The sequence below is a fragment of the Bombina bombina genome, chromosome 3, assembly GCF_027579735.1.
Source record: "Bombina bombina isolate aBomBom1 chromosome 3, aBomBom1.pri, whole genome shotgun sequence".
NCBI classification, from domain to species: Eukaryota; Metazoa; Chordata; class Amphibia; order Anura; family Bombinatoridae; genus Bombina; species Bombina bombina.
Window position 1 is genome coordinate 1061933846 of NC_069501.1, and position 72089 is coordinate 1062005934.

General features: G+C 40.0%; 1 protein-coding gene across 2 annotated transcripts; it reads right to left on the reverse strand.

Annotated features, from left to right (window-relative positions):
* Positions 1-2760: 2760 nt before the first annotated feature.
* On the reverse strand, positions 2761-58499 carry ZNF740 (zinc finger protein 740). 2 transcript variants are annotated; one of them, XM_053708320.1, is made up of 7 exons: positions 58429-58499; positions 46070-46182; positions 30049-30231; positions 10828-10911; positions 9289-9412; positions 9089-9207; positions 2761-8795 (listed from the first exon to the last, which is right to left on the reverse strand). In XM_053708320.1, exons 2-7 carry the CDS (start codon positions 46091-46093, stop codon positions 8682-8684), a joined length of 648 nt encoding a protein of 215 aa, XP_053564295.1. In that variant the 5' UTR covers positions 46094-46182; positions 58429-58499; the 3' UTR covers positions 2761-8681. The 2 variants fall into 2 exon arrangements, with proteins under 2 accessions (XP_053564295.1, XP_053564296.1); XM_053708321.1 differs by lacking the exon at positions 10828-10911.
* Between the last annotated feature and the right edge of the window lie 13590 nt (positions 58500-72089).

Genomic DNA, 72089 nt, shown 5'->3' on the forward strand with positions numbered 1-72089 from the left:
AAAGTCTACAGTCTTAATAAGCCCTTGTGAAGCCCTTATTTACTATCTTAATAAACATGGCTTACCGGATCCCATAGGGAAAATGACAGCTTCCAGCATTACATCGTCTTGTTAGAATGTGTCATACCTCAAGCAGTAAGAGACTGCACACTGTTCCCCCAACTGAAGTTAATTGCTCTCAACAGTCCTGTGTGGAACAGCCATGGATTTTAGTTACGGTGCAAAAATCATTTTCCTCATACAAACAGAAATCTTCATCTCTTTTCTGTTTCTGAGTAAATAGTACATACCAGCACTATTTTAAAATAACAAACTCTTGATTGAATAATAAAAACTACAGTTAAACACTAAAAAACTCTAAGCCATCTCCGTGGAGATGTTGCCTGTACAACGGCAAAGAGAATGACTGAGGTAGGCGGAGCCTAGGAGGGATCATGTGACCAGCTTTGCTGGGCTCTTTGCCATTTCCTGTTGGGGAAGAGAATATCCCACAAGTAAGGATGACGCCGTGGACCGGACACACCTATGTTGGAGAAACAGTAGTTTATAATGTGTTTTTTTCCAAATCACAAATCATTCTCATCGTTAATATTTTAGGAGTGGGATGGAACCTCATACTTTTGTGAAAGGTACAAGGGCTTCCATGAATTTTTGTTTTACTGTTTTTTTTTATCAAAACAACCAAATTTTACATACAATAAAATTAATTTAAAAATATCCCACTTAAATAAGAGGTAGTATAAAAAACATTAAACGATTCAGCTATATATTGGGCAGACTATAACTCAGTCAAGTAAAATGCATTACCCATTGAATTATCTAAAGAGATACTTCCTATTAATTTTGTTTTGTTTATAAAGGAGATATCAGCACTATATATCGTAGACACTGGAAGCTTTAGATACTAAAAAACTGCGGTGTCATAATGCTGTCTACCTTTATGTTTTACTGAAAGTAAAATACTTGATTATTACTTGGCTGGTTGGTTCCTGCTCACCATTTTTTTTTTGCCACAGGGGCTTCATAAGTAAGTTTTACACATGAAACGCCTTGAGATTGTAATACAAATGTTTATAAATTATGCTTAGATAAAAAATATAATATACTTAATTTTGCCCAATTCCCCTATAATTTAAACTGCCAATAGTGGTCCCGGTAGCATATACAGGAGCCTCCATTTTTAATATGTACTCACACTCTTCAGAGCTTTAAATCATCTGTATTTGTTGTGCATTGCCTATACATGCTCCAAATAATGTTGTATACTAGCCAGATTGGATGGTACAGCAAACTAATGCTATTGAATAAAATCCACAGCCTTTCTCTTGTAAAGAGGATAAAGTTGGACATTATATATATATATATATATATATATATATATATATATATATATATATATATATATATATATAATTTGCCCTGTTTGACCCAAGTGGCTTACAGGGATATAAAATAGTTTGTTTCGCTGTTGCAGTGGGTTATATTTAAAAGGGACAGTCAACTCCAAAATTGTTATTGCATAAAAAGATTGATAATCCTTTTATTACCCATTCCCTAGTATTGCACAGCCAACATGGTAATTTTAATATACTTTTAACCTCTGTAATTACCTTGTATTTAAGCCTTTTCTGCCAGACCCATGATCACATGGCTATTTATTTATTATCTATTGACTTGCATTTTAGCCAATTAGTGCAGTGTCAGCCACAACTTCTCGGGAGAGAGCACAATGTTATCTATATGGCCCACATATATTAGCAGTCTCTTGTGAAAAGCTAATAAAAAAGCATGTGATAAGAATCTGTCTGTAGTGGCTTAGAAACAGGCAGAAATTTAGAGGTTTAAATGTTATAAAAGTATATTAATATAACAATGTTGGTTTTGCAAAGCTGGGGAATAGTTAATAAAGGCGTTATTGATCTTTTTAAACAATAACAATTTTGGTGTTGACTGTCCCTTTAATATAAATCATTGCAATATATATTATTCATTATTTAAAACTTCATTTGTGCAGTGATACAGCCCTACAAAATCACAGTCCTACAAGGGGGCTTTGGTCTCTACAGGAAGGCATAGCCATCTAACTTGATGACAAAACTTCTAGAGTAACATGAGCTGGTTTACTATATAGTGAATACTAGGGAAACAGGAAGTCTGTTTTGCCCAAGAGGACAGAACACTTAAGTTACCAAAACGTTAGCTCTGTCATCAACCTGCAGGCAGTAGCTACACTTTCTAAGTGCTCGTTACAAATTACATGAAGAGGGTGTAGAATAATAATTAAAGTATATTGTGGAGTTGTTTTACTATGCATAATTAAACATTTTACATTACAATCTCAAGGATTTCCGAAACATTAAAAAGCATGAGAATTATGTAACTAAAAGCTCCCAACAAGCAAAATGTAATAACAGTACCTATTCTTTGATTGGGGGAAGTGGGGGTTCAATTCAGAATTTCCATGCTGTTTTCGGAAAACTGAAATAACTTTGTTACACGGTTACTTTCTTTCATCTATTTAGAGCGCCGACATTGAGACCATTTAGCAACATGGTGGCGGGCAAACGTATTTATATATTTTTAAAATATATTTTTGTAATGTTGCTTTCTATAGTCTGACAAATTCAATTCCTTCAATATTTAAAGGGGTTAAGCTTCACTCAGGTTTCTAATTTAACACAACAGGTATAAACTACCAAAATATTTGGACTAATCAGACCAAATAATGAACATTATTAAAAATGTATCAGAACAATTCAGAAAACTATAAACTTTTTATTTAAAAGCATCTCTGCCACTTATGCAGTACATATGTTTAAGCTTTACAAAGCTGTGTTTTTTATAATAATCAGTTTCTTAAAACCATTTCCAATAAAAAAAAAAAAAAACACATAAATTATGCTTACCAGATAATTTCCTTTCCTACTCTGCATGGAGAGTCCACAGCTGCATTCATTGCTCATGGGAAATACTGAACCTGGCCACCAGGAGGAGGCAAAGACACCCCAGCCAAAGGCTTAAATACCTCCCCTCCCCACTTCCCTCATCCCCCAGTCATTCTGCCGAGGGAACAAAGAAAAGTAGGAGAAATAGGGTAAAAAAAGGTGCCAGAAGAACAAGTTAAAATTTAGGGCCACCTAACGGAGAACCCGGCCGGGAGCTGTGGACTCTCTATGTACAGAAGGAAAGGAAATTATCTGGTAAGCATAATTTATATTTTCCTTCTTAATACAGGGAGAGTCCACAGCTGCATTCATTACTTATGGGAAATTATACCCAAGCTACAGAGGACACCGAATGCTAAATGGAGGGCAAAAAGAAACAGGCGGATCCCATCTTAGGGCACCACAGCCTGCAAAATCAATTCCCCCAAAGGCTGCTTCAAGAGAAGAATAAAAACTCAAGAACATTTCTGGAAAAAGAATGTAAGGAAGACCAAGTAGTCCGCCCAACAAAACTGATCCATAGAGGCCTCATTTAAGAGGCCCCAGAAGGATGTCACTGCTCAAAAAAAACTGAGCAGTAAACCTCTGAGAAGTCTTGCACCCCGCTTACTCATATCCCAAGCAGAAAAAACTCCATCTATATGGAACGATATGGAAGTCTAAGATGTCTTCTGACCCTCACACTTTCCAGACAGTAAACAAACATAGTAAATGGTCTATTCCTATATAGCCTGAAGATAGGACTTAAAAGGTACGTACATATTCCGTAGTAAACTTTTCCTTCACGGTGAAGGAATAGGAAATAAAAAATGGACCATAAATTCTAGACTGAAGATGCGCTGGGACCCAACCTTAGGAGGATCCTAACTAATTTCGTCTACCAAACCTGGTGTTCCCAGGCAAACTCCCATCCAGGTAGTGACCAAGCCTGGCCCTGCTTAACTTTCGAGATCAGACAGGATCGGGAGCAGATAGGGCAGTGTGGCGGTAGACCTCAGAGACTTCTGCACACAGAAGCAAGTCCAAAAATGGACTTCTAAGATAACAACTTAGAGACAACCTCAAGCATAGGTACAAGGTAGCTTGATGCAAAAAAAACATAAAAGCAGGATCCAAAACTCCAAAAGGAGCATCCGAACTACACACCTGCCTGGACGCAGTCAGCGTCCTAACAAACTGTACGCCCAGAAGCTCAACAAGCCTCTGGAGCTGAAAACAGACCGGGTTAAAACTGTCCCAACAGCAACTAGTTAAGAGGCCCTTCTCCAGATCATCCTGGAGGAAGGAAAGAATCCTGACAGGCCTTCAGAGTGCCAGGACGAACCACGCTCTTCACAGCCGAAGGAGACCTCCACGCCTATGATAGATGACGAGGGGCCAGCTTACACGCTTTAAGGAGAGGCCCATAACCTCTCAGAAAAACTGTCGCTTTGGCAAAGACTAAGCAGTCCGCCTCATTGAAGAAAAATTTGAGGAAGCAAAGAGACCTTATTCCAGCAGATCCATGCGACAAGGAAAACTACATGGAGGCGAGACTACTAAATCGGGAACCCCGATCTATGCAGCCTCAACTGAGCAATCGGTAACACTGACGCCTACCCCTGCTAGATTCGAGCCACCACTCAAGGAAGAATGATACGGCAGAAAGGGAAAAACTTGTAATGAACCGCCAAGACACTGCTAATGAATCCATTAGCTCCGCCTGAGGATCCCTGAAACACGACACATAATGGGTAAACAGGAATAGAGATGGGACGTCCTGAAAATCTCATTCGGCGTCCTCTTCCCATTATATTCAGATAAAAGGAATTTCTCTAGACAACATCCGACCCGGATGAACACCCCGGAGAAAAGGTCGCTGACAGCGAGCAGCAGTGGGAATCTGCCCACTACTAAACCCAAACTACTACCCTCAACGCTAGGGAGTCTCTCAATCTCAGGAGATCCAGCCAGCAAAAATAAGACCGACTAGATCCCTACACTGGGACGAACCCAGTAGAGTTAACCTTCAAAGCAGAAAGGATTGAAGATAAAAAAAAAATAAATGGGAGGGAAAACCTCCAGAGTTTCCTAGCCCTATTAGGCACGCCCTCCCAACTTGACGGGCTTGCGACCAAAGTCAAAACCGTCCCGGGAGGTTTAAGAAAGATGTCCCACAGGACAGGGAGATCTGACGAGGACACTGGAGAGCTGTTCCCTCAACCAGTAGTCCAGGAAATCAGAGACGAAAAGAGCTCCACTTCACTGCCTCAGCATACACCGAATTTCGGTTGGAATAAAACCTGGCAAAAAGACTGAAGTCCAATATGGACCCTATTCATCACCCACCAGCTCAGAGCTAGCGATGGGCTGAAGGAGGTCTGGAGGGCACATCCTGAAGAAGCCAACCCTAGAGAAAAAGCTACCTGGCTACGAGGGCTAAATTAGCCACCAGGGATCCAACTTGGCACCGACACCAGAGAAAACTCTGGTCTAGAATAATCTCTGAGGATCAAGGAAAACAGACGGAATACTTAAAAAAAAATCTTCTGTCAGAAGAGACGACGGTAATTAAACCGAACCAGAATCGTCAAGGCAAGGAAAACCACCTATCGATCTGGATTCTGGCTACTGCCAAAATAAAGCCCCAGATCCTAAAAAAAAAAAAAAAAAGTAAAGTACTGGAAGCGCTGGTCCTTAAGAACCGGGAAGTTCCCAAAGAAGGAAAGAAAGGTGTGGTATCCTTATTGGACAGTGATCCTGCATTGCGCCTCCCATATAGAAGGTAGAGAGTACCCTATAGTCTCCCCCTGACCATAGGTCCTAAATAGGACGGGAGTTCCCTCCCTCTATTGGACCACGAAGAACAGTGGTTTGAATAATATCCCAAATTTCACACTGCAATAGGCACCGGGCAATGGCTCCAAAAGAGAACAAAAAACCTGCACCCATCTGAAAAACTTCCCTCTCTCTGTCGGAAAGACAGGATCAAGAGAAAGAAAAACTGCCCTGGCTGTGTTTGAAAACTAGCTCTGACCTAAGATCCAGGAATCCTATATGATCCTGAATCAAACGCCTGAAAAAGGCGAAAGACAGATCCCAATCTGATCCAAGATAGGGTCTGAAACAGAACCCCCCTGTCAACTAAGGTAGATGGGCCTGCTCTGCCTGAACTCATTCCAGGACTGAGTCAGCCCCAAAAACCACCTGGATAGCTTAGGTCATCAAAAACGGTAAAGACCGCAGAATAGTGGAACCAAATTAACTCCTCAAACAGAAGGAAAGAGTAGACGGGAAGTCATATCTGTAAGAGCGACGCAAGGTCTAAAACAGAAAGAACCTGAAGTCCTAACTTAGGGGCTAGAAGTCTGTGAATAATCCAGATAAGGAATTGTAAGCTCCAATTGAGTAAGCCCTTCTCGAAAATATCAAGGGCACTAGAAAAAGTGACAACTTAAGTCTTCAGTACATAAACATCCTGTATGATGAAATATCTTTCTAAAAAGATTTTCCTCAATAACCAAGAGCTCTAAGAATAAACTATCCTTAAACGCAATAGAAAAGGCAATAGGCAAGCGCACAAAAAGTGTTCGCCAAGTAGGAATGTGTCACAACACAACCCCCCTATAGAGCCCGGAACTGGGATTCTAAAAGAAAAAAGAAATAGATGAAAAGGAATAGGATCTCCATCCTTCTCCAACTGTCTTAATCAAGTACGCTGTCTGATTTAGAGATCTGAGATTTGACTGGATCAGTCCTAGGAATCTCTAAAATCAACAAGACTTCTCTCAGAAGGAAGCGCAGGCGTGCCACTCTAAATCTAAAGGTGAAATCCTCCTCTGCCGGAGGAATAGAAGCAGCAGGCTCCGACCCAGGAGGTCCGCAGAACTGCGCAGTAACGTCTGGTGGAAAAAGGCCCCCTTCAGGCGGAGGATTACTGGTATCAGGGGAAGAGGCATGTCTAGTATCAGATGACTCTAAGGGGAACACACCTCACGGGACGAAGAGTCCTCAGAGGCAGAGGGCTCAGGAGGTATCTAACATCTCAACATTGGTTGATGAAAACACCCTGTTGCGGCATACGGAACATAATTGAGAGGGCTGGACTACCTGTGCCTCGTCACAATAAACACAGGTATCGAATTCGGTCGTAGAGGGATCCCCCTCTAAAAAAATCAGAATCCTCCATAACTAGGTAACCCTATTTAAATCAGAGAAATACAACCGGCACCTTATACACCCAATGGCTGGTGCACTCACCACCTTCTATGACCCAGACAGTATAGAGAAAACTCGCTCCTCTCCGTAGTCACTTGGTCAGGAATAAGGAAATGGAAACTGTGACCACTCCCGGTAACACGGTGCGCCATGCAAAGAATGACTGGGGTTATAAGGAAGTGGGGGGGGGGGGGGGTATTTAAGCCTTTGGCTGGGGTGTCTTTGCCTCCTCGTGGTGGCCAGGTTCAGTATTTCCCATAAGTAATGAATTCAGCTGTGGACTCTCCCTGTATTAAGAAGGAAAAACATTGAGACACAAACTGTAGCTTACAGATATTTCTTTGCAACGCTTCTTTGAATCAAAAAGTTTACCTCCACAAACCATGGTTAAATAGGGGTATTAGCTAGTCTCTGTGTTGTGCATTTTATTTTTTAGAGGGCTCAATGATCTATTAACTACTGTACAGAAACATACATTTAGGAACAGATTTAAAAAAAAAACCAAATACATTAAATACTTTTTACTTTAAAGACTTCTTATTAGGTGCCTGGTGATCTTTATTGTGTTACCTCATCAAAATACCATACCGGTCCAATAAAAACCTACCTTAAAACTATCTAGATTCTAGACAGATTATAACTTTGCATGAACTGCTTCTTTAAAGGGACAGTCTACATCTCTGCCATCTTAATGTCTTACCTTAGATTTAGCTGCAAATAGCCTCCTGAACCCCTTTCTATATCATGCAGCAGGAACAGTAAAAAAGTTATTTTAAAATGAATATTGTTCCTGGCCAGTTTGAAATGACTGCCAAGCTCAGCCCACTGATGACATCACGATCTGGGCTGCTTCTAGGCACTCTGCTGAATAGCACTGACAGTCTGATGAATCTAACTAGTGAGCATTTTGTGATTGGAAGCCAAATGCAGCCCAGATCATGATGTCATCAGTGGGCTGAGCTTGGCAACCATTTCAAAGTAGCCAGAAACAACATTCATTTAAAATAAAATAAAAAATACCATTCCTGCTGCATGATATAGAAAAGGTGCAGGAGGCTATTTGCAGCTTAATCTAAGGTAAGACTTTAAGATGACGGAGGTGTAGACTGTCCCTTTAAAGTTCGGGCTGCACAAATCTGACTTTTCTAAAATTAAAAGTTATGCGATATGTACCTCTCACCTCCAAGAGTAAAAAATATACTGAAATGTCAAGGGCTAATATTGGAACAGAATCTGAGTTTACATCACATCAAGTATAATAAAGCTGTTCTACTGAAGAATCCACATTAGTCTGCCCTTGGATCATCCTGTATTGAGCACATATCCTTTCCAGAAAACGACGTCTGTGGGATTATGATTGTTTTTTTTTTTTAAATTGGAGGAGTAAAAGTCCCTTTAAAGGTTCAGGGAAACCACTTGCTGTTCAGAGGTCAGGTGCCTTCGCATATCCTTTTTAGATGCTCTGATGCCCCAGGATCTTCAGGCAGTACATTTGTTCTGGATATGCAGATCACAGGCTGCCCCACACAAATTTACAAGCTATAAAATGTACTCTATTTCAGGGGCCATTTCATCAGTTATTTCAGGACCTTTTGTTAGACAACCTTGGCACATCCTTTTGTGTCTCAAAAGTCTGTCTGTACGTGAGAAGGCCTAGCAGATGAGAAGAGGAATGAATAAAAATCATTTTGTCTTGGTAAAGTTATTACTATGTAAAAATAAAAACAAAATAAAGTCAACTGCCCATTTATGAGAATGACATTATGGAAAAATATGGCTCCTATAAAAAGTTTACTGTAGAAACATTTTAAGGTGATATGTATGCCTAGAAAACGTTAAAATATATAAAGAAATAAAATAAAATTTTAAAAAACATGCAAGTTCAACTAATAAATAAACTGTACTACAATAAGTATAAACAAAACCTAACTGTCAGACATAACTACCTGTTGGCAGCGCTCACACTGGTAAGGCTTTTCTCCACTGTGGACCCGTTTGTGTCTATCCAGATGATACTTCTGAATGAACTTCATTTCACACATATCGCACTCATAAGGTCTCTCCCCTGCAATATAAAGACATACACTGAGCATGTTTAAACCCACTAGCTACAGCTGCTCACCTGGGATGCATTGAGATTACTTACCTGTATGAATGTACTGGTGCCTCTTAAGATGGTAGCTGCTCCTAAAGGCCCCAAAGCAAAGCTCACAAATAAAGTTCTTGGGTATACTGAGTGGGTATGAGCCATTGTCTTCTACTAGGACCATCTGAAACACAAAGAAGACATTACACAGGCAAATACCATAGTCTTTAAATCAAAAGATTTCAACCCTTTTAAAAGTTCTTTAAAAGGGACAGTCTACACCAAAATTGTTATTATTTAAAAAGATCGATAATGCCTTTACTACCCATTCCCCAGCTTTGCACAACCAACATTGTTATAGTAATATACTTTATAACATTTAAACCTCTAAATTTCTGCCTGTTTCTAAGCCACACAATAGCATAATTAGTCCAGCCTCCAATTTGGCAAAAAAGACCTTTATTTGTTACATGGGGTCCAAAGAAACAAAATACAACGTTTCAGGCCTTTGCAAGGCCCTTAGTCATGTATGTTTGATTATACACAGGTTTGTGCCTTGTATAACTTCACCTGTTACCATGGGAGCATTTGTAACACAATAGTGACATCTTGTGGATGTAAAACAACACTATATCCTTTTGTACTTATTTGAATATAAATGGTCCCATGGGCATAATCCATGCATATTTATTAATAATGTTAAAAAACATAAAAACCTATATATACAATTAAAAAAGGAGAACAAAGCACTAACATCAGGGTGTACTCAGGGCAATCATGGAGCAATATTTTTCATGTATATACAAAACACATTTAAATAGAAGTAATTAAAGAAACAGACTCCAATCAAAATCTTTGTTAAGACCTTTAGGAGTAAGGGCTTCTAGTTTATATATCCAGAACATCTCTCTGTCCTTTAATAGAAGTTCCGTATCCCCTCCTCTTCTAGGTTTAACAATCCGCTCTATGATTTGGCTGATGTTATGACCCATTTAGAGGAAGTGAGAAGATACTAGTGCTTTTGTATTATCTTTTCACAACAGGAGACTGCTAGTTCATGTGGGCCATATAGATAACATTGTGTTCAAGCCCGGGAAGTTATTTAAGAGTCAGCACAACACTGCACTAATTGGCTAAAATGCAAGTCAATAGATAATAAGTTTAAAGTCATGTGATCAGGGGGCTGTCAGAAGATGCTTAGATACAAGCTAATCACAGAGGTGAAAATTATTTTAATATAACTTTTTTTATGCAAAATTTGGGAATGGGTAATAAAGGGATTATCTATCTATTAAAACAATAAGAATGCTGGTGTAGACAATCCTTTTAATGCATTATAAAAATTGTAACTGAGGCCCCATGCTGTTTTACACTGTACAATTAAAAGAACAAATAAAGCATGACAAATCCATGGACCACAGTTCTTTAAATGTAAATAACAATAACCCAAATTGAAATCTAACTGTTTTTAGATTTTTTAACAAACTCTCATGTGTTCTCTTTCAACAACTCCAGCCTAATTCTTTATGACATTCCACGGTTGTGACAGTTAATAAAAGTGTTAATCTCAACCAGAGTGTCTGGGCAAACATCTCATACCTTTTTATGGCTTTTATTTGGTTGGGAAATCATAGCATCTTGATTTCTACTAACAATGGATTTTTCAGACTCTTTACGTTGACCCTTAAATAAAAGAACCAGTCATTAAAATATAGTAAATACAAAGTCACCAAAAAGTTGGATGCCAGATTGTGGTTAAAGGGACAGTATACACCAATTTTCATATAACTGCATGTAAAAGACACTACTATAAAGAATAATATGCACAGCTACTGTTCTAAAAATCCAGTGTAAAACCTTTAAAAAAATTACTTAGAAGCTCCCAGTTTAGCACTGTTGATAAGGTTAGGCTGGGACACCCAGTGAAAAGGACTGGGATAGCGGGATAGCATATGAAAAGACAAGTTACACAAACAATAACAGCACAATAACAATAACCTAGGTCTACATTTGGGGCTTGCTCAGGAGTCTGAAAATGAGCACAATGTTATTAAAAAAATAAGCAAATTGTTACAAAAACATACCCAGATGGGCTGTATAAAGGATCATCTACAAAACATTTATGCAAAGAAAACTCTAGTGCACAATGGCCCTTTAAAACATTACTTATTTTCTGATTGTAAAAAAAACCCAATATGAGTACTTGGTAAATAGACAACTTAACCCAGCAGTGTTCTAGTGTTCTAGAGATCCTACGCGTTTTGTGCCTCACTCTGGCACTTCGTCAGGGATAACAATTCAACACAACAGGTGCACATTTATACCGTTTACATTTAACCCTTGTTATGCCATTCTGTGCATGCACTAAGGACTTTTCATATGTATACAACATATTTTTTTTATATATTTTTTTAAATACTTCACAATAGTTTTTATTTAGCCATACAAGTAAATATGTTGTAAAAACATTAAATATATAGCCACGGGTAAACAATGTATCATACTTTGCACTTGTTAAAAACAACTTTCAATATCAACTAGAAATGCAAATGGAAGACATGAAATAAAATAGTTCTATGTAGGGATAAAAGGCACGTATCTACAGGGAATAATGAAACTACAAATAATAATAATGAAAATAAAAAAGATAAATGTTAGAGAGTGAGAAACTCCATTTAAATAGATGAATAATACATATTTCAATGATTTCTATTAAGTATAAGCAACTGCTTAGTGCTTTTTTTTTGTCACGGTTTTCTTATATTGAAAATATATAACAAAACACATATTGTTCACTGTTCTACAGAAGGTATACAACCAACATAGGAGATTAATGACTCATTCTTTATTTCAGAAGCATACATACATAAATCCTGATACTTCCATTTGTAAATGATTGAAGGTTAGTACTCTAAATAACTGGAACCAATAGACAATATAACACATATCCTACAATAGCAGGGTTACTTCCTGTCATCTCAAGCTCTGTCTTAGAAGCAAGAATTTATAGATTGGTAAGAAGGGGGCTAGGGTTGTCTAGAAGAGCATAAAGTTGTCTGATATATATAATCATCTATTTTGTTTCCTTGTAAATATTTGTACTTCTCCAGTACCAATAATTTACCACAACATTGTCTGCCCTATTTGCATGAAATAATAATTTTTTTGTTTTATCTTAATGGAGCTTGTCTGATATTCCTGTTCTAGGTAATTATTTAAGTCGTTGCGCGTAGTCTGTAATTGCGCTATGATATTTTCACTTTGGGGATTCATTTTGTGTTTATATTCTTATTGAGAGAGTCTAAAAAGGTTTGTCTAGCTTTCTTTCGGATTTGTACTTTATTTTTTATGAAGTCTCCACGCATATAACACTTATGGGCTTCCCAGACCACAAAGGGGTTACACTCTGACATGGAATTAAAAATAAAAATTTAATGTAGAGTTTAGTGTAATTCATTTTGCCTAATAATTACAGGTTATTTAATAATGAATCGTCTAGCTTCCATATAAAGGGGTCTATTGGGATGTTAGGCCAATTGAGTTGGATCACTACTGACCAAACAGTGGAAGTAATTTTAGAATTTACAATTTTAGACAGACCCATTTGATTAGTTGAAATATAATCCAATCCTAATATTAATTATGGTAACTAGTCTTCCATACAAGAGTCAGACAATGCCACTGAATCTACCTTCCACGTCTCTCTCTGTGTTAACTGGAAAGTGATATTCTTTTTTATTAATATACCGACTCCACTTTTTTTAGTTATATTGGAGCTGTGGGAATGTTGTGTAGACTCTACCAAAACATGTGGGCTCACTATGGTGCTTAAAATGTGTTTCCTGCAATCAGTATTCTTTCGATCGTTTGCTTGGAGAGTTGAAACCCCTGCATTCTGTGATAAAATTGTATGTTTTTGTTTTATTATCATCATTGGAAGTACTGAAGTATATATATATGAGTCTATCCTGAATTTGTATGCAGTAACACTTAACCAAAACTTGCTCAATTGTAAAGAACTGTTGAAACATAACATGAATACAAAAATAAGAACAGTAACATAAATTAACAGAGCCTGGCTTGCTTAGCCACAAGTGATGTGTTGCTCACCAGAGCCCTAGCACTTGCCACATAATCTGCAGAAATGAAAATAAGGGGTTAGGGCTGTCCCTGTGACTAACAGAAGGATACAACTATGATCCTCTATATAACTGAAATATGGAAAACAATTGAGCCACTATTATTTCATCCAGTCAGAATACCAACTATTGCCTGTTAAATATTAAGATTGGGTTATCTTTTCTATTGAGGTGTTGTATCTCAGTGAGGACACCAGTCCTGAGAGATTTAGTTAGCTATTATTGGTGAATACAAAGCTAAAAAAGGTTAAAAGTGATGGTAAATCCAAGCATATAACAAACGCTAGGATTTACCATCGCTATAAATAAGCATCAGTTACTGTCATTGTCTCCTAAAAAACGGTGTTAAACTCACCCTGTGAGGAAAGTATATCGCTAACTCAGCTCCTCCGGCCGCCCACGGCACAGTGCTCTTCCCCAATGAGGTGAAGTTTCTACCTCTAGACCAATAGCTAGGATGTCAGTTGACACGCACGGCTATTGGTTTAGAGGTGGAAACGTCACCTCATTGAAGAAAGCAATGTGCCGTGGGCAGCCGGAGGCGCTGAGTTAGCGATATACTTTCCTCACAGATAGGGTGAGTTTAACACCGTTTTTAAGGAAACAATGATAGAAAGTAATATTTATTTTTAGTGATGGTAAATCCTAGCGATTGTTATATGCTTGGGTTTACCATCACTTTAATGCATATATCAATCTATGTATACTCAGACAAAACATTTTGCATATAGTGCACATAAAAACATTATTAAGAGACCTATAATTATTTAACCCAAAGCTTAGAAAATAACGTGACCATTGTATATTCCTTTTACAGCATATCCTAAAATATTCAAGGAATTGTCCAGAATGGCAATTTTATACTTTTAAGTCGCTCTCTCTCTGTATCTTCAGAGACTCTAGTATTTAGAAAAAAAAAGGAGGAATAAAAATGTACCAATGCTTACGACACTTCTAAATCCTGTTCTGATGTAGGAGGCTTTAAAGTGTCTTCTTGTGAGGGTAAATTAACAGCACCTGCCTGTACTCTTTTCCCATTCTTTATGGAGGTGACTTTTTGCCATGTTGCTGAACTCCCTGACTTAGCGGGTTTTGAGCTTTCCTATGGAGGTGCCTGTGAACATGTGTTGACTGGCGGGTCTAGGCCCAATGCTTGACAGAAAGATGTGATAGCTGTTACATTCTTGCAAATTAGCCTCTTAGACCAATGTATAATTAATAGTTGGACAGGGAATCCATATCGAGAGACAATTTTTTTTATTTCTTAACAAGCTGGTAAGAGGAGATAATTCCTTTTGTCTTTGCAACGTGCGGGTTGAAAGGTCTGCATAAAATTGTAAGACAGCTCCCCAAATCGTATAGGTTGATTTTTTTCTTTAAAGTCTCATAGTTCTCCTTTTTCCAGGAACCATTTAAACTTTATCATGACGTCCCTAGTCGATGTAGCATCCGGCAGTTGTGGACGTAAGGCCCTATGTGCTCTGTCCCATCTAATTTCAGTATGAGCAGTTTCCTCTCGTGTGAGAATAAAGCGAATAAATAAACTGGAAAGTCTTTTGTCAATAGTGACTCAAGTATGCCACGTGTTTCTCCTTCCCCTATATTCTCAATATTCTTAAATTTATCTTCCAAAGAGTTAATGGTTTCATCTGTTGTTCAATACAGGTTGTTAATTGGTCAAGCTCTTCACGGGTTGCATCCCTATTATCCTCTAAGGCCTCAACCCTGAAACCTAGGGTATTCATTTCTTGTTTGAGATCTGCCAACTCCTTTCTCATACACATTTTAACAATGTCAGCTATATCTTGTTCTGATGGTAAAGAGGATAATAGTGAGTATTTGCATGGTATCTGTAGTTAAAGGGACAGTTCACCCAAAAATGTTGTCCCCTTTAAATTGTTCCCAATGATTCATTTTACCTGCTGGAGTGTTTTAAATTGTTTACAAGTAACTCCTTTAAGCCTATTTTGGCATTTGAAATAGCTGATTTAGCCTGTGGTATCCCAACCTATACTGAAAGTTTCTATACTGGAGTATAGTCTATTGAATAGCCCAAGTAAACACAGCCAGCAGAAGAGATTACACTCTCAGTGGGGGGCATGATAGTTAAGTAATAAAATTATAATTTTCCATTGTTCTCTTTAAGTATTGAGCTTTGGTTTTATAGACAAATATAAGAGAAGGAAGCAAGTCTGTGTACATAAATATGATAACATAATGAGATCTGATATTACCTGAAGCTCAACCCATTGTAATAGGCTGTGGTTTAAAAGCACAAAACCAGCTACTTCATATACACAAATAAACCGAAACTACAATTTCTCATAAATGGTATACTCTGCAGATGGTATAACAAGTCATTAAAAATACATTCATATAAAAACAATTTTACAGTGTACTGTCCCTTTAATGCTCCACTTTGTGCTGAGGTAGAAGTATCTTGTTCAGTCCTTGGCGATGGTTGTAGAGTCTGCGTAGTAGTGTCTTGCTCTTTTGTATTAAAGTAAGAGCCTACTGAATGAGGTTTACTAAGGGCTCCTTTTGTTGATTCATCTTGTCTGAGATTCCTCTAGGTTAGCACAGAAGAGGCAATTTCTATGTATGTAGCAATGTATTATCAAAGTCTGCCTTATCTTAGATGTAAAGGTAGGTGTGCACCAAAAAAACAAATCTTTTATATAAGAAATAAATGAGAAAGTCACGTATGTGCTACAAACATTAAAACCCATTATTAGGTTTATTAAGGGTTTATTAGCAAGTCTCACGCTATATATCAAGGGTATATTAGCAAGTCTCACGCCATATATCCTTTGTAAAGATGAGAATATATGTTTGCTGGTTTTTGTTTCACTACAGTGTTATCCTGTGTAAATCTTGTGGTGAGTTTACACAGGGTGAAGGAATGTAGGAGTATATTTCACTAATTACATTGTCACATATTGCAGCAGTCAAACTTATCTGAGCCGTTTTAAAACTGCTTGATGATGCAGTAATCAGAACTCTGCAACACAAACAGGCACCTCGCTATCAACGGTACCGCTGTATGGATAGAATTGATGTTTATTTACATCTTAAGGGGCATCTCTTTTCAGCCCTTACCGTGCTGGGTTCAGGGAGGATTAGGCCAGTTGATACAAAATGGCGGGTGCGAGTGTCGCAGTGAAAATCCTCGTCTTCTACAGGATTTGATGCCTCTTTCTTAGCTCATCCAGATCCGTGAGTTATCCGGTGTCAGGACGCAGTGTCATTGCTGCTTGCAGTCGGCAATGTGTAGATTGTGGCCGTCATGATGGGACTTTGCAGCTGGAGCTCTAGTTTTACGCAGCCATCTAAGCTGCTGCTGCTGGCTCTGCCCCTTTTTTATTACAACAATGAAACAGTCTAACATTTAACTGCACGTGTGCAAACAGAAATCATGCTATATCTGCATATTTGTTTGAGATTGGCTAGCAAGGGTTCCTTTGTTTTGGGGGACAAGGAAATCAGTGAAAGGAAATAAATTATGCTTACCATATAATGTAATTTCCTTCTGTACAAGGAGAGTCCACGGCATCATTCCTTACTGTTGGGAAATACTGAACCTGGCCATCAAGAGGAGGCAAAGACACCCCAGCCAAAGGCTTAAATACCTCTCCCACTTCCCCTATCCCCCAGTCATTCCGCCAAGGGAATAAGGAACAGTAGGAGAAATATCAGGGTATAAAAGGTGCCAGAAGAAAATTATAATTTAGGGGGCCGCCCATCTGAGAATACGGACAGGGGCCATGGACTCTCCTTGTACAGGAGGAAATTAAATTATCTGGTAAGCACCTGCTCTAGTAGAATGAGCCGTAATTCTCTGAGGAGGTCTATGTCCTGCTGTCTCATAGGCTAAGCGGATACGACTCCTCAACCAAAAAGATAAGGAAGTTGAAGAGACCTTCTGGCCATTACGCTTCCCAGAATATGCCACAAATAAGGAAGAAGCTTGTCTAAAATCCTTAGTAGCTTGAAGATAAAACTTCAAGTTGTGAACCACGTCCAAGTTATGAAGTAAACGTTCCTTCGAAGAGGAAGGATTAGGACACAATGAAGGGACCACAATCTCTTGATTGATTTTGCGGTCTGACACGACTTTAGGGACAAACCCTAACTTAGTACGTAAGACAGCCTTATCCGAATAGAACACCAGATAAGGAGGCTCACATTGCAAGGCGGCAATCTCAGATACTCTGCGCGGCGAAGCAATAGCCAGTAGAAAGAGAACTTCCCAGGACAATAACTTATTATCGATTGCATGCATAAGCTCAAACGTTGCAAAACCTCAAGAACCAGATTCAGACTCCAAGGGGGAGCCGAAGATCTGAACACAGGTCTTATCCTAATCAGAGCCTTAACAAAAAACTGAACATCTGGAAGCTCAGAGCCTCTTGTGCAGTAAAACAGAGAAGGCCGAAATCTGTTCCCTCAGGGAACTGGCCGAAAGACCCTTCTCCAGACCATCCTGGAGAAACATCAGAATCCTGGCAACCTTAACTTTATGCCAAGGAAATCCACGCTCTTCACACGAGAATAAGTAGGTTCTCCACAGCTTAAGATGGATGCGACAAATAACCGGCTTACGAGCTTGTATGAGAGTATCGATAACCGTCTCAGAAAACCCTCTCTTGGCTAGGAATAGGCGTACAATCTCCACGCTGTCAGCCTCAGAGAATCTAGATTTTGGTGAACAAAAGGACCTTGTTCCAGCAGATCCCTGCGACAAGGTAACCTCCATGGAGGAGATGACATCCTCACTAGATCCGCGAACCACGTCCTTCACGGCCACGATGGAGCAATCAGTATCACTGATGCTTGCTCCTGCTTAATGTGGGCCACTACTCGAGGAAGGAGTGGTAAAGGCGGAAAAAGGTAGATTAGATTGAACCTCCAAGTCACCCCTAATGCATCTATTAGCTCCACCTGAGGATCCCTGGACCTCAACCCATATCTGGGTAGTTTGGTATTGAGTCGAGACGCCATGAGGTCTATCTCCAGCGTCCCCCACCTGAAGCATATCTCTGCAAACACTTTGGGATGGAAAGACCATTCCCCCGGATGAAAGGATTGTCTGCTGAGAAAGTTTGCTTCCCAGTTGTCCACACCCGGAATGTGGATTGCTAACAGCGAACAGTTGTGGGCCTCCGCCCACTCCAGAATCCGAGATACCTCCCTCATCGCTAGGGAGCTTCCCGTTCCCCCTTGATGGTTGATATAAGCCACCAAGGTTATATTATCTAGGGATGCACCGAAATTTCGGCCACAGAAAGTTTCGGCCAAAAATGGCATTTTTGGCTATTTCGTTTTTAGGTTTTTTTTCCGGTTATTTTCGGTAAAATTATTGTGCAGCATGTTTCAAATTTGATGCTAGCCTAGAGCTGCTGTTTAAGTTTATTACTTGACACTGTTCTGCATGAGTTTTCTAGGACTATACTTTATTTGGATAATTGGTAAAAACAAACTGTTAAATATGATTCTGTTACATAAAACTAAATGAAGAATAATACAGTATATTGATATTTCTAATTGTTTTAAGTAGGGATGCACCAAAATTTTGGTCGCAGAAACATTTTGGCAGAAAATGACATTTTTTGCCTGTTTTTTTTTTTTTTTTTCTTGGTAAAATTATTGTGTAGCATATAAGATATTTTTGACCAATTTTAGTGTGTTACTTTCAATAAAAGTGTGGGCTTTTTTATTGGCTCTAATTATGCAAAAAAAAAAAAACTAAAAAAATATAATTTGAAAAAATACATTTTCGGTATCAGTTTCGGCCAAGTGCATCCTGGATTTTCGGATTCGGTCCAGAATTTCCATTTCGGTGCATCACTAATATTATCCAATTGGAATCTGATAAACTGGGTTGAACCCAGAAGAGGCCAAGCCTTCAGAGCATTGTAAATGGCTCAAAGTTCCAAAATGTTGATCGGGAGGGAGATTTCCTTCTGCGACCACAGGCCCTGTGCCTTATTGGCACCCCAAACAGCTCCCCATCCTGAGAGGCTTGCGTCCGTAGTCAATATCTCCCAGGTTGGTCTGAGAAAGGCTGTCCCTCGGGACAGATGATCTGGACAGAGCCACCAAGAGAGCGATTCTCTCGACCGGTTGTCCATGGAAATCTGTTGAGAAAGATCCGAATGATCGCCGGTCCACTGCCTCAGCATGCACAGAGTCAGCAGTCTGAGACAGAACCTTGCAAAAGGAATTATGTCCATGCTGGACACCATGAGACCAATTACCTCCATACACTGAGCCACAGATGGCCTTAAGGAGGTCTGGAGGGCAAAACATGTCGAAGCTAGTTTGCATTGTCTCTGGAGGAACCTTGGGTTCTGGCGACGGCGAGGAGAGCTCCCAGAACCTTCGCGAAGATTCTTGGGGCCGTAGCAAGACCAAACAGAAGTGCAATGAACTGGAAGTGCTGATCCAGGAACGCAAACCTTAGGAACCGAAAGTGGTCCCTGTGGATTGGAACGTGAAGGTAGGCATCCGTCAGATCTATATTGGTCATGAACTGTCCTTCCTGAACTAGAGGAAGAATGGACCTTATTGTCACCATCTTGAAAGAGGGGACGTTTAGAAACTTTAGGTCCAGAATTGGGCCACAAACAGGTTGGAGTAGAACCCAAAACATCTTTCTGTGATAGGAACCGAGACAATAAACCCTAGGGAGGCTTCCCTCTTTTCTGGCTTTAAAGACAGGCTTGAGAGGAGAAATCTGCCCTTGGGAGGGTGAGATTTGAAACCCATCTTGTGAAAACAGCGACAGTCTGCCCCCTACGCGATCCAACTTTGGATCGGGGGCCGCCCCTTCATGCCGACTTGTTCTCGGCGGGCTTCTTGTTCTGCTTGGATTTATTCCAGGATTGGGCCGGCTTCCAAAGGCTCTTGGTTTGCTCGGGTTTAGACGAGGAGTGCTGACGTTGGGACTTTTCAGAACGAAAATTAAATCCTTGTCTCTTAGACTTGTTCTTTTTATCCTGCGGTAGGAAGGCACCCTTGCCCCCAGTAACCGTGGAGATAATAGAGTCCAGGCCTGGACCAAATAAAATGTTTCCCTTAAAGGGGAAGGAAAGAAGTATAGACTTAGAAGTTATGTCCACAGACTAGGACTTCAGCCAGAGCGCCCGACGTGTCTGTACTGAGAAACCAGCTATCTTAGCATTCAGGTGAATAATCTGCATGTTTGCATCACATATAAAAGAATTAGCAATTCTCAAAGCCTCAATTCTTTCCTGGATAACGTCGAGGGGACCCCCCGCCTTGATTAATTCCGCTAAGGAGTCGCACCAGTAGGCCGCAGCTCAAGCAACCGAGGCAACAGCCGCTGCCGGTTGAAATATCCTGTATGCTGAAATGATTTCCTGAGTAAAGTTTCCATTTTCGTATCCATCGGATCTCTGAAAGACGAGCTATCCTCAAGAGGGATAGTAGTACGCTTAGCTAACATGGAGATATCACCATCCACCTTAGGAACGGAACCCCACAACTCTAGCTGAGATTCCGGGAACAATTTTTTAAAGGCAGACGAAGGAGAAAAGGAAGATCCAATTCTATCCCATTCGTTCTTAATAATATTCGCCATTTTTACAGCTACAGGAAAAGTTAGAGGTGCTACCCTATACTCGTACACTCTGTCTAATTTAGGGATCAAAGGTTCATCAGGCAACTTGGCCTCTGGAACCTCTAAAGTAGACAGAGCCTTCTTTAGAAGAAAACATAAGTGTTCAATTTTAAATCTAAAGGCTGGCTCCTCCGCAGCCGTAGGCCTAGAGGTAGCAGAATCCGATCCAGAGATTTCACCTTCTGAAGACTCAGAGTGTGACCCATCCTGAGATACCTGAAAAGCAGACAAATCAAGCAAATCACTGGATGTCCCCTGGGCCGTCTTTAACTGCGCGGTAAAGTCTGATGGTAAAAGGCTCCCTCCAGACGGAGGATCAGGCGTGCTAAGGGAAGCTGCATGAGATAATGGAGAGGATTGATGGGTACGCACCTCACGGGACAGCGAGTCGTCAGAGGTGGACGGCTCAGTTGTACTAAAGGGGTTAACCTTCTTAGACAAAATAACCTTTTTTATGCATATGGAACATAGTTGAGTGGGCGGACACACCAAGGCCTCCTCACAATATAGACAGGTATTACTATTAGGAATAGAGGGAGTACCCTCAAGCATATCAGGATACTCCATAGCTTGCGCTAACAACAGTAGGATACAAATAAATGAACTTTTATTTTTCTAAAAAAAAGGCACCTTAATACCGGAAATGACTAGGGTACTCACCACCATCTAGACCCAGGCACCAAGAGAAGACGCGACCTCTCCGAAAGCTAGCTCGGTGAGAAAACGAAAATGTGACCACAACCGGTCACGTGGTGCACAATGCAGGACTGCCCCTGCCATGAGAAAAAGCGCGCCAATGCTATCAAGCTGCGCAGCATTCAAAGTGAAAGTAAAATACCTGTATGTTCCGATAACGCATAAAAACAAACAAACAGTCTATGAGCCCAATAATAAAATCTCACATAAAGCAGCATAAATCAAAGAACACATTTGATTAATCCCCACTGTTCAAAAAAACCTCCCTCAGGAGATACTAACCCATGAGTCTAAAAAGATAAAAGGAGTCACACTGTGACCCTGTCTTCAGCAATTTCACATAAGTAAAAATTGAAACGATCTTACCAGAATCCATGCTATGGAACAGAAACACAGCCTCTCAAGTGTGACAGTCTTGTAGCATCGCTCCTGACATGGACTTGAGTGAGGAAGCAGACAGTGAAACTCGTCAACACTGGTTGCTTAAGGAGCTGTTAGCAGGCAGTCTGGATGGTTTCGCAGAGAGACTCTCCCTGCATCTCCAGACTCTAACTTTCGTCAATGCTCTCACTGAGAGGCTGACAAGATTACTTAAAACTCCAGTTTCATAGCGAAAGGCATATATCCCTCCTGAGGAACAACTCCGAAATCTTCTGACACTTCTCTGCCATCCTCCTGTGACAAAAGGCAAAGAATGACTGGGGTATAGGGGAAGTGGGAGAGATATTTAAGCCTTTGGCTGGGGTGTCTCTACCTCCTCCTGGTGGCCAGGTTCAGTATTTCCCAACAGTAAGGAATGATGCCGTGGACTCTCCTTGTATTAAGAAGGAAAAACATAAAATAATATGCTCATTTGACAAAATAAAGCTGCATTATTCATTGCAAAATTCTTCTCCGATATGAAGGTACATTGTTATGTAGTTTACAATGTGTTTTTAATGTCCCTTTTAGGTATGGTACTATGAAGTAACTATCTTAAACAAAATATCAAACAATACATGAAAAGTGGCTATCAAATACAACCAGGTACATTATCATCTTAACATAAAGCAAAATAAGGCTAACAATACTATGCAATTATTCCAGGATATAGCTATCACATAGCAATAGGCCATAGGCCTCAACGCTCCAGATCAGTAACCCGGTGTAGAACTCAGCACAATCTGGCATTGAAAGACTCAACACAATCCGTTGATTTCAAACACCTTTGTGCAAAGGATAGATGGCAGCAACCAATATTGCTCCCTGAATGGGACGTGTTAAAAGCTCATCTCAGACTTCCATTCAGTGCTTAGTTATTCACATGGATACTGAAGTGCTCCTGCTCCTGGCCTGCTATTCTGAACCAGGCAATGTTTTTGGACTAAGCTACTTGTCTGTTCCCTTTACTACGATTCGCTTTGTAAGGACCAACTTACTGGTTTTGAACTTTGAAACCGCTACTGTCTTATCCCTCCACTTTGACGCTCAATTTCAGATTTCTCCTCTGTTTTTTTTTACTCTTGGTCTGTTCACAGATTATTCTGCAGTCTTACAGACTCTTGCTGCTGCCCACTCTTTGCTTAATTGGCACCTACTTATAAATCAGGTCATTTTTCCATTATACAATGCCACTGTACCAATATTTTAATAATTAATAGTAATTAAAAAATTGGCACAGTGCAATCACAATATTAGAAGTTAATCAAAGTAAGTTCACACTGTACTAAACCAGTTTAGTTCAAATATTGTTTGAAATTGCCATGCTTTTTAACATTAGATTGGGAAAATAACCTCTGGAAAATATATATATATCAGGGATGCGCAATTCCTATCGCCCGACACCTGGGACATGCAGTTTTGTGCGCCGGGCATGTTTTTTTTTTTTTTTTACATTTAGCTCTGCTGTGGGCAAGCCGACCGCAGCATGGCTAAAGTTTTTTTTGTGTCATTTTAATAGCGGCCAGCGGGGGCGTTGCGGTAGTGGGGAGAAGTGAACTGAGTGTCTTGAGGGAGAAGTGAGAGTGGGAGAAGAAGCCCTCATATACAGCAAATGTTTGCAGCCTTTGTGAATTACGTCCAACTCTGACAGTCAGCAGGCAGGGTAAATGTATAATATAGAATGTGCAGGTCCTGCAGGAGCGAGTTTTTTATCTAAAGGAACATGACAATGATTGATCTTATGACAACTTCCAGCAGTGCTGACAATAGCGCTTATGTTTCTACGCTCTTCTGCTCTTTAAAAAAGTTGAGTCGCTCTTTTTACACAAAGCGAGTCGCTCCTAACCAGTAGTAACATCACTAAGGGACATAGAGGTAAATATATTCAGGAACGAGAAAATGTATTTAATCAGACTAAAACACAAGGAAACGAGTTTGTATACAACGATCATAAAAGTGTCTGCTCTCTGGCCCCGGGTAAGAGTAGATTGTAGAAATCAGGGAATTCATTAGCGAGAAGTTGAGGAAAAAACTATGCAGATATTAAACAGAGTGACGTTAAATAAAGGATGTGAAACAATTTACTAGAGCGAGTTGTTCCTATGAAGAAACGCAGGCTTCTGTAGAGAGGGGTGGGCGGTAGTTAGCAATTCTGAGCGGCCACAAGGAGAGACAGGATGAACAACACCGGTTACTATCTGAGACAGAACAAAAAGCAGGCGAAATACCAGTAAAAAGTGATAATGTGATAAACTTAACTGACTACTGTTTGAGTGAGGTAAAATTGAAAGTATTAGGTTATGGTTTAGGATTTGTGCCCACTAACAGATTCAACCTATTTCAAACATTAGTGGACGTCAATAGGTTAATTCGGAACCTTACCCTAAGAAAGCACTTTAGCACCTCCAACCGTACTGATAATGAGGAAGATCGTGACAATATACAGAGGTACATTAATTCAAGTCAAAGTATGATCCAATTGGACTTTTCAGGAGAGAGAGAGAGAAAAAGAGAGAGAGAGAAAAAGAGAGAGAGAAAAAGAGAGAGAGAGAAAAAGAGAGAGAGAGAAAAAGAGAGAGAGAGAGAGAGAGAAAAAGAGAGAGAGAGAAAAAGAGAGAGAGAGAAAAAGAGAGAGAGAGAAAAAGAGAGAGAGAGAGAGAGAGAAAAAGAGAGAGAGAGAAAAAGAGAGAGAGAGAGAGAGAGAGAAAAAGAGAGAGAGAGAAAAAGAGAGAGAGAGAGAGAGAGAAAAAGAGAGAGAGAGAAAAAGAGAGAGAGAGAGAGAGAGAGAGAAAAAGAGAGAGAGAGAAAAAGAGAGAGAGAGAGAGAGAGAGAGAGAGAGAGAGAAAAAGAGAGAGAGAGAGAGAGAGAGAAAAAAAGAGAGAGAGAGAGAGAGAGAGAGAGAGAGAGAGAGAGAGAGAGAGAGAGAGAGAGAGAGAGAGAGAGAGAGAGAGAGAGAAGAGAAAAAAAGAGAGAGAAAAAAAGAGAGAGAAAAGAAGAGAGAGAAAAAAGAGAGAAAGAGAGAGAGAAAAGAGAGAGAGAGAAAGAGAGAGAAAGAGAGAGAGAAAGAGAGAGAGAAAGAGAGAAAGAGAGAAAGAGAAAGAGAGAAAGAGAGAAAGAGAAAGAGAGACTGAAAAACAATGACAAGTTAGTAATCAAAGTGGCGGACAAAGGAGGGAGTGTAGTGGTCTGGAGTAGGGAAGCATACAGCAGTGAAATTCTGAGACAACTAGGTGGCCGTGAAGATTATAGAACCCTTCCAGGACCCTACGTCCATTTTTTTCAAGGGAGGTAAAGTCCATCTTGGATGATGGACTAGAACAGGGACATATAGATTGTGATACTCACGACTACCTTTTTGTCCAAGAACCCATAATTCCAATTTTTCACGTTCTCCCCAAAGTCCATAAATCAATAACTGAAATGAAGGGGCGCCCTATAGTATCAGGGATTGGATCATTATGTGAACCCCTTTCAGAATGGTTAGACAGTATATTACAACCACTCGTATTAAATCTTAGTAGTTATCTAAGAGACACCAAGCATCTATTACAAAACTTGGAAGTATGTATTTGGGAACCACAGTTTAGTTGGCTGACGGTGGATGTGGTGTCTCTGTATTCCTCCATACCCCATGAAATGGGACTAAGAGCAGTTAGATTCTTTCTGGAAAGATACACAACATATACGCCAGCCTTTATCAACTATATACTTAAGGTTATGATTTTTCTCCTTAAACACAATTACTTCAAATTTTATGGCAATTATTACCTACAGTTAAAGGGTACAGCGATGGGGGCAAAATTTGCCCCTTCATTCGTTAACCTCACAATGGGTTGGTGGGAACTAATTCAAATTTATGGTGAAGGCAATACCTTTTCAGGTAAGATCATAACATATCATAGGTTCATAGATGATCTGATTTTTATATGGAAGGGAGAAGAAGGGAAAGCATCAGATTTTGTCAATTCCCTTAATCAGAACATTTGGGGCCTCAAATTTACATTTGAGTACAACAATTCTACAATTTGTTATCTTGATGTGAGACTCTCTTGTAACAAAGTTACTGGAAGAATTGAGACCACTAATTACAGGAAACCAATCTCGGGAAACACACTCTTGCATGGCAAAAGCAATCACCCTGCCAGTGTCCAAAAATCAATTATAAAAGGGCAATTTGTAAGAATGAAAAGAAATTGTTCAAGTGAGAGGGAATATAAGATACACAGTGAGGGTTCTCACTAAGCGACTGTATGAGAGAGGATATAACAAACAGACTGTTAAGAAAATGAAAAAACAGGTGGACACGTTAGACAGGAAAGTATTGCTTAGAGACACTACAAAAGTTGTTCGATCTAGAACCACCAATGATACAGAGAAAGTAACTTTTGTCACTCAATACTCTGATTATCAGGAGATCTGCAAAGTAATTAAAAAACATTTATCTATGATCACTGCAGATGAGGGACTGATAGAGACACTTAGTAAAGGCTGTAGGTTTTCCTATAGAAAAGGGGTCACACTAGGAAACATTTTGTCACCCAGTGACTTACCACAAAAACAGGCAAAAAGTGCCTGGCTTACATCAAAAGGCATGTACAGATGTGGCTATGGCCATTGCATTCCCTGCAGCTTCATGCAAAAAGGAGATCAATTTAAATCTGAGGTGAACAATAAAGAATATCAGATAGAAAGATGCGTTAATTGCAGGACAAAATTTGTCATATATATGGCATGGTGTACATGCACAAAGAAGCAATACGTAGGTTGTACCTCTAGGGAGGCAAAAGAAAGAATACGACGACATCTATCAGACGCCAGGTCAGAATTAGCTAAACATTACTTACATAAACATGAGAGTTCAAATTTGACATTCAGATGGATGGTCATTGAACGATTAAAGAAACCCAAAAGAGGGGGAGACTTGAATAAATAACTACTCAAACGGGAGGCCTTTTGGAGTTTCACCCTGGCCACCAGGGTCCCAAAGGGATATAATTCCATTTATGATGTTATAAATTTTTGGGAGTTAGTAATCTAATCTGGGATTTTCTAAACAAAAATAGTCAGATGTCATGGGCCCATTTCCCTGCAATATTACAAATCCCCAACACACTCTGAATACTTAAGGCTAAGAGAAATCTTACTTCAGGGGTTAAGACACACACAGGGATAGAAACATTATTTTGACTTTTTTTGAATAATATTACAATCATATATACTATTCTGGTACTGAGTAAATAATACCCAATACAGAAGAGGTTCTTAAATTCTAAAAGCACCAAGAAGTTGAAGTGTGCTTTGTCACAAGAGTATATTAAAAAGTACTAGTCAGATGTCAATTCCCCTTACTGACAACATGTACCAAAATATTATAATACAATTATTCAAGTAACATAGGGATTTATCCAAGCCTCCTATACAAATTAATCTTTAAAAAGATTACAGGTTTAAGAGGTAACATAATCTAATAGACATTTAACTTATAGCTTTTCAATATTAAACTTGTCAAATATGACGTGTAGGACATATATCACATCACCAATACTTGGTTTAAATGTATAACACATACCTGTATTTATACATTTTCATATATGTAAACCTTTTGGTCTGTTTTAGCTATTGATGGTATGTGTCACTCATAGTTGTTACAGTACTTGACTAGTACAAAGCTAAGTTACAAAGTATCCTTTATATGTTACTCATACATTTGTTTGTTGTTTGATATCAACTCTTATACGTACAAAAACAAGAAATTGGATATTAAGGGGTTAATTGCATGTATAAATATAGTATTCAGGTTCTTGTCATTGAATTAGTGGTTAACCAATGAAAACATAGCAATAGGTATTTATTTTAACTAACACACATTGTTTTAATTATGTCTATGATTAAGGCTATGGCCGAAACATGCCAGACTTAACGTTGTTGTTGCTATAGTTGTTAAGCTGCTCAGAGAAGTTTTTCCTTTTAAATTGTTGAATAAACTGGACTTTTTAACAGAAGAGTGTGCTGGCTGTTTGCTTCAATACTTATATATATATATTTATTTTATTTTTAATCCACTTAGGTGCATAAAAATAGAAGCAGTACTGTGGTATGCTTTCTTAAAGATTAATATAAACTTTTGGAGTTGTCTCGTGTCAAAGTATCAATGTAAAAACTCATCACTTGGAGTTTCAGAACATTAAAGGAAAGAGACCACTCCCTGTAGAACTCTAGTTTTTGCATTATGTGAGGTAATCAATAATTTGGAGTAGATTTTTAAAAGACCAGTCCCATTGATAGAGAACCTCAAGCTCATGATGAATGAGAAGGATGCATGAGAATGCTGGTAAATGGAACGGCTAGTAGCAAAAGCTTGAAAACCCTCATGTAACAGAGTTGTTTAGATAAACTAAAAGAGCTTGCCAATGAGCAGGAGCAAGAAAGAGTTGAAAGGAGCAAGAAACGGTTTAGGAAGTTGATCATCCACCAACGTAGGACAAGGCCATGATGAGGATATAAACTAGAGACTAAGATCCCAAGTTTTTTTAATCACAAAAGAATTGCGAACAAACTTTTTTTTTTGGTGACAAGTCATCCAAAATTATTTTTTTTGACTGCACATAGAGAAAATACTTTCTAAATGTATGAAGAATATTTTATTACTAAGAGTGTAGTGTGTAAATATTTGTGTTACATTGCAATATAACGTTAGAAGAATATTTGTAAAGAAATAATGAGCAGCACTTGGCCCCCATGCTATCATTTCTATGAGAGGGGACCACAACTTAAAGTGATAGTAAATCCTAGCACTTATGAAACGCTGGGATTTACCAGTGCAACAAATAAAAGGGACTTTCAGTCATGAAACATAAAATACTTCATGCTGAAAGTTTCTTTATTTGTTTGCAGCATTCACCACACTGAGCACCTCAGGCAGCCCACGACAGAACACTAATAGCGTGCTAGCTATCCGGCATAATGCCATCTGGCCTGCATGGCTACTGGCTAAGAGGTGGAAATGTCACCTCACAGCAAAACAGAGTTCTACCGTGGGCTGCCTAAGGAGCTCAGCGCGGCGAACACTTCAGACAAATAAAGAAACTTTCCGTTATGAAGTAAAAAAATACTTCCTGCTGAAAGTCCCCTTTATTTATTCCACTGGTAAATCCTAGCGTTTCATAAACGCTAAGATTTAATATCACTTTAAGTGAAGCTCTGCAGTGGGACACCAAGGTTGTGTCAAGCAGGTGCACGGAAGTCTAGGAATAGAGTGCACTGATGCAAGAGAAACTCATCCAACACAAGTAATGTCCAGCACAATGTGAGACCACAGTGGTGCAAATATGTCTGAGGTTCTACACCAACAACCTCACAGCATACAAATGTGTAAAGTCCAAAAGACAGCAGTACTCACCAATTTGTACAAAAGTTCATATGCTTATTGGAGTCTTTCCATGGTACACAAATTAAGACAATGTTTCGGGCCTGTTGCCCTTAGTCATGTCTAACGACAACAGGCTCGAAACATTGTCTTGATTTGTGTACCATGGGAAGACTCCAATAAACATATGAACTTTGTACAAATTGGCGAGTGCTGCTGTCTTTTGGACTTTTCGCAAGAGAAACTCATCACAGAGTGTTTATATATACACATATATATGGCACATTGGTATGAAACAAATTGTGGCCTGTAACTACCACACAGGGGGAAGGTCCTACGCAGAGGATGAGAAAAAATGATGCCATGTAGAAGTTTAACATTAAACGTATCTAAACAAATACTAATTTTTTCTCAATTATGTTAGTTTTTATAGCTGGGTGAATAAGTATGATTTTTTTTTAGTCACACTTTAGTCATACAATGCATGTTCCAGTAAATCTTATTTCCTAACTGTGGCCCACAGAGTAGAGAATAATCTGCATAGATAGCCCTCATACCTGTGTGGTGCAGTTCTGGTTTTCCATAGGTACTTCAATCACATCGTCGTCGTCATCATCGTCATCTTCTACTTCATTTACCAATGTCCGAGACAAAGTGGCACTCAGCATTTCCAGTTTCTTTACAGCTGCACTCGGCAGTAATCCCAATCCAGGTATCGTTTCACAGCCAAGAATGCGGCACTAAAGAAACAAGCAAAAGGCTATGCTTAAGGGACAGTCTAGTCAAAATTAAACTTTCATGATTCAGATAGGGCATGCAAGTTTAAGCAACTTTCCAATTTACTTTTATCATCACATTTGCTTTGTTCTCTAGGTATTCTTTGTTGAAAGCTAAATTTAGGTAGGTTCATATGCTAATTTCTAAGCCCTTAAAGGTCACCTCTTATCTCACTGCATTTTGACAGTTTTTCACAGCTAGACAGCACAAGTTCATGTGTGCTATATAGATAACATCTATGAGTCAACACTTATTGGCTAAAATACAAGTGTCAAAAAAGCTAAAATAAGGGAGCAGTCTGCAGAGGCTTAAATACAAGATAATCACAGAGGTAAAATGTATATTAATATAACAGCGTTGGTTATGCAAAACTGAGAAATAGGTAATAAAAGGATTATGTATCATTTTAAACAATACAAATGATGGTGTAGACTGTCCCTTTAATCACAGGATCATATAAACCTTATACAATAAAGGAGCATGTTGCTAGCATTGTATACACATTGTGATAAGTCTGGATCAGTATTATAACACTATATAACATTATGATAAACAAGTCTTTGTGGATTAAAACATAATTTATGCTTACCTGATAAATTTATTTCTCTTGTAGTGTATCCAGTCCACGGATCATCCATTACTTATGGAATATATTCTCCTTCCCAACAGGAAGCTGCAAGAGTCCACCCACAGCAAAGCTGCTATATAGCTCCTCCCCTAACTGCCATATTCAGTCATTCGACTGAAAACATGCAGAGAAAGGAAAAACCATAGGGTGCAGTGGTGACTGTAGTTCAAATGAAAAAATTACCTGCCTTAAAGTGACAGGGCGGGCCGTGGACTGGATACACTACAAGAGAAATAAATTTATCAGGTAATCATAAATTATGTTTTCTCTTGTTAAGTGTATCCAGTCCACGGATCATCCATTACTTATGGAATACCAATACCAAAGCTAAAGTACACGGATGATGGGAGGGACAAGGCAGGTACTTAAACGGAAGTTACCACTGCCTGTAAAAAACCCTTTCTCCCAAAAATAGCCTCTGAAGAAGCAAGGTATCAAATTTGTTAAATTTGAAAAGTATGAAGCGCAGACCAAGACTCCGTCTTGTAAATCTGTTCAACAGAAGCCACATTTAAAAAAGGCCCAAGTGAAAACCACAGCTCTAGTAGAATGAGCTGTAATCCCTTCAGGAGGCTGCTGTCCAGCAGTCTCATAAGCTAAATGAATTATGCTTTTTAACCAAAAAGACAGAGAGGCTGCTGAAGTCTTTTGACCTCTCCTCTGTCCAGAATAGACAACAAACAAGGTGAACGTTTGATGAAAACTGTAGTAGCTTGTAAGTAAAACTTTAAAGCACAAACCACGTCCAATATTGTGTAATAGACGTTCCTTCTTTGAGGAAGGATTAGGATACAAGCATGGAACAACTATCTCTTGAGTGATGTACTTGTTAGATACCACCTTAGGAAAAAACCCACGTTGGTACGCAGGACTACCTTATCCGTATGAAGGACCAGATAAGGAGAATCACATTGTAACACAGATAACTTGGAGACTCTACGAGTCGAGGAATTAGCTACCCAAAAGGAACTTTCCAAGATAAAGATTGATATCTATGGAACAAAAAAGGTTCAAACGGAACTTCTTGAAGAACCTTAAGAATCAGGTTTAAGCTCCATGGCGGAGCAACAGTTTTAAACACAGGCTTGGATCTAACCAAAGCCTGACCAAATGCCTGAACGTCTAGAATACCTGCCAGACGCTTGTGCAAAAAAATAGACAGAGTAAAAATCTGTCCCCTTTTAAGGAATTAGCTGACAACCCTTTTCTCAAAAACATCTTGGAGAAAAGATAATATCCTGGGAATCCAGACTTTACTCCATGAGTAACCCTTGGATTCATAACAATCAGATATTTACACCATTATCTATGTTCAATTTTCCTAGAGACAGGCTTTCATGTCTGTATTAAGGTATCAATGACTGACTCGGAGAAGCCATGCTTTGATAACATCAAGCGTTCAGTCTCCAGGCAGTCCATCTCAGATTGATTCTATTTAGATGGTTGAAAGGACCCTGAGGTAGAGGGACCTGTCTCAGAAGCAGAGACCGTGATGGAAAGGATGACATGTCCACCAGATCTGCATACCAGCGCCTGCGTGGCTACGCAGGCGCTGTCAAAAACACCAAAGCCCTCTCCTGCTTGGTCTTGACCTCCGGAGGAAATCCCACTCCCCCGGAAGAAAAGTCTGACGACTTAGAAAATCCACCTCCCAGTTCTCAACACCTGGGATATGGATAGCTGATAGACAAGAGTGAGTCTCTGTCCAGTGAATTATTGTAAGACTTCTAACATCGCTAGGGAACTTCTGTTCCCCCTTGATGGCTGATGTAAGCCACAGTCGTGTATATTGTCCGACTGAGTATGATGTACCTCAGAGTTGCTAACTGAGGCCAAGTCTGAAGAGCATGGAATATCACTCCCAGTTCCAGAATATTTATTAGAAGGAGGGTCTCCTCCTAAGTCCACTATCCCTGAGCCTTCAGGGAGTTCCAGACTGCATCCCAACCTAAAAGGCTGGCATCTATTGTAACAATTGTCCCATCTGACCTGCGGAAGGTCATACCCTTGGACAGATGGACCCGACATAGTCACCAGAGAAGAGAATCTCTGGTCTCTTGGTCCAGGTTTAACAGGGGAACAAATCTGTGTAATCCCCGTTCCTCTGACTGAGCATGCATAGTTGCAGCGGTCTGAAATGTAGACGTGCAAACGGTACTATGTCCCTTGCCGCTACCATTAAGCCGATTTCATTCATGTACTGAGCCACCGAAGGGCGCGGATGGGATGAAAAAACACGGCAGAAATTTAGAAACTTTGACAACCTGGACTCCGTCAGGTAAATTTTCATTTCTACAGAATCTATCAGAGTCCCTAGGAGGGAAACCCTTGAGATTGGGGATAGAGAACTCTTTCCTTGTTCACTTTCCACCCATGTGATCTCAGAAATGCCAGTACTACGTCCGTATGAGACTGGGCAATTTGGAGGTTTGACGCCTGTATCAGGATGTCGTCTAAATAAGGGGCCACTTCAATGCCCCGCGGTCTAAGGACCGCCAAAGCGACCCCAGAACCTCCATAAAGATTCTTGGGGCTGTAGATATCCCAAAGGAAAGAGCTACAAACTGGTAATGCCTGTCTAGAAAGGCAAACCTGAAAAACGATGGTGATCTTTATGCATCACAATGTGAGGATAAGCATCCTTCAAATCCATTGTAGTCCTCTATTGACTCTCCTGGATCATAGTTAAGATGGTACGAATAGTTTCCATCTTAAATGACGGAATTCTGAGGAATTTGTTTAAGATCTTTAGATCCAAAATAGGTCTGAAGGTTCCCTCTCCTTGGGAACCACAAACAGATTTGAGTAAAAACTCTGTCCCTGTTCCTCTCTTGGAACTGGATGGATCTCGTACACAATGTAAGAATGCCTCCTTCTTTATCTGGTTTGCAGATAATTGTGAAAGGCGAAATCTCCCCTTTTTTTGGGGGGGAATCTTTGAAATCCAGAAGATATCTCTGGGATATAAATTCCAATGCCTAGGGATCCTGGGCATCTCTTGCCCACGCCTGGGCGAAGAATGAAAGTCTGCCCCCTATAGGATCCGTTACCGGATAGGGGTCCGTTCCTTCATGCTGCCTTAGAGGCAGCAGCAGGCTCCTTGGCCTGCTTATCTTTGTTCCAGGTCCGATTGTCTCCAGACCGCCTTGGACTGAGCAAAAATTCCCTCTTGTTTTGCCTTAGAGGAAGAGGATGCCACACCTGCCCTGAAGTTTTTAAAAGGCACGAAAATTAGCCCCTTTTTTTTTTTTTTTTGGCCCTTGATTTGGACCTATCCTGAGGAAGGGCATGACCTTTTCCTCCAGTGATATAAGCAATAATCTCCTTCAAACCAGGCCCGAATAGGGTCTGCCCCTTGAAGGGAAGTTAAGTAGCTTATTTATTAAAGTCACGACAGCTGACCATGATATAAGCCATAGCGCTCTGCGCGCCAGTATAGTAAAAAAACAGAATTCTTAGCCGTTAGTCAAGTCAAATGAACAAGGCATCAGAAAACAAAGGAATTGGCTAGCATAAGCTTGTCAAATATATTCATCCAATGGAGTCGCTTAACTGTAAAGCCTCATCAAGAGACTCAACCCAGAACGCCGCAGCAGCAGTGACAGAAGCAATGTATGCAAGGGGCTGCAGGATAAAACCCTGTTGAATAAACATTTTTTATCCATTGGATCTAAAAAGCACAACTGTCCTCGTCAGAGGTAGTGGTACGCTTAGCTAGAGTAGAAACTCTTCTCTCCACCTTAGGAACTGTCTGCCAGAAGTCCCGTGTGGTGGTAACTATTAGAAAACATTCTTCTAAAAAATAGGAGGGGAAGAGAACAGCACACCTGGTCTATCCCATTCATTATTAAAAAAAAATAAAAAAAAATGTAGTAAACCTCTTTAGGTATTGGAAAAACATCAGTACACACCGGCACTGCATATTATTTATCCAGTCTACACAATTTCTCTGGCCCTGCGATTGTACACATTCATTCAGAGCAGCCAAAGCCTCCCTGAGCAACAAGTGGAGGTTCTCAAGCATAAATTTTAAATGTAGAAATATCAGAATCAGGTTAAATCATCTTCCCTGAGTCAAAAAAAAATCACCCACAGACTAAGCATATTGTGAGGTAGTATCATACATGGTTCTTAAAGCGTCTGTATGCTCTGTATCTACCCCCAGAGCTAACTGCTTTCCTTTAATTTCAGGTAGTCTGACTAATACTGCTGCCAGAATATTATTCACCACCTTTGCCATGTCTTGTAAAATAAACGCTATGGGCGCCCTTGATGTACTTGGCGCCATTTGAGCAGGAGTCCCTGAAGCGGGAGTCGAAGGGTCTGACACGTGGGGAGAGTTAGTCGGCATAACTTTCCCCTCGACAGAATCCCCTGGTAAAAGAAACGCTATGGGTGCCCTTGATGTACTTGGTGCCATTTGAGCGTGAGTCCCTAAAGCGGGAGTCAAAAGAGTTAGTCGGCATAACTACCCCCACGACAGAATCCTCTGGTGATAATGTTTTTAAAGACAAAAAATGATCTTTATTGTTTAACATGAAATCAGTACATCTGGTACACATTCTAAGATGGGGTTCCACCATGGCTTTAAAACATAATGAACACAGAGCTTCCTCTATGTTAGACAAGTTAGAACAGACTAATAATGAGACTAATAAGCTTGGAAAAAACTTTAAATCAAGTTAACAAGCAAATATATAAAACGTTACTGTGCCTTTAAGAGAAACAAATTTTGTCAAAATTTGAAAAAAACAGTGAAAAAAAAAGGCAGTAAAACAAACGAAATTTTTACAGTACATGTAATAAGGTAACAGAGCATTGCACCCACTTGCAAATGGATGATTAACCCCTTAATGCAAAAAACAGATAAAAAAAAAAAAAACGACATAGACGTTTTTAAAAACAGACACAACAAACTGCCACAGCCAACAGTGGGAAGCTTCAGGTAACTGTTTCTATGCAAAATTTAAGCCAGCCATGTGGAAAAAACTTAGGCCCCAATAAGTTTTATCACCAAACATATGTTAAAAAACGATTAAACATGCCAGCAAACGTTTTAAAACACATTTTTATAAGAGTATGTATCTCTATTAATAAGCCTGATACCAGTCGCTATCGCTGCATTTAAGGCTTTACTTACATTACTTCGGTATCAGCAGTATTTTCTTAGTCAATTCCATTCCTAGAAAAATATTTTACTGCACATACCTTATCTGCAGGAAAACCTGCACGCCATTCCCCCTCTGAAGTACCTCACTCCTCAGAATGTGTGAGAACAGCAAATGGATCTTAGTTACGTCTGCTAAGATCATAGAAAAACGCAGGCAGATTCTTCTTCCAAATACTGCCTGAGATAAACAGCACACTCCGGTGCCATTTAAAAATAACAAACTTTTGATTGAAGAATAAACTAAGTAGAAAGCACCACAGACTCTCACAACCTCCTATCTATGTTGAGGCTTGCAAGAGAATGAATGAATATGGCAGTTAGGGGAGGAGCTATATAGCAGCTTTGCTGTGGGTGGACTCTTGCAGCTTCCTGTTGGGAAGGAGAATATATTCCATAAGTAATGGATGATCCGTGGGCTGGATACACTTAACAAGAGAAACCATGTTTTATCATTGCTAGAGGAACCAATTTAATAATAAACCTCCCCCTTAAGTTCAGGATGACAGTACATGAAGCTAAAATTCCTTACTATTGAGTAACAATTTCTCTCTTCACTTTGAGAAGTAGAACCTTATTCTCTTTCCACTAAGTCCATTATAGCACTCACCGGCCTTAATCTCCCCCCCCAAAAAAAAGGAACAAGGCAGCCACTACCACACATAAATGATGCTCCGTGTGGGTGTATTTATCTATCAATACATTTAAAAAATGATTGCTTAAAAAAAACTAACAAAAAAACAACAAGCATGATAGCAGATGATACTAGGCCTCTCACTTGCTTCACCCACTCTTTTCACAATACCTAACTAAACCACTGACCTGAGGGTTAGATATTGGTATTAAAAGAACTGAAACAACATTTGTATTATTTCATTCACTTTGGAAGATAAAAACGAATACAATCCTTTGGAAACAATAATCAGATCAGACTGGGTCCTTAAATGATACACAATTGTATGAGGAAAAAAAGGTATCTCATTTCCAAACTTCAAAAACAATTTTGCTGTAGTACCCGATTCTTATTCCAAATCCTTTCTTGTAAAAAAATCAAATCTGGACCCAGAGATAGAACATGGTGAATTCAAAATTCATGACCACCAGAAGTCAATGTAAATAAATCCTTACATAAGCAGCCCCAAGAACACAAATAAAAATATATGATAAACACAGTAGTTAAAGGGACAGTAAACACTAAAACTGTTATTGTTTTAAAAAAAAAAAATTATGCTTAACTGATAAATTTCTTTCTTTCCGGACATGGAGAGTCCACAACGTCATTCCAATTACTAGTGGGATATTCACTCCTGGCCAGCAGGAGGCGGCAAAGAGCACCCCAGCAAAGCTGTTAAGTGTCACTTCCCTTACCCATAACCCCCAGTCATTCAGCCGAAGGGAAATGGAAAAAGAAGATAACACAAAGGTGTAGAGGTGCCTGAGGTTTAGTAAAAAATTACTGTCTAATCTTAAGGGTGGGGTTGTGGACTTTCCATGTCCGGAAAGAAAGAAATTTATCAGGTAAGCATACATTTTATTTTCTTTGCTAAGACATGGAGAGTCCACAACGTCATTCCAATTACTAGTGGAAACCAATACCCAAGCTAGAGGACACGGAATGAACAGGGAGGGAGAACTAGACACTAGACCTAAACGGAAGGCACCACCTCTTGAAGAACCTTTCTCCCAAAAGAGGCCTCAGCATAAATATCAAGTTTGGAAAAAGTATGCAGAGAGGACCAAGCTGCCGCCTTGCAAATCTGTTCCACAGAAGCTTCATTTTTGAAAGCCCAAGAAGAGGAGACAGCTCAACCAGAGGGAAAGAGAAGTAGAAGTGGCCTTCTGACCCATACGCTTACCAGAGAAACAAACAAACAGGGCAGAAGACTTGTAAAAATCCTTAGACTGTAGGTAAAATTTTAGAGCGTGCAAAACATCCAAGTTATGAAACAGACGTTACTTATGAGAAGGAGGATTTTAACAGAGAGAAGGAACCACAATTTCCTGATTAATATTTATATCCGAAACCACCTTAGGGAAAAACCCCAATTTAGTATGAAGGACCGCCTTATCCGCATGAAAAATAAGGTAAGGCAAATCGCACTGCAAAGCCGAGAGTTCGGAAACTCTGAGCAGAAGAATTATCGATAAGAAACAAAACCTTCCAGGATAACAGCTTAATATCTATGAAATACATTGGCTCAAACTAAGCCTGCTGCAAAACTCTCATAACTAGGTTAAGACTCCAAAGAGGAGCAACAGGTTTAAACACAGACACACACAACCCGGGAAGCGCTCAGACACAACAGCGTGTCGAATCCAGTCACGTGACGCTCTTCACGTAGTATACACACCCTCTTGCTCGACGTCCGTGATGACGTATTTGCATTCACTCATCTGCTCCGGTGCAAAGGAAAAAGGAGCGCTCCATCAACGCCCACCAAAGTAACACAGTAGCAACAAAGTCCAGCGCACCCGGCAGCAATGAGACTCGACAGATAAATATGCCTTAAGATATACCTTTTTATTTGTACATGTTGATCACAGGGCTAAAACAAGCCAAATAAGCCGGATGGCCAAATATTCCAACACGCAAGAAAAAAGTAGCATTAGACAGGCAGCAGTAAGGGAAAAGAGAATATGGTCAGATGCGTTTCCTTATGTTGTTACATAGCAATCCTCAGTGACCACTGAGGATTGCTATGTAACAACATAAGGAAACTCGTCTGAGCATATTCTCTTTTCCCTTACTGCTGCCTGTCTAATGCTGCTTTTTTCTTGCGTGTTGGAATATTTGGCCATCCGGCTTATTTGGCTTGTTTTAGCCCTGTGATCAACATGTACAAATAAAAAGGTATATCTTAAGGCATATTTATCTGTCGAGTCTCATTGCTGCCGGGTGCGCTGGACTTTGTTGCTACTAGGTTTAAACACAGGCCTGATTCTGACCAGGGCCTGACAAAAAGATTGAATATCTGGCACATCCGCCAGACGCTTATGTAAAAGAATAGATAATGCAGAAATCTGACCTTTCAGAGAAGTGACTGACAATCCTTTCTCCAGACCATCTTGGAGAATAGACAAAATTCTAGGAATCCTGACCCTACTCCAAGAGTAGCCCTTCGATTCACACCAATAAAAGTATTTATGCCATACCTTATGGTAAATTTTAAGAGTAACAGGCTTGCGAGCCTGAAGCATGGTATCAATGACTGACTCAGAAAACCCACGCTTAGCCAGAACGAAGCGTTCAATCTCAATGCAGTCAGCTTCAGAGGAACAAGATTTGGATGGAGAAAAGGACTCTGAGTTAGAAGGTCCTTCCTCAGAGGTAACCTCCAAGGAGGAAAAGATGACATCTTCACTAGGTCTGCAAACCAGATCCTGCGAGGCCATGCAGGAGCGCAAACGGAGCAAACAGGTATGCTAGACCGAAATCCCAAGGAACCGCCAGACCATCCATCAGAGAGGCCTGAGGATCTATTAACCTTGAACTGTACCTTGGAAGCTTGGCGTTCTGACAAGACGCCATCAGATTCAACTCTGACACCCCCCACTTGAGGGTTTACCGGGAGAACACCTCCCCGGGATGAAAAGTCTGTCTGCTCAGAAAATCCGCCTCCCAGTTGTCCACTCCTGCAATGTGGGTGGCAGATAGAAGACAATAGTGAGCTTCCACCCACTGAATAATCCGAGCCACCTCTTTCATAGATTGAGCCTTTTGGTACCCAAAATTAAAACTAACATCATTGATAAGAGGGTTAGATTTGTGACCACATATAATGAGAAACATAGTGAAATCACAAATATTTTGAACAAACACTCTGATATTTTGAGAGCAGATGATGATCTAGAGGAAACTGTGGGTGAACTTGTGTCAGTGAGTTGGAGAAGGGCACCAACTCTGAGTAACAAATTAGTTAGGAGCCATTTTGTAAAGAAAAAGAGACAACAATTCACTACTGGCACCCACAGCTGTGGTTCATGCACCTTTTGCAAATATATGTTCAATATGAGGGAAATCAGAACATTCCCAGAAGGGATATGTAGTAGTTTCACTTACATGCAGTGGAACTCTGCAGTATGTAATTCAATGACCAGCTGCAGCAGGGGCAGCACCATCACCATGGACCTCAGCAACAACTATAGATTCAGCATGTGTAGACAGAACAACAGGGGATTGTAGGGCTTCCACCACCCCCTGGGCCCCATGATGTCTCCCTGGGCCCCATGATGTCTCCCTGGGCCCCATGATGCACCCCTTTGTGATTGGTTTGACAAACTTGCAGGGGCAGGAATATTAAATGCTTTTAAGAGGTTAACTATTGTGATCAAGCTGCTGATATGTATGTTGTTAAGCATGCACTTGTTAGGCCTTCAGAGAGTTACGTTGGTTTCTAAGTCAGTGCAAGGGTTGCTGCGCCTTCAATTTGTGGCGAGATGAGATTGGAGTAGATTTTCTGAAATCTGCGCGCGTAAGTACTTACGCCGTATATTGGATACCAAACTGCGCGTGTTTTGTATGTCAGATCTATGGCCCAAAAAACTACGGGCGACGCCAGAAATCTACGCGCGTAACTTCTAAGTTACGCCGTATATAGGATACCAAACCAGCGCAAATATTGGCGTTGCCAGCTTTTGCGGGCGACAATTTTTATCGGATCGAGCCCATGAAGAATACGGGCGATTGTGGTCACATGTACCACACAGCCAGTACTTGCCAGATATTCCTGCAGCTCCTTTAATGTTGCTGTAGGCCTCTTGGCAGCCTCCCAGACCAGTTTTCTTCTCGTCTTTTTATCAATTTTGGAGGGACGTTCAGTTCTTGGTAATGTCACTGTTGCACCATATTTTCTTCACTTGATGATGACTGTCTTCACTGTGTTCCATGGTATATCTAATGCCTTGGACCATGGCTTTTGCTGTAGGATGCGACTAACAAAATGTCAGGAAAGACCTACTAGAACAGCTGAACTTTATTTGGGGTTAATCAGAGGCACTTTAAATGATAACTGGTGTGTACTGACTCCTATTTAACATGATTTTTAATGTGATTGCTTAATTCTGAACACAGCTACATCCCCAGTTATAAAAGGGTGTTCACACTTATGCAACCATATTATTTTATTTTTATTTCCCTTTACCTAAAAGATTTTAGTTTGTTTTTCAATTGAGTTGTACAGTTTATAGGTCACATTAAAGGTGGAAAAAGTTCTGAAATGATTTATCTTTGTCTCATTTTTTTACATTACAGAAACCTGACATTTTAACAGGGGTGTGTAGACTTTTTATATCCACTGTATATGGGGTTCTAACAGCAAATGTTGACTCTGTCTTAATCCAGCTAAAATATAAAACCTCCCTTTTCTTTGGCTAACACTGACACTGTATACCTTAAAAAGAGCATCTTAACGTATTCTTGTATACACCAGCTACGTACATTGACTATACATAAAATCATATCCATGTGCAGGATATGTAAATAAATGGCTATAGATGCGATCTTTACTTTGTTGCCAGTGTTACATAATATACACTGCTTTTGTTTATTTGTTATATTCTAGCCAATCACTGTAGGGGGTATATCTATACATAACCAATCCAGTGACTATGCTGACGAAATATCGTCACATTCTTTATCCTGTCCAATTGTGTCTGGCTATATTCTGATATGCTCATGGGTAGGTGTGTACATCACACAGCCTTCTGATTGGTCAATTTAGTATTTTTAAGGATAGGTCCAACGACTACCAGGTTCGCCTTTTGAAAAAGCTGAGGCGAAATGCGCATCACCCTGCCCACCTATTCAGATATACATTGGAGGCAATTTATTTAGGTACATTCGATTTAGGTAACGATATACACTGCCTTCTAATTTATTTTATTTTTCTACTGAAGGGTAACATCTTTTATTTATCTAGTTAATAAAGGTTATATTTTATTTCTTATTTTGTACTGTGTGTCATTGTTTCCTTAAACTCTAGATTAGTAGTTCAAGCGAGTGCTCTTTAAGGTGTATCTTTTCTTTACAATATTTTTTTGAATAAGGACAATTGAGGCCAAGCCATCAGAGCATTGAAGATTGCTCTCAACTCCAAGATGTTTATGGGGAGAGAAGACTCCTCCCGAGTCCATAGGCCCTGAGCCTTTAAAGAGTCCCAGACTGCTCCCCAGTCTAGCAGGCTGACGTCCGTGGTCACAATCACCCAGGAGGGTCTCCGGAAGCATGTGCCCTGAGACAGATGATCCTGAGAAATCCACCACGAGAGAGAGTCTCTTGTCAACTGGTCCAGAGCTATACTCTGAGACAGATCTTAATGGTCTCCGTTTCATTGTCTGAGCATGCATAATTGCAGAGATCTCAAATGGAATCGAGCAAAGGGAATGATGTCAATGGAAGCGACCATCAGACCAATTACCTCCATGCATTGAGCCACTGATGGCCGAACAGTAGACTGTAGAGAAAGGCAAGAAGAGAGAAGATTGGATTTTCTGACCTCCGTCAGAAAAAATCTTCATAGATAGGGAATCTATGATGGTCCCTAAGAAACACATCCTTGTAGCTGGAACAAGGGAACTCTTCTCCAGATTCAGTTTCGACCCGTGGGAACGTAGAAAAGACAGTAAGATCTCTGTATGAGAGTTTGCTTGTTGAAAAGATGGCGCCTGAACCAATATGTCATCCAGGTAAGGTGCCACTGCAATTCCCTGAGACCTGACAACTGCCAAGAGAGCCGCCAGAACCTTTGTGAAACTTCTGGGAGCTGTGGCGAGGCCAAATGGAAGAGCAACAAATTGAATGTGCTTGTCTAGAAAAGCGGATCTCAGGAAAATGAAGATACGCGTCCTTCATGTCGGTCGTCATGACCTGACCCTCTTGGACCAAAGGAAGAATGGAATGAATGGTTTCCATTTTGAAGGACGGTACCCTGAGAAACTTGTTGAGGCACCAAGTCTAAAATGGGTTGAAAAGTTCCTTCTTTTATGGAAACCACAAACAGATTTGAATAGAATCCTAGACCCTGTTCCCTTACTGGAACAATCACTCCCAGGGAGGAAAGGTCCTGAACGCAGCTTAAAGGGACACTGAACCCAAAATTTTTCTTTCATGATTCAGATAGAGCATGACATGTTAAGCAACTTTCTAATTTACTCCTATTATCAAATTTTCTTCATTCTCTTGGTATCTTTATTTGAAATGCAAGAATGTAAGTTTAGATGCCGGCCCATTTTTGGTGAACAAATCTCAGGGAGTAATCAGGGTGTAATCTCTTTTAGCACAGTATGCCTTTCACAGAGGAGAAATATCCGGTAGTACATCAGTCTGATCCTGCCAAATGACCAGCCCCGAAATACCAGGCAAGTCTCCTCCTAACAAGAAAGGCTGCTCCTAGGTGGTAACTTGCCATAGAACAAGCTACTGAGCTGCTGTTCTTTTCTGGTAAAGCGCTTCTCTTTGTGTATGTATTTGCAATATGACCCTGGGGAAGTCTTCCCTATGGGGGAAACCAGATGTGGACTCTTTTGCCAAATGTGGCTGCACCTCACTTATGAGGCCCAAAGCAGGCCGAAACAATCATCTGTGGTTATGCTCCTTGTTCAGAGGAGGATTGCCAGGTATTTTGGGGCTGGACTGACCTTGATAGGTGGGATCAGACAGATATTCTTCAGGAAAATTCCCCTCTGTGAAAAGCACAATTGGGCTAAAAGACGCTGCTCCCAGGTGGTAACTCGCCATAGAACAAGCTACTGAGCTGTTGCTCGATCCTGGTAGGGCTTCTCTGTCTGTATGTATTTACATTATGCTATTAATTTGTGCACTGGATAGCTTACATTTATAAATAGAAAATGTTATAACATCACAAAGAAATAAACTGCCACAACATAATGCCACCCGGCCAGCAAACTTTTCGGTGGAGAAAATTGTATTTCCATAACTGAATGTGAAGCTATTATTATCAATGCCGGTGTATCAGCCAAGTATCAGGTTAAAAGTCTATGTCATCTCCAAACTAAAACCTGTAAAAAAAAAAAAAAAAAAAGTCGCACCAATGCCTAGTTACAGCCCCAGGTAATACAGTTTTTTTCAGTCTACCACAGTTTTATAGCACTTTTCTAGGTTAAGCCGAGGAGCAGCACAAGTCAGGAAAAAAAATATAATATAAAAGATATTAAAGTGAATGTAAATTTTCACTAATGAAAGCCCTGTTTTTTAAAAATACTTACTTCATGAAAGTTTACATGTTTTTTTTTAAAATACTTACCTTTTCTTCCTTGCAACCGTGGAACACCGGAGCAGCGATTCCCCGCCCCAGGTCATCTCTTCTTACTCAGAAATTACGAATCCGGCTTCCTCCAATAACGGCTTCCCCCCCAGAGCAAACATTTCCTGTGGCCACACCGTGATTAGAGGAAGCCGGATTTGTCATTTCTGACAAAGGAAGAGACAACCTGGGAGCGAGGAATCGCTACTCCGGTGTTCCACACTTGCAAGGAAGAAAAGGTAAGTTTTTTTGTTTTTTTTTTTAAACGGCTGCAAAGTAAACTTTCATGAACGAAAGTGTCCCTGTTTTTAACAGTATTTTTTAAAACAGGGATTTCATTAGTGAAAATTTACATTCATTTTAAACATCTAAAAGCAGTTATATAGCTGAAACTAAATTAACAGCAACAAGTATGTATGCTACCCTTTACAAGGTTTTAAATCATTTTATTTTCTGATAGTCCTAGTAACTTAGTAGCGTGGGTGAAAAACAAATTCCTGCTTCACTTGTTTAAACGTACCAATCTAGGTGCCCAAGTATTTCAACTTCAAAATGGGACTGAAACTCACTAACAAGATCAATAATTGCACAAGCAAATCCCTTGTCGCCTATATACATTCTAAGCATTTCCTGAATATGCACTAGACATCTTCTTGGTTAACCTAAACCAGGGCTCAACAAATTTGTTCAAAATCTAGGAGCCAGCCTATAAATATAACAGACAGAAACCTTTGGCCATCCCTATGTGTTACCCACACATTAAAAAAATACACAATAAAAGCTGGATTTGTGCTTCACCCCCAAAAGGCCTAGAAAGGATCCAGCTGCACCAAGCTAAATTATAGGTGTGGTAGTCAGCCAGGGGCAGCACCCATGCCCGTCTTGCTTTCTCTAAACCAGGTCATGAAAGCCTAATTTCAAGGTGCCAGTAGCTTCCTCGTACTTAGGTTTGTCAAGCCCCAAAAACCCATGCAAACAAAAGGATAAAGTCTAGAAATTATTTCCATCAGGAGGAGGACAGAAAAAACATCTGTGGTTGCTCAATTATATTACAATATCATATCATGCAAATTAACATCCCTATAGGACAAATCATGCATGGTGTATGAAAATACACAATAGATTTTAGTTTATTCTCTGTTCCACAGTGAAAAAATTCCGGAAAACTAAAAAACATTTTTTTAATTTTTTAAATATATTTTAGAAGTTCTGGCAACCAGACTATCAGGATCGACTGTTCATGTATGGCTCTTTTTAGAAACACCAAAATCCACTGTTAAATTTACTTTTCAAGCTAAATTAAGCCACATATTTACTTACCAAGCTAAATTAAACCACATATTCCAACACATTTATTTGAATAAACTTTAATGTATATGCCATATAATTTATACGTTACAACTATCAAATTGTTCGATATCGTTAATAGTTTTCCCCCCATTCACAATATAAGGTTCCAACAATTAAATTCTCCATATCATTCTGCTTAGCACACTGTAATAAAGCATCAGCTATTTTGTTCTCAATACACTGTCAAAGTCTAACAATCCAAAATTATTTTTATAACACAAATCTAATAAATGTTAATGCACACAAGTTAAATTGGTTGCAGTTATATCTCCCTCAGAATTAAAATCTTCAGATTAAAGAGAAAATGTGGGCTTGCTTCACCTAAGAGGACAGTAATCAGATAAGGCTAAGCCCTTTTGCAATGACAAGGAAAAATAAATGCAATGGGCACTGACTGTATTGCTGTGTACATGAGCCATCTCTTGTCACTCTCCAATATCCTGTGCAGTGATTGGGGGCTGCGGATTTCTGTCCTGTAGCTTCTCACCACGATCAGCTCATAACAATCCTGAGGCAAAAAGATTGGGGCATTTGTACATGAATTTGACAACAACAAAATAAATTCAAGTGTCAGTGCAGAGATTAAAGAGAAAATACATGCAAAGATGAGACACAGTTTTCAATATAGGTACTAAAAACAAACATTTAAAGGGACAGTCTACTCCAAAAATGTTATTGTTTAAAAAGACAGATAATGCCTTTATAACCCATTCCCCAGTTTTGCATAATCAACATGGTAATATTCATATACGTTTTACCTCTGTGATTACCTTGTATCTAAGTATCTTCTGACAGCCCCCTGATTGCATGACTTTATATTTATTATCTATTGACTAGCATTGTATTTAATTAGTGCAGTGTCTGCCACAACCCACGGGCATTAGCACAATGTTATCTATATGGCTCACATGAACTAGCACTCCCCTGTTGTGAAAAGCAAATAAAAATAAAAAGCATGTGATAAGAGGCTGTCTTTAGTGGCTTAGAAACAGGCAGAAATTTAGAGGGTTAAAGGTTATAAAGTATATTAAAATAACAATGTTGGCTGTACAAAGCTGGGAAATGGGTAGTAAAGCTGTTATCTATCTTTTTAAACAATAACAATTCTGGTGTAGACTGTCCTTTTAAGTAAGAGTAAACTATTGTACGAGTCATAGCAATTTAACTCATCACTGAATAGTACACTCTCTTTAAAAACTTTACTTAGACTTGCAAACAAATATTTTTGAAAAACAGAATTTATGCTTACATGATAAATTTCTCTTTCTCTTGTGATGTATCGAGTCCACGGATTCATCCATACTTGTGGGATATTCTCCTTCCTAACAGGAAGTGGCAAAGAGAGCACGCACAGCAGAGCTGTCTATATAGCTCCTCCCTTAGCTACACCCCCCCAGTCATTCGACCGAAGGCTAGGAAGAAAAAGGAGAAACTATAGGGTGCAGAGGTGACTGAAGTTTTTCAAATAAAAATATACTACCTGTCTTAAACAGACAGAGCGGGCCGTGGACTCAATACATCACAAGAGAAAGAAATTTATCAGGTAAGCATAAATTCTTTTTTCTCTTGTAAGATGTGTCGAGTCCACGGATTCATCCATACTTGTGGGATACCAATACCAAAGCTTTAGGACACAAATGAAGGGAGGGACAAGACAGGTACCTTAAACGGAAGGCACCACTGCTTGTAGAACCTTTCTCCAAAAAATAGCCTCCGAAGAAACAAAAGTATCGAATTTGTAAAATTTGGAAAAAGTATGAAGCGAAGACCAAGTCGCCACCTTACAAATCTGTTCAACAGAAGCCTCATTTTTAAAAGCCCATGTGGAAGCCACTGCTCTAGTAGAATGAGCAGTAATTATTTCAGGAGGCTGCTGGCCAGCAGTCTCATAAGCCAAATGGATGATGCTTTTCAGCCAAAAAAGAAAGAGGTAGCCGTAGCCTTTTGACCTCTCCACTTACCAGAATAGACAACAAACAATGAAGATGTTTGACTGAAATCTTTGGTTGCTTGTAAGTAGAACTTTAAAGCACAAATCAAGATTGTGCAACAGACGTTCCTTCTTTGAAGGAGGATTAGGACACAGCGAAGGAACAACAATTTCCTGATTGATATTCCTATTAGAAACAACCTTAGGAAGGAATCCAGGTTTGGTACGTAAAACCACCTTATCTGCATGGAAAACAAGATAAGGTGAGTCACACTGTAAAGCAGATAACTCAGAAACTCTTCGAGCCGAAGAGATAGCTACTAAAAACAGAACTTTCCAAGATAGAAGCTTAATATCTATGGTATGCATAGGTTCAAACGGAACCCCTTGAAGAACTTTAAGACCTAAGTTTAAGCTCCATGGCGGAGCAACAGGTTTGAATACCGGCTTGATTCTGACTAAAGCCTGACTAAACGCTTGAACGTCTGAGACATCTGCCAGAAGCTTGTGTAAAAGAATAGACAATGCAGAAATCTGTCCTTTTAAAGGAGCTAGCCGATAATCCCTTCTCCAATCCTTTTTGGAGAAAAGACAATATTCTAGGAATCCTAATCTTACTCCATGAGTAACCCTTGGATTCACACCAATAAAAATATTTGCGCCAAATCTTATGATAGATTTTCCTGGTGACAGGCTTTATAGCTTGAATCAGGGTATCAATGACCGACTCAGAGAAACCACGCTTTGATAAAATCAGGCGTTCAATCTCCAAGCAGTCAGACGCAGAGAAATTAGATTTGGATGCTTGAAAGGACCTTGGATTAGAAGGTCCTGACTCATTGGCAGAGTCCACGGTGCAACCGATGACATGTCCACTAGGTCTGCATACCAAGTCCTGCGTTGCCAAGCAGGTGCTATCAGAATCACCGAAGCTCTCTCCTGCTTGATTCTGGCAACCAGACGTGGGAGGAGAGGAAACGGTGGAAATACATAGGCCAGATTGAAGGACCAGGGCACTGCTAGAGCATCTATCAGTAACGCCTGGGGATTCCGGGACCTGGACCCGTAACGAGGAAGTTTGGCGTTCTGCCGGGACGCCATCAGATCCAATTCTGGTGGGCCCCATAGCTGAGTCAGCTGGGCAAATACCTCCGGATGGAGCTCCCACTCCCCCGGATGAAAAGTCTGACAACTTAGGAAATCCGCCTCCCAGTTCTCTACCCCTGGGATATGGATTGCTGAGAGATGGCAAGAGTGATCCTCCGCCCATCGGATTATTTTGGTTACCTCCAACATCGCTAGAGGACTCCTTGTTCCTCCTTGATAATTGATATAAGCTACAGTCGTGATGTTGTCCGACTGAAATCTGATTAATTTGGCCGCAGCTATCTGAGGCCACGCCTGAAGCGCATTGAATATCGCTCTCAGTTCTAGAATGTTTATCGGGAGGAGAGTTTCCTCCCGAGACCATAAGCCCTGTGCTTTCAGGGAGTTCCAGACTGTACCCCAGCCTAGCAGGCTGGCATCTGTCGTTACTATGAGCCACTCTGGCCTGCGGAAACATATTCCCTGAGACAGGTGGTCCTGATACAACCACCAGAGAAGAGAGTCTCTGGTATCCTGGTCCAGATGCAGTTGAGGAGATAAATCTGCATAATCCCCATTCCACTGTTTGAGCATGCATAGTTGCAGTGGTCTGAGGTGTAGGCGGGCAAAATGAACTATGTCCATTGCCGCTACCATGAGTCCGGTTACCTCCATACACTGAGCCACTGATGGCCGAGGAATGGAATGTAGAGCTCGGCAAGTGGTTAAGAGTTTTGATTTTCTGACCTCCGTCAGAAATATTTTCATTTCTACCGAGTCTATCAGAGTCCCTAGAAAGGAAACTCTTGTGAGAGGGAAGAGAGAACTCTTTTTTATGTTCACCTTCCACCCGTGAGATCTCAGAAAAGCCAACACGATGTTCGTGTGAGACTTGACTAGCTGGAAAGTCGACGCCTGAATTAAGATGTCGTCTAGATAAGGCGCCACTGCTATGCCCCGCGGTCTTAGAACCGCCAAAAGGGACCCTAGCACCTTTGTGAAAATTCTGGGAGCCGTGGCCAACCCGAAGGGAAGGGCCACGAACTGGTAATGCCTGTCCAGAAAGGCGAATCTGAGGAATTGATGATGATCTCTGTGAATAGGGATGTGTAGATACGCATCCTTTAAGTCCACGGTAGTCATATATTGACCCTCCTGGATCAACGGTAGAATAGTCCAAATAGTCTCCATCTTGAATGATGGTACTCTGAGGAATTTGTTTAGAATTTTGAGATCCAAGATTGGTCTGAAAGTTCCCTCTTTTTTGGGAACCACAAACAGGTTTGAGTAAAACCCTAGCCCTTGTTCCGCTTTTGGAACTGGGCGGATCACTCCCATGGTATGTAGGTCTTCTACACAGCGTAAGAACGCCTCTCTCTTTGTCTGGTTTGCAGACAATTGAGAAATGTGAAATCTCCCCCTTGGGGGAGAGTCTTTGAAGTCCAGAAGATATCCCTGGGACACAATTTCTAAAGCCCAGGAATCGTGGACATCTCTTGCCCAAGCCTGAGCGAAGAGAGAGAGTCTGCCCCCTACTAGATCCGGTCCCAGATCGGGGGCTACCCCTTCATGCTGTCTTAGAGGCAGCTGCAGGATTCTTGGCCTGTTTACCCTTGTTCCAAGCCTGGTTAGGTCTCCAGACTGACTTGGATTGGGCAAAATTCCCTTCTTGCTTTGCAGCAGGGGAAGCTGAAGCGGGACCACCCTTGAAGTTCCGAAAGGAACAAAAATTATTTTGTTTGGTCCTCATTTTATTTGTTTTATCCTGAGGGAGGGCATGGCCTTTCCCTCCAGTGATGTCTGAAATAATCTCTTTCAGTTCAGGCCCGAATAGGGTCTTTCCTTTGAAAGGGATGTTCAAAAGTTTAGATTTTGATGATACATCAGCAGACCAGGACTTAAGCCATAACGCCCTGCGTGCGAAAATGGCAAAACCTGAATTCTTTGCCGCTAATTTAGCCAGCTGGAAAGCGGCATCTGTAATGAAAGAATTAGCCAACTTAAGGGCTTTAATTCTATCCATAATATCCTCTAATTGAGTCTCCATCTGAAGAGCCTCTTCTAGAGCCTCGAACCATAAAGCAGCTGCAGTAGTTACAGGAACAATGCACGCAATAGGTTGGAGAAGAAAACCTTGATGAACAAAAATTTTCTTCAGGAAACCCTCTAATTTTGTATCCATAGGATCTTTGAAAGCACAACTGTCTTCGATAGGTATAGTTGTACGCTTAGCAAGAGTAGAAATAGCTCCCTCCACCTTAGGAACCGCCTGCCACAAGTCCCGCATGGTGTCAGATATGGGAAACATTTTCTTAAAAACAGGAGGGGGAGCGAACGGAATACCTGGTTTATCCCACTCCTTAGTAACAATATTCACAATCCTCTTAGGGACTGGAAAAACATCAGTGTAAACAGGAACCTCTAAGTATTTGTCCATTTTACACAATTTTTCTGGGACCACTATAGGGTCACAATCATCTAGAGTCGCTAATACCTCCCTGAGCAATAAGCGGAGGTGTTCAAGCTTAAATTTAAAGGCCGTCATATCAGAATCTGTCTGAGGGAGCGTCTTTCCTGAATCAGAAATTTCTCCCTCAGATAACAAATCCCTTACCCCTACTTCAGAACATTGTGAGGGTATATCGGATACGGCTACTAAAGCAAAACAGTGTAAAAAAGCAGTAAACTTTACAAATTTTTTACAGTAGCATCATAAAGCCTTAGTAAGATTGCACAGCTAGACAAATAAACGATTAACCCCTTAATGTAAAAACCGGATTGACAAAACGTCAAAAACCGGTAAAAAATGTTCAGCACCTTGCCACAGCTCTGCTGTGGCGCCTACCTGCCCTTTAGGAAATATTTGTGGGGGAAAAAAATTCTTTTAAGCCCTCAAACACAGCAGGACCCTCTGGAGAAGCAGCTGGATATCTCTGAGTAAAACAAACTGCGCAACTGAGGCGCAAAAATAGGCCCCTCCCACCTCACTCGATTTTATGGGGCCTAAAAGAAACACACCAGAGTGTTTCTAAACTATCCATGTGGGTTAATAACCCTTAAATAAGCCACAATGACCCCTTAAAGTCCCTCAAAAAACGTTATGTTTGCAATAAAAAAAAAAATTGTTTTTTCCTAACAGTGTCACCAGTAACCAATGAGCCCTTTATGCAAGCTGGGATTCCTAAGTGTCTGAATACAGCTTACCCTTCCCTCATGGGGATATTGCCAGCCTTTTCTAGAATTATCACAGTCTGTCTAGAAAAAAATAGACTGAACATACCTCAATGCAGCTGAAGTTTTCCTGTACTCTTCAGCCCTTGTAAGAACAGCAGTGGATCTTAGTTACAAAGTGCTAAGATCATCATCCTCCTTGCAGAAAACTTCATCCCTTTTCTGCCAGAGTAAATAGTACACACCGGTACCATTTAAAATAAACTTTTGCTTGAGAAAATAAAAACTAACATTTTTGTCAACACACTCACTTTACCCTTCCTAGCAGTTAAGCAGGCAAAGAGAATGACTGGGGGGGGGGGGTGAAGCTAAGGAGGAGCTATATAGACAGCTCTGCTGTGGGTGCTCTCTTTGCCACTTCCTGTTAGGAAGGAGAATATCCCACAAGTATGGATGAATCCGTGGACTCGATACATCTTACAAGAGAAATATTAGTTTTATGAAATGAAAAGCACTTAACATCCCATCACTTAAAAGGTTCTAAAACTCTTTCATTATGATAACAGGCAACCGTTTGGTCACATACAGTTCTAATAAACTCCCCCCCTAGGTTCACCAAGGCTATGTTGTCTAACAAAGGGTTTCCCACACAACTACAGTGATGTACTGAAGGAACTCCAGTACTCACTAAAACAGTCCCAAAGGAAACCCTAAAGATACTGTTGAGATGCCTCCTTGAAGTAAAAACTAAATGCATACACCCTATCCAGAACTGCACAGTACCTACACTACACCATAAAACTGCTAAAAAGATAGTACTCCAACACGTATTGCTCCTTGTACACCACTTTACGCCAAAAAGAAACAGCATAGGTCCACACAACAAAGCCGATAAAGTATATTGAAGGAAAATCAAAAAACAGGATATATAGTACTCAAGGAACTGCGGTTCACTGTATTTGCCAAGTAACTACTCACATATTAATTATAAAGTTCAAAAGATAATTTACAATCTAAAGGCCATAGCTGCAGATCCAGTGAGGAAATAGAAATATTGGTTTTAGATGAGGGTGGTGTAAGAAATATAAATAACGTGAGTTTCATGGTGTTCTGAAAACACAGGTTTTGAGAAGGTTTAGGAGGTTTATGCTTGGAGCAAGTCTTAGTATAGAAAACTGTTCTAGGTGAAGGTGCAGCGAAGTTTAGAAATGAGACAATGTGCATCAGCTGTAGAAAAGAAGGCAACGGGCAGCATGAATATAATTCAGAATTTGTATAGAGCAAGCGCCACAATGCAGATCTCTACAGCAGGGGTGGGTAGAATTCTGTAAGGCAAGGGCTACCTCTAATTTTTTTCTAAGTGATGTGGTCACCTAACCTAAAAACAAAACAAAAAAAAAACACCAGTATTGCCACAAATAGGACCTGCTGGCTGAAAATTGTATTTTTGACACAAATAATACAGCTTTACTTACTGCAAGAGCTCTCTCTTTACGTCACGCTGGGACCGTCAAGCAACCTTATCTGTGTACCGTGCCTGCGTATGATATGTAGTCTCACAATCAAGATGGCTCAAGACTCATTCTACAAAATAATTTTATTGGCTGGACGCCGTCAGGTTGATTAGGCAGGTCCTGTAACCAAAGCTGGGTCAGCGAGTTCAGCTACAGCTGCGTCACCATTGCTGAAGTACAGTGCTCATACCTCCGTCACATACATCTATGGTGGCGAGGCTCTTTACTCAGAATCTAGATTCTATCTAGAATTGTAGATTCTGAGTAAAGAGCCTCTCCACTGTAGATGTGTGAGAAATCTTTCTTTTATTATGCAGACTTTTGAAATCTTACAGGCGGTCACCTCAAAATTCACTCGCGGTCCACTGGTAGACCGCAATCTACTTCTTTCCCACCCCTGCTCTACAGAGTGACAGCAGGTAATATATTAAGTGATGTAATACAACAGCCACAAAGTCTGTGCAAAGGACAATGTAAAAAAAAAAAAGAAAGTGAATGTTTCAATAAAAGAACAGTAACGTCCTGTTAGCTTCAAAAAACCCACAGATGTGCACGTCCTGTTAGCTTCAAAAAACCCACAGATGTGCACGTCCTGTTAGCTTCAAAAAACCCACAGATGTGCACGTCCTGTTAGCTTCAAAAAACCCACAGATGTGCACGTCCTGTTAGCTTCAAAAAACCCACAGATGTGCACGTCCTGTTAGCTTCAAAAAACCCACAGATGTGCACGTCCTGTTAGCTTCAAAAAACCCACAGATGTGCACGTCCTGTTAGCTTCAAAAAACCCACAGATGTGCACGTCCTGTTAGCTTCAAAAAACCCACAGATGTGCACGTCCTGTTAGCTTCAAAAACCCACAGATATGCACGTCCTGTTAGCTTCAAAAACCCACAGATATGCACGTCCTGTTAGCTTCAAAAAACCCACAGATGTACACGTCCTGTTAGCTTCAAAAACCCACAGATATGCACGTCCTGTTAGCTTAAAAAAACCCACAGATGTGCACGTCCTGTTAGCTTCAAAAACCCACAGATATGCACGTCCTGTTAAACATCTTAGAAGATCTTTAATTATGTATTCTTCATTTATATTTTGTACCATAATGCTTTTTTTCTTTGTACTGTATTGACATGCTCTGCATGTATAGCATGGATAGAAGCCACAAATCTTTTTTCCTGGTAGATCAGTGTCTACTAGTTTCTTTATTCCATTACTCTTATTTTGTTTTAGGTCACTTGGGGCTATCATTGGTTCAAAAGGTCTTAATTCAGAACTCGATCTATATTTCTTCTTATTTACATAAATCATCTGGGTTAAAAAACAACCTATATATGAATTTTACAATATGGGCATAGACAAAAATAGATATACTTAAATCCCATTTTATTAACGTCTATCGATAACCTCATATGTGTTACTAAAAACTGTATGTTTTTTCTCTTAAACTGTTCTGTCCACAAATTATTTTGTTCTGTTTTAAATGGAATGGTTTTTTAGATAGTGCAAAATTAGCCTCACACCACCTTAAAAAATTGACAATAGAATGAAACTAATACCACCTTAAATAAAAGGACCAATGAAAAAGACCTACAGGTCTATAAAAGATTCAGTTTACCTGCCTAAAACTTATCTTGATAAAGCCCATAACAGGGTGAAATGCGTTGACGTTTAAGGCAGCTATATCTGTGCAGGGTGAGGTATATCCCGCCAAGAGGATTAGCTTAAACCAGCTGATTTATTTATGGACTTTGTTACTATACTTGATAACCCGGGTTATAGTACATCATCAGAATAACCAACAGCGAAATCAAGTCAACTATTCCTTACTTACGTGCTATAAGCACTAAGAGCGAGTACATCGAACTAAGTATCCATTGTGTATCAGTAATTAACTTTTACTGCAACCCTTATTTGAAAAGCAGTTATAATACCTGTGACGTAGCCCAAAATGTCACATGGGAGCAAGCGGACACACTGTGCCATAACGCCGTGAGGAGGGTAAGTGAGCCAGCCTGTGTGTAACAGGAATAGCAGGAGACTGTACGTACCCCTCAAAAGGATTGATTTGGACGAAAGTCACATTGAAGAAAGGTACTCAGCGAAATACATGAACTTGTATACGTACAATAAATGGATAACATCCATATAAGCACTGTTTTACATTAAGACTGCTTTGCATTATCCATGGACAATTTGTGTGTTTATAAACACTTGCTATACACATATACTTACTTAGTTACATAATCAAGGTGGTATTAGCTAATTAGACCAAGTAGGTCCTGAATATTAATTTGCCTATTTTGCACATAATACTGTATGCAGGCTGGTATATACTACCGCTTATATATTAGCAAATTTTACATTTTTTAGGCCACATTCTTAATTTGAATTTATTGGGTTTTAGACCGAAGGGAGACGTCCCAGGTCTTTTATTACTCTGTGGATAACATATATATGTATACATTTTAAAATTACCTCAATAAATCGTCTCTGTACTTTAGACCTATGAGGTTGTAAGTTTAGTTTGTTGTATATTTCAGTATATTAAAAGGGACACTGAACCCAAATTTTTTCTTTTGTGATTCAGATTGAGCATGACATTTTAATCAACTTTCTAATTTACTCCTATTATCAATTTTTCTTCATTCTCTTGGTATCTTTATTTGAAATGCAAGACTAAGTTTAGATGCTGGCCCATTTTTGGTGAACAACCTGGGTTGTTCTTGCTGATTGGTTGATAAATTCATCCTCCAATAAAAATGTGCTGTCCAGAGTTCTGAACCAAAAAAAAAAAAAAAAAATCTTAGATGCCTTCTTTTTCAAATAACGTTAGCAAGAGAACGGAGAAAAATTGATAACAGGAGTAAATTAGAAAGTTGCTTAAAATTGCATGCTCTATCTGAATCATGAAAGAAAAAATTTGGGTTCAGTGTCCCTTTAAGCTTTTCACAGCGCCCTCCTAATACATTCTCTCTTTTCTAGCCACACATTCTTAACACAACCTAGAGGAAGCTGTGTTCATTAGGAGTGGTCTGATACTAACTAAGCCCAGTGCAATTATTAGCAAATTTTTATATTTATAACCAGTGATATTGTTATCAGATGTTTTTCAAGTAACATATGCACATATGCCCGTGAAGGCCCCATGCACCAGCTTTCAAACACCACACTTTCTCAGAGCCAGCAGTGGCTTATATTACACAAATTAAAGTGATGATAAAGTTTATTTAAAGTGGATCCTGACTACTTTATCATAGATGCCCCACTTTATATTACAGATGATAGATTACCATGATTATTCCCCCCTCTGCAAACAAAATTTTTTCTTTGTGGTGTTTTGATCCCTTATCCAATCCGTTGCCATACAGCTCGGGGGGGGGGGGGGGGGACCAGGCATTGCAGAGCTGCTCTTGCTCGTTACCATATGACAATGCAGCGGATTGGATAAGGGATCAAAATGTCACAGAGAGAGAAAAAAAAAGTTTTGCAGAGATAAGACAGAGAGGGGACTTAGGGGTATATTAGAGGTGAATGCCTATATCAGTTACAAGCTCGCTCATTTGATCCTGCAGCCGATATTTATGAAGCAGTTGTTTAAACTGCTACTTCCTAAACCCTCTTCACCAACTTAAAGGGACATTGAACGAAGGCAATATAAAAGATAAATTGTATATATAAAAAAAAAATGCAATATACTTTAATTTTCCTGTTATTCCATTCTGAAATTGTGAGCATTTCAGTCCCTTTTAAAAATGGATGTGCAGAACATTGTTATATATTCCATACAGCCATTGGCTGCACACTCTAGTGACCTATTTCTAACTCTCTCTAATTGGCCACAGCATAAAAAGTAACCTAAGTTACAACATGGTAGCTCCCATTGACACTAACTTTTATTTTGTCAATATTTAAAAAGCTAATGAAATTTAAAAAGAATACATATACATGTTATTCTCAGACTAATCTTTTATTTCAATGCATCCTTCTATCTAGCATTTATTTAATCTTAAAGGGACATGAAACCCAAACATTTTCTTTCATGATTCATTCTCTTGAAGAAACAGCAATGCACATGGGCGAACCAATAACATGAGGCATATATGTGCAGCCACTAATCAGCTGCTCCTGAGCAAGCCTAGGTATGCTTTTCAACAAAGGATACCAAGAAAATAAAAAATTAGTGAACAAAAGTAAAATTGCATGCTCTATCTGAATTATTAAAGAGAAAAAAAGTGTTATTCTGGACTTAAACTGGGGTGATTGATCAATTGATTGTGCAAGAGCAGTTGGGTGGCATTGCTTGAGTGTTCGCTCGTGCAATGCTAAATATGGGGAACAAATGCACCCCAACAAGCACACATAAATCCAGCCCTTAAAATAAACGGTATTACATTTTGTATCAGCAGCAGATCGTTTTATAACCTACAACTGCTCGCAAAAGTTGTATAATGTGTCATTACGTTTTGTTTGTTTGTACAGTTTCTACAGCGCTGGTTCGTTCCTAAGCCTGATACCATCAGACAGGTAAAGTTTGACAGAGAACTGATCTCCAGAGTGGTTTCACCCGTGAGCCTTTTTAGTTTGCGTAAAGCGCGCATCAGCCAGGTATAATGCAGATATACAGTTATATTTATAGGTTACACAATAGATAACCCCGAGTGTAACGCAGCCCCAGCACACATGCACGGCATTAGCTGTATTTACATGGTGCACGAGTGTCTGACTTGCTGGGGGCGGCACCTAGCTGTGCACACACATATAAACAAAGCAGAGGTGTGCACTTGAGACTGCAAATAAGCTGCGGGTTCTAGGGACACTGAGCTGTCTATATAGCTGTGCGACAAAAACAATTGTTTATACACTAATTTCCAGATATTAACCTCTCAGGTACCGGAGACAGATGTAACACATTGCTTAGCAATCCATTACATCCATCTCTACAAGCAGATGTACTAAATAGCGACATTTAGATTTCCACCACAATGACCAAAGGCGTACCACGGACGTCCCGGTTTAATATAACGTGTGTCTTGTCCAAACTGCTAATTTATACCTTAACCAGCCGCTGGTATATTCGATCCCCTTCTCCCGCCGCTCCGGAATCTCTACTACAGCTACTTCCGGTGCTGCAACGCATGCGTACTACGCCCTTACCTATTTTGTCGCCATATTAGTATGGGGTAAAGGAAGTACTACTGCCACTCTCATGCCTGCCTATTTCACGATTTGGAGACAGGCAGCGTTTTCATATAAGGCGCTGAGTTAAAAATGTATTATATGTGCTATTGTTAAATCTGTCTACTCTAGATGGATAAACAAATCCTGTCTCTTGCTTCTCTGTTAGTCCATCACAGGGTTAAAGGGACATGAAACACAAAATATTTCTTTCTTAGGTAGAGAATACAATTTTAAACTACAGTCCAATTTACTTCTATTATTAGCTAATATACTTCATTCCTTAGATATCCTTTTTTTCAAGAAATAGCAATGCAAATGGGTGAGCCAATCACATGAGGCAGCTATATGCAGCCTCCAATCAGCAGCTACTGAGCCTATTTAGATTTTCAACAAAATATATAAAGAGAATGAAGAAAATTAGATAATAGAAGTAAATTGGAAAGTTGTTTAAAATTGCATACTCTTTCTATATCATGAAAGAAAAACAATTGTGTTTCATGTCCCTTTAAGCACGAGAAAAATGTAATTTGGGATCAATGTTTCTTGTTAAACTTTGAAAATAATGATGTACTGAAGGGTTAATTGAACACAGAATAAAGGGTCATGTAAAAGCATTAGGGGACTTAGGTTGGGTACTACCTCCCAACATTTCAAATTTCCAGAGGGACACTTCACCATGTAAACAAACCTCTGCGCATTAAATGACACACACACATATACATACACATATTTACACTCATATACATATACATATATTCACACATGTATACATACACACATACACCATTAGATGTATGGACATAGGAATAATATATTTATTAGAGTGTTCTTGTAAAAAGCAATACTTAGGTGAGACTACACATACACTAAGAGAAAGTGCCAGAGAACATATTAGCTGCATAAAGAATGGCAAATATGACACATTTATAAGCATTTCAGAGAAGTTCATAACAACAACCCAAAAGACTTGAAATTCTGGAGAATTTGTAAGATTAAACCGGATTGGAAAGGGGGAAATTTGGAGGATAAACTCCTCTACAAGGAAGCAGAGCTCATATATCAGATGAAAACCTTACAGCCCTGAGGTTTGAACTCTGAAATTGATGTTAATAGCTTCCAGTGATATAGAAATTGTATTTCCTATACAGTGAATTTGCACTGATGAAAGGAGATAAAAACTCCTCTCTAACTGTGGGACATTAAAAAGACAAAATTTAAGAAAGACCAACCCAAACAAAAAAAAGTAAAAAATGGCTCTCTAAATAAAGAGTTATGTATTAAAATATTCTCCTTTAATTGTAATGGGTAATGAATATATATAAAAAAAAGAATATAGGGATTTGGATACGAACTACTGAAATAACAGATAGAAAATTCTTAGGAGTTTTGATAATCCACTCTTTAATAATTATGTTCTGATTCCCCTGCTGCTACTCTGTTACTTTTAAAAAAAACGGACATAAATTAATCAATTGTTACATTGTTTACTATATGTGTATGACTTATAGTCAAAAAATGTATGAACAACAAGGTATTGATAAATGGATCTACCCCCCCCCCTTGACATACAAGAACTGGAAAACAGAATAAGGTTTTCATTACTACAGAATGGATTATAAAGTTAATTTTTGAAATACCCCCTTAAGAAGCACGGAAATGATCCAATGACCTTAAGGATTCAAATTAAGCTTAACCAATCAAGGCATCTCTTTGGATATAAATAGTGGCACCGGGTTCACGGCTCAGTATCTTGATAAAGCCCAAAGTGTAGGGCGAAACGCGTTGATGAGCTGTGCTGGTGCCTTGTTGTAAATGTATATACAAGTGTATACAAATTGAATGAGAGATCGAATATACTATCCTGGAGCACATAGTGCCTAAACCAATCAAACACCTCGGAAAAGGTCACGTGACCGGAGCCGCAACCAACCACCCAATACGCCAGGCGAGGAACCCGTGTGGAGACGGAGGATTCATCACTTGCCATGAGTAACTTTTGTAATATTATGTTTCATATACCTTTTGTTCCCTTATACAATTGTTACAGGAATTCTGTGTCTTATGTTTTTAACTGGTTCCCAATTCTGTAAAAATGCTCAATATATTCATATTCCTTTTTGCTACCCTTTGTCTCTATAACAAACTACACTATTCAATTACTCCTCCCTCTCCACCTGCACTGTTCATTAGCCCATCTCTCTTAAACTCACCTTACTTTTGTACTCATGAACTTTACCTATTCCTAAACACTCTCTCTCCCCCCTGCAGCTCATCTCAAAAGCAGTCTCACTACTGCAAATCTGTATTTCATCTCATGTCACTCTCCCTCTTGCTTCTACTTACTTCTGGTGAAATCCCCCCTAATCCTGGTCCCCAACCACTGACAAGCCGTGCACATCCACGTGTACCATCCCATAGACTCAGAAAACAAAACTCTGCACACCTTACTCACATTCCTCTTGCATCTAAAGCCACTACCCCTTTCACTTGTGCACTCTGGAACTCTTGCTCTGTTTGCAACAAGCTCACTTCTATACATGACCTCTTCATCGCCCGCTCCCTCAACCTTCTGGCCCTAACAGAAACCTGGCTCTCTCCCCTAGACACAGCATCCACTGCTGCTCTGTCACATGGGGGTCTCCACTTCAGCCACACTCCTAGGTCTGGTAATAGACAAGGAGGTGGTGTAGGTATTTTACTTTCCTCTCGTTGCACCTTTCAACAAATACATACTATCTCTTCCCTCACTTTTCCCTCATTCGAAACCCACATGATTCGCTTATTCTCCCCTCTCTTTGTATGTGTTGCAGTCATATACCGACTCCCTGGCTCCTCAACTCAATTTCTAGATCACTTGGCTGCCTGGCTACCCTATTTCCTTTCCTCAGACACCTCTGCCCTCATTCTTGGCGACTTCAACATCCCCCTTAACAATCCCACTGCCTCATCTGCTAAACAACTTCTGCAACTCACTTCCTCTTTCGGTCTGTCAAAATGGACTGATTCTCCCACTCACAAAGACGGTCACTCTCTTGACCTGATCTTTAGCTATCAATGCACTCTCTCAAACTTCTCAAACTCCCCTTTTCCTCTTTCTGACCACCATCTCCTTACTTGCAACATATCATCCCTTCCTACAACTCTCCCTCCTTCTACTCCTCACACCAAACTTCACAGAAGCATTATGTCTTTAGATCAGCAACAACTTGCTAATTCCCTTAAACCGCTCCTCTCATCCTTCTCCTCCTTTTCCTGCCCTGAACAATCTATCTGCCACTATAATTCCACCCTTATATCCGTCCTTGACAATCTCGCCCCTCTTACCATTGCTCGGAAATCACACACTCATCCCCAGCCCTGGCATACTCCTCTGACACGGTACCTACGCAGATGTTCCCGTACTGCTGAACGGCATTAGAGAAAATCACGGAGTTCAGCTGATTTTCTTCATTACAAATTCATCTTGAACTCCTACTATTCTGCCCTTAATCTCCACAAGCAACACTACTTCTCTACCCTTATCTCTAATCTTTCTTCAAACCCAAAACGTCTGTTCTCCACTTTCAATACTCTCCTCCGCCCTCCCCCACTTCCTAATACAACTTCTCTGTCAGCCCAAGACTTTGCCAGTCACTTCATTAACAAAATTGACTCCATCAGACATGAAATCAGCTCTCAACATAATTCCATTCTCTCCCCCCCTCAAATGCTCTGTCGACCACTCTCTTTTGCTCCAAACCCTCCAATCCTTCGGCATCTGTGACACAGCCCTTTCATGGCTCTCTTCCTACCTATCAAACCGTACCTTCAGTGTAGCCTTCTCTGGGGCCTCCTCTGCCCCATCACCACTTTCTGTCGGAGTACTGCAAGGCTCTGTCCTCGGTCCCCTTCTCTTCTCAATCTATACGTCATCACTAGATTCCCTAATAAAGTCCCACGGTTTCCAATATCATTTGTATGCCGATGACACCCAAATCTACTTCTCTGCACCAGACCTATCTCCTTCCTTGCTAACCCGTGTCACTAACTGTCTTTCTCGCATCTCTTCCTGGATGTCCTCTCACTACCTCAAGCTAAATCTCTCCAAAACTGAGCTCCTCATTTTCCCCCCTTCTTCCAGAATCTCCACCCCCAATATCTCTATAACTGTCAACAACTCCATCATTACCCCTACCCCGCATGCCCGATGTCTCTGGGTCACATTTGACTCTGATCTTTCCTTCACTCCTCACATTCAGTCCTTGGCTAAAGCCTGCCGCTTCCACCTTAAAAACATCTCCAAAATTAGACACTTCCTTACACAAGACACAACTAAGATTTTAATCCACTCTCTCATTCTTTCCTGCCTTGATTACTGCAACTCTGTCCTCTCTGGTCTCCCCACCTGCCGCCTAGCTCCCTTACAATTCATAATGAATGCCTCTGCCAGACTCATCTTCCTTACACGTCGCTCTTCATGTGCTGCTCCTCTCTGCCAATCCCTTCACTGGCTTCCTCTTGCTTCTAGGATCAAACACAAAATTCTCACTCTGACATACAAAGCCCTCAACTGCACTGCTCCCCCCTATATCTCAGACCTTGTTTCCAGATACTCTCCCTCCCGTCCCCTTCGCTCTGCTCATGACCTCCTACTCTCCTCCTCTCTGGTTACCTCATCGCACTCCCATTTACAGGACTTCTCCAGACTGGCTCCCATCTTGTGGAACTCTCTGCCTCGCCCCACAAGACTCTCCCCTAGTTTTAACAGCTTGAAGCGCTCCCTAAAGACTCTACTGTTCAGGGATGCATACAACATACACTAACCTTACTTTATACCAGTTCCACTCTTCCATTGCTATCCCCTGAACCCCCTTAAGTCCAGCTGTTTGTAGATCACCTTCTTAAGAGCTAATTACAACAGTGCAACTCTTGGCAGGGCCCTCTACCCATCTGATCCCTTTAATTGTTTTGTTGTACTACCCTCTGTTTACAGCGCTGCTGAATCTGTTGGCGCTCTATAAATAACCGATAATAATAATAATAAAGTAACGGTCAGAGAGACATCTTCCACTACCAGAGGTCTGAGCAAGGAGGGAGTGGAGTCCGGCTACAGGTACTATATATAGTGCACAGAACCCTGCTTCAAAAACCTACTGAAAATCCATGCAGAATTACGGCTAAATACAACGAAGTATACACTTTATTATATTACTGAAATTTGGGATACAAACACATTTGGGACTTTTCTATCATTACCGTAGTGATCACTTATAAAGAGACTAGTATTGGGGAGACGTCCCCTTATCCAAACAATACAAAATATCTGGTTTATCACAATTTACTTTTTATTTTAAATGTAAAGTATTTTATATTGTGAAACATTATGCCAAATAGTGTGTCATATAATATGTCCAAGTTTTATTTTTTTATTTTATCATTTACATAGCCTCTTTTTGCTGACTGGGGAATTCTTTACTTTAAAAAGTTTTTAAATATTATCTGTTTGTGAATAAATAAAATATATTTCTTAATTGCTAGTTTGAATCTGTTTTCCATATATATATATATATATATATATATATATATATATATATATATATATATATATATATATATATATATATATATATATATATATATATATATTTATATATATATATATATATATATATATATACAGCTATAATTCCAATTGTGGTGTTAGCTAGCGATAGCGCCCTCTAATTTACTTATACCGTACATACACACATATACACACACTGATAAACACATATTAATTTCACACACTTATACATACTCTTACACACACATATATATTTATACACACATACATACACACTCATATACACATATTTACACACACATATACACATATTTACACACATGCACACACTGATAAACACATATTCACACACACACACATACATTATTATTATTATCGGTTATTTGTAGAGCGCCAACAGATTCCGCAGCGCTATATACAAATGCGGAGTACAACAAAACAATTATAGGGATCAAATGGGTAGAGGGCCCTGCCAAGAGTTGCACTGTTGTAGTCAGCTCTTAAGAAGGTGAGCTACAAACAGCTGGATTCTTAAGCTTACGTGCTAAGGGGGTTCAGGGGATAGCAATGGAGGAGTGGAACTGGTATAAAGTAAGGTTAGCGTAGGTTGTATGCATCCCTGAACAGTAGAGTCTTTAGGGAGCGCTTGAAGCTTTCAAAACTAGGGGAGAGTCTTGTGAATCGAGGCAGAGAGTTCCACAAGATTGGAGCCAGTCTGGAGAAGTCCTGTAAACGGGAGTGCGATGAGGTAACCAGAGAGGAGGAGAGTAGGAGGTCATGAGCAGAGCGAAGGGGATGGGAGGGAGAGTATCTGGAGATAAGATCTGAGTTATAGGGGGGAGCAGTGCAGTTGAGGGCTTTGTATGTCAGAGTGAGAATTTGGTGTTTGATCCTAGAGGCAAGAGGTAGCCAGTGAAGGGATTGGCAGAGAGGTGCAGCAGATGAAGAGCGACGTGTAAGGAAGATGAGTCTGGCAGAGGCATTCATTATGGATTGTAAAGGAGCTAGGTGACAGGTGGGGAGACCAGAGAGGACAGAGTTGCAGTAATCAAGGCGGGAAAGAATGAAAGTGGATTAAAATCTTAGTTGTGTCTTGTGAAAGGAAGTGTCTAATTTAGAGATGTTTTTAAGGTGGAAGCGGCAGGCTTTAGCCAAGGACTGAATGTGAGGAGTGAAAGAAAGATCTGAGTCAAATGTAACCCCGAGACATCGGGCATGCGGGGTAGGGGTAATGATGGAGTTGTCGACAGTTATAGAGAGATTGGGAGTGGAGATTTTGGAAGAAGGGGGGAAAATGAGGAGCTCAGTTTTGGAGAGATTTAGCTTGAGGTAGTGAGAGGACATCCAGGAAGAGATGTGAGAAAGACAGTTAGTGACACGGGTTAGCAAGGAAGGAGGTAGGTCTGGTGCAGAGAAGTAGATTTGGGTGTCGTCGGCATACAAATGATATTGAAAACCGTGGGACTTTATTAGGGAACCTAGTGATAACCAGTGTGACCAGTGCATGTTTCAGCGATGAGGGAAATATACTGGTGCTGAGGGAGAGGTTGAAAATGTCTGTTAGTATAGGGGTAAGGGTAGCAGAGAGGGAGGGGAGTAGCTGTGAGGGGATAGGGTCAAGGGGACAGGTAGTGAGGTGAGAGCGCTGTATAAGTGCCGAAACTTCTTCCTCAGTAACAGGGGAGAATGAGCTAAGTTTAAGGTTATGTGGGTTGTGGTTGATTGAGAGAGTTTGGGGGGGGGGGGAGAATGGAATTATGTTGAGAGCTGATTTAATTTATGATGGAGTCAATTTTGTTTTTAAAGTGGCTGGCAAAGTCTTGAGCTGACAGAGAAGTTGTATTAGGAGGTGGGGGAGGGCGGAGGAGAGTATTGAAAGTGGAGAACAGACATTTTGTGTTGATAGAGAGCACTCTCACTTTCAAAATCCTTAGTGCCAGGGTGCCAGCAGGTAAATATACAAGTTGAAGGAAGGCACTCACTGGTCTTTTTATCAAATCTTTATTAAGTGTGACGTTTCGGGGACACACTCCCCTTAGTGTTTTTTAAGGGGGGTTTGGGTTAGAGTAGGGGTATGTGGGTGGTGGGTTGTAATGTTGGGGGGGGGGTATTGTATGTTTTTTTGTACAGGCAAAAGAGCTGATTTCTTTGGGGCATGCCCCGCAAAAAGCCCTTTTAAAAGCTGGTAAGGTAATAGAGCTGTTAACTTTTTATTTTAGAATAGGGTAGGGCATTTTTTTATTATGGGGGGCTTTGTTATTTTTTTAGGGGGCTTAGAGTAGGTGTAATTAGTTTAAAATTCTTGTAATCTTTTTTTTTTTTGGAATTTAGTGGGGGGTTTTTTGGAATTTAGTTTAGTTGATTTAATTGTAGGTAATTGTAGGTAGTTTAGTTAATTAATTTATTGATAGTGTAGTGTTAGGTCTAATTGTAACTTAGGTTAGGATTTATTTAACAGGTAATTTTGTAATTATTTTAACTAGGTAGCTATTAAATAGTAAATAACTATTTAATAGCTATTGTACCTAGTTAAAATAAATACAAAGTTGCCTGTAAAATAAATATAAATCCTAAAATAGCTACAATGTAATTATTATTTATATTGTAGCTATATTAGGGTTTATTTTACAGGTAAGTATTTAGCTTTAAATAGGATTAATTTTTTTAATAAGAAATAATTTATTTTGTTAGATAAAAATTATATTTAACTTAGGGGGGTGTTAGGGTTAGACTTAGCTTTAGGGGTTAATACATTTATTAGAGTAGCGGCGAGGTCCGGTCGGCAGATTAGGGGTTAATACTTGAAGTTAGGTGTCGACGATGTTAGGGAGGGCAGATTAGGGGTTAATACTATTTATTATAGGGTTTTTGAGGCGGGAGTGAGGCGATTTAGGGGTTAATACATTTATTATAGTGGCGGCAGGTCCGGTCGGCAGATTAGTGGTTAATAAGTGTAGGTAAGGTAGCGGCGATGTGTGTGGTCGGCAGATTAGGGGTTAAAAAATGTATTAGAGTGGCGGCGATGTGGGGGGACCTCGGTTTAGGGGTACATAGGTAGTTTATGGGTGTTAGTGTACTTTAGAGCACAGTAGTTAAGACCTTTATATACCGGCGTTAGCCCATAAAGCTCTTAACTCCTGACTTTTTTCTGCGGCTGGAGTCTTGTCGGTAGAGGGTCTACCGCTCACTTCAGCCAAGACTCTAAATACCGCCGTTAGGAAGATCCCATTGAAAAGATAGGATACGCAATTGGCATAAGATGATCTGCGGTATGGAAAAGTCGCGGCTGAAAAGTGAGCGTTAGACCCTTTCCTAACTGACTCTAAATACCAGCGGGCGGTAAAAAGCAGCGTTAGGAGCCCTTAACGCTGCTTTTGATGGCTAACGCAGAACTCTAAATCTAGGCGATCATTTTTTAGATTACCTTTCTCTCACCATTACAAGACACCCTCCCCTCTGTTACAGGCATAGGTTGCTCCACGGCCACCTGACCTCTTAAGAGTATGGGATCCTGCACAATATAGAGGTATTGGAGCCTGCACAATAGAGAGGTATGGGAAGCTTGAAGTTTTCAAAACTAGGGGAGAGTCTTGTGAAGCGAGGCAGAGAGTTCCACAAGATTGGAGCCAGTCTGGAGAAGTCCTGTAAACAGGAGTGCGATGAGGTAACCAGAGAGGAGGAGAGTAGGAGGTCATGAGCAGAGCGAAGGGGACGGGAGGGAGAGTATCTGGAGACAAGGTCTGAGATATAGGGGGGAGCAGTGCAGTTGAGGGCTTTGTATGTCAGAGTGAGAATTTTGTGTTTGATCCTAGAGGCAAGAGGAAGCCAGTGAAGGGATTGGCAGAGAGGTGCAGCAGATGAAGAGCGACGTGTAGGGAAGATGAGTCTGGCAGAGGCATTCATTATGGATTGTAAAGGAGCTAGGCGACAGGTGGGGAGACCAGAGAGGACAGAGTTGCAGTAATCAAGGCGGGAAAGAATGAGAGTGGATTAAAATCTTAGTTGTGTCTTGTGAAAGGAAGTGTCTAATTTTAGAGATGTTTTTAAGGTGGAAGCGGCAGGCTTTAGCCAAGGACTGAATGTGAGGAGTGAAAGAAAGATCTGAGTCAAATGTAACCCCGAGACATCGGGCATGCGGGGTAGGGGTAATGATGGAGTTGTCGACAGTTATAGAGAGATTGGGAGTGGAGATTTTGGAAGAAGGGGGGAAAATGAGGAGCTCAGTTTTGGAGAGATTTAGCTTGAGGTAGTGAGAGGACATCCAAGAAGAGATGTGAGAAAGACAGTTAGTGACACGGGTTAGCAAGAAAGGAGATAGGTCTGGTGCAAAGAAGTAGATTTGGGTGTCGTCGGCATAAAAATGATATTGGAAACTGTGGGACTTTATTAGGGAACCTAGTGATAACGGGTAGATTGAGAAAAGAAGGGGACCGAGGACAGAGCCTTGTGGTACTCCGACAGAAAGTGGTGACGGAGCAGAGGAGGCCTCAGAGAAGGCTACACTAAAGGTACGGTTTGATAGGTAAGAAGAGAGCCACAAAAGGGCTGTGTCACAGATGCTGAAGGATTGGAGGGTTTGGAGCAAAAGAGGGTGGTTGACAGTGTCAAAGGCTGTGACAGATCAAGGAGGATAATCAGAGAGAAGTGGCCTTTTGATTTTGCTGTAAGTAGGTAGTTGGTAACCTTAACAATTGCTGTCTCTGTGGAGTGATGGGGACGAAATCCAAATTGCAGTGGGTCAAGAAGGGAGTTTAAAGTAAGGAAATGGGAAAGGCGTGCATATACTAGTTTTTCGAGAAGCTGTGAGGCAAGAGGGAGGAGGGAAATAGGGCGGTAGTTGGATGGGGATGTAGGATCAAGAGAAGGTTTTTTGAGGATAGGTGTGACCAGTGCATGTTTCAGAGATGAGGGAAATATACTGTTGCTGAGGGAGAGGTTGAAAATGTGTGTTAGTATAGGGGTAAGGGTAGCAGAGAGGGAGGGGAGTAGCTGTGAGGGGATAGGGTCAAGGGGACAGGTAGTGAGGTGAGAGCGCTGTATAAGTGCCGAAACTTCTTCCTCAGTAACAGGGGAAAATTAGCTAAGTTTTAGGTTACGTGGGTTGTGGTTGATTGAGAGAGTTTGAGGGGGGGGGGATGGAATTATGTTGAGAGCTGATTTAATTTATGATGGAGTCAATTTTGTTATTAAAGTGGCTGGCAAAGTCTTGAGCTGACAGAGAAGTTGTATTAGGAGGTGGGGGAGGGCGGAGGAGAGTATTGAAAGTGGAGAACAGACATTTTGGGTTTGAAGAAAGATTAGAGATAAGTGTAGAGAAGTAGTGTTGCTTATGGAGATTAAGGGTAGAATAGTAGGAGTTCAATATGAATTTGTAATGAAGAAAATCAGCTGAACTCCGAGATTTTCTCCAATGCCGCTCAGCAGTACAGGAACATCTGCATAGGTACCGTGTAAGAGGAGTGTGCCAAGGCTGAGGATGAGTGTGTGATTTCTGAGCTATGATAAGAGGGGCAAGATTGTCAAGGACGGATGTAAGGGTGGAATTATAGTGGCAGATAGATTGTTCAGGGCAGGAAAAGGAGGAGAAGGATGAGAGGAGAGGTTTGAGGGAATTAGCAAGCTGTTGCTGATTTTATGACATAATGCTTCTGCAGACATCCCAACCTGCAAAAACTCATTTCAGGGAGGTTGCTTCACTGGCTACTGTGCAACCCCCCCCCCCCCCAAAAAAAAAAAATGGTTTAATGTCTCTTTAAATTGTTACCTGACCAAATTATATATATATATATATATATATATATATATATATATATATATATATATATATATATATATATATACAGGTGGCCCTCGTTTTACAACGGTTCAATTTACACCGTTTCAGAATAACAACCTTTTTTTCCAGTCATGTGACTGCTATTGAAAAGCATTGAGAAGCAGTGCATTTATTAAAATAGCCAATAGGTGGAGCTGTCCGCTTATGTTGCAGCAAAGCCAAGCAAGCTGAAATTAATCAGTTTAAACAGACCTGAGCTATCGAGCAGATTTCAAAGGAACAAGATCTTCCTGTCTATAAATCAGTCCAGATTGGAATGCATAGAAAGAACTGTTTGCAGAAAAAGGCAAGTGAAGTCTGTGTTGTGTGATTATTTTATTAGGTTTATAATGCTGTTTAGCAAATGTTTTTGTTCATTTAACTTAGTTTAATTATATATTCTGTGTTGTGTGATTATATTATTAGGTTTATAATGCTGTTTAGCATTTAAAGTCTTTATTTCAAAGCTTTAAAGATAATGTATTAGGTGTTACTTATGACAATTTTGAGAGGGGCCTGGAACCTATCTCCCTCACTTCCCATTGACTTACATTATAAACTGGGTTTCAATTTACAACGGTTTCGATTTACAAACATTCCTTCTGGAACCTAACACCGGCGTAAACTGAGGGCTACCTGTATATATATTTATTATATGTATATTATATATATATATATATATATATATATATATATATATATATATATATATATATATATATATATATATTAATATAAATATATAATGTTATCCACACTTTGTACAGCTCATGGTAGAAATTGTAAAACTGAACTAGAAAACATAATTTTTTAGATTACCTTTCTCTCACCATTACAAGACACCCTCCCCTCTGTTACAGGCATAGGTTGCTCCACGGCCACCTGACCTCTTAAGAGTATGGGAGCCTGCACAATATAGAGGTATGGGAGCCTGCACAATAGAGAGGTATGGGAGCCTGCACAATAGAGAGGTATGGGAGCCTGCACAATAGAGAGATATGAGAGACTGCACAATATAGAGGTATGGGAGCCTGCACAATAGAGAGGTATGGGAGTTAGCACAATAGAGAGGTATGGGAGCCTGCACAATATAGAGGTATGGAAGCCTGCACAATATAGAGGTATGGAAGCCTGCACAAGCCTGCTCAATATAGAGGTATGGGAGCCTGCACAATAGAGAGGTATAGGAGCCTGCACAATAGAGAGGTATGGGAGCCTGCACAATAGAGAGGTATGGGAGTCTGCACATCTCACCTATAATCAGGTCTGCAGCTGTCTCGCACCGCACTAGAGTAGAGATCAGGAAGGAGGGAAAAAGTCTAGAGAGGAACGCAGTTATTTACATTGAGCTATAACAGAACAGTGAAAAAACTGTTTAGAGTGAGTGCACCTATGATAGGGTAAAAATATTTTTGGAGGACAGTTTAAATGCTCAGACCCTAAAGATACAGTTGTTCCTTCAAAACGACTGTTTGTAAAAATTCAAAATAACAATACAGGTAAGGGGAGCTGGGATATATATTTTTAGTATAAAAGATAATGTAATAATTAATTATTCAGAGAATTCAGTTCTTATGTGAAAATTAATTATATAAAAAAATCTGGTGAGAAAAAATATATATAAAAAATGGTGAGAAAAAAATGATGCCGTAGTAATTATTGTCAGTACAAATAATATATAAGTATATGATTATATAATTATAATTTGTTGTGCTATTTCTTGATGTGGCTTTAAAAATGCTAGATAATATATTTGACTAAAATGTAATAAGGGTATAGGAATAAATATATGAACAGAATATATGGTTGATTTTTTGTATTAAAACAAATTTATATTTATTGACAGAAAAAATAATAAATAAACAGTAAAAATTAATTAAAATAATTGGTATAGAGCTCTTATACCTTTTAGGATAATCTAACAGCAGAATTTATAAATATTCAGTCTAAAAATTAGTATAGACAATATTTAAAAGTCTTGTGACAATGCTTGGTTGTAAAAATCAGTATAGACAATATTTAAAAGTCTTGTGACAATGCTTGGTTGTAAAGACTTCATTTTTAAATATTGTCTATACTGATTTTTAGACTGAATATTGCCCCTATCTCCTTATTTTTTACGGAGATAATAAGCAAATAGAATTTTAACTTATCAAGTAATTTTACATTGCCATATAAC

What these genes read in the sequence shown, in the direction of transcription:
- ZNF740 (XM_053708320.1), bottom strand. Translation starts at nt 46,093, where the DNA reads ATGGCTCATGTACACAGCAATACA. An exon ending in GCACCAGTACATTCATACAG is followed by an intron (nt 9,208 to 9,288) that starts GTAAGTAATCTC and finishes TTTATATTGCAG; the next exon opens with GGGAGAGACCTTATGAGTGC. An exon ending in AGTGTGAGCGCTGCCAACAG is followed by an intron (nt 8,796 to 9,088) that starts GTAGTTATGTCT and finishes CTCATCTGCTAG; the next exon opens with GCCTTCTCACGTACAGACAG.